The following is a 72,089-nucleotide window of genomic DNA, read 5'->3' as shown; positions in this document are numbered from 1 at the left end:
GATGTGACAAAAATAAATTTGAAATATCACTGGTTGTGCTCCAGCAGAATTAAAATTATTGCTTTTTTGTGTAAAATCATAACGAGAACTCAAAATCGACTGCAATTATAAAGAACTTGTTATATATTTAAATTAAAGCACTAAATTTAAATTTATTTTTAAATATCCGATCACTTAACTTTTAAGTTATTTCCATAAGTTGTGGTCCTCGGCTGGCTTTATCATTCACCACTGTGTGCCTGATAGTGTGCAGGTTTTCGAGTTGACCGTTTCAGCACCGCTCAAGTGGACAGCGACTCCCACATAGGCCACGCTAATCGATTTTGAAATAAAAAAGGTTTTTTTGACATTTCCTCAAGACGGTAACAAATAACAAAACCTAAATATTTATATGACATATTTATCTGTTAGTAGATGTTTTATCTTTGTTTTGTTTTACATTTTCCAGAATTATTGATCTTCCCACAGACATCCTAAATTTGTCTCAATAAATCGAATGTTGTGACTAATATGTTCTATGATGAAAATACTGTGATATTATAAGAAGTTTCAGGTGTTTTCAATCCTTCTATCATGGCAGTGCAAAAGCCTTATTGTGTCTTTAACGATGCTGCACCGTTGCATTCTCATTGGATGTCAGCGATGGATGCTGTGCACCAATAGCATTTAGAACTGTACAAAGAGATCTACTCTCTCCCCCATGCAGCTTCAGCCATCACAATGCTCAGAGAGGATAGAGAGTAGGCAAATGGTTCATACACTTGGAGTATAAGGTTAAATCTTAATCATATCTTTAGCTATAAAAACGTATCATTCCAATGGGATATGTCGCGCTTTTGGAATACGGATTTTGGCTTTATGGGCTCCGTTCTTTGTGGATATTGTGTTTTTTGTTAAATCAGGGATGACAAAGAGAAAGGAATATCGAGACTGGAGATGGCAGGCGCTTTGGTGGCATCATTTCTTCCTCTTGTGGACTACAGTAAACGCACAGACTCGTTACAGCATCCATGAGGAGCTAAAACAGGGCTCTGTGGTAGGAAATCTTGCCAAAGATCTGGGTTTGGGACTTTCGGACATTTATGACCGTAAATTGCGCGTTGCCTCTGAGGCTGGAGAGCAGTATTTCAGCGTGGATGCGGGGAAGGGCGAGCTGGTGGTGAATGACAGAATAGACAGAGAGGCTTTATGTGGACAAAGCGCCAGCTGTGTGTTGCCTTTGCAGGTGGTCATTGAAGATCCGTTACAGTTACATCGAATTGAGGTGGAAATACGAGATATTAATGACAATTCTCCACGTTTTCTTTCAAATGAATTGTCTTTAAACATAGCCGAGTCAGCAGCAGTGGGACTACGCTTTCCTTTGGAGAGCGCATCTGACCCAGACGTTGGAAGCAATTCCCTCAAATCATACACACTCAGTAAAAATGAATGTTGTTCCCTTAGAATAAAAGAAATCGAGGGTGGGAAGACCGTCCCGGAACTTGTATTAGAAAAGCCTCTAGATCGAGAGAAAAAATCAGTCCACAAAATATTACTAACAGCATTAGATGGGGGAAACCCAGTAAGATCCGGAACCACACAAATAACCATAAGCGTTCTTGACAATAATGACAATATTCCGGTTTTTGAAAAGAATCTTTATAAAGTGTCCCTGGGTGAAAAAAGTGTACAAGGAACGGTTGTTATTCAGCCCAAAGCGTCAGATGCAGATGAAGGTTTAAATGGCGAAATAACATTCTCGTTTGGCTCTCGGACGCCAGACTTGGTGTTGTCGATCTTTGATATTAACCCTTCAACCGGTGAAATCATTCTGAAAGGGGAGTTAGATTATGAAACTGCCAAGTCATATGACATTGACGTGACTGCAAAAGATAAAGGTAGTCCTCAGATGGAGGGTCACTGCCGCGTGCAGGTTGATATTACTGATTTCAATGATAATACTCCTGAAATCGTTTTCACCTCTAAGCCCAAGCCAGTGCGTGAAGACGCACCAAGTGGGACAGTTGTGGCTTTGATCAGTGCGCGAGACCTCGACTCTGCTAATAACGGTAAAGTAACATTGCAAATTACCAAGGGGACCCCTTTTGATTTGAAACCTTCTTTTTCTAACAATTATGCGCTGGTTACCAGTGGGACTTTAGACAGAGAACGTTTTTCAGAATATAATATTGAAATTACAGCCACTGATTCTGGCTCTCCTCCCTTGACCAGTAAGAAAACTGTACTCATCACTATAACTGATGTTAATGACAATGCTCCTGTATTTACTCAGAAAATCTATGATGTGTATTTAAAAGAGAATGGAGTACCAGGCTCTATCCTGTACTCAGTATCAGCATCTGACCTGGATTTTGGTGAAAACGCAAAGGTCTCTTACTCTATACTGGACTCTAAAGTGCAGGACGTTTCTGTCTCATCGTATGTTTACATTAACTCAGATAACGGCAGCATCTACAGCATGCACTCGTTTGACTATGAGAAACTGAAGGTGTTTCAGATTCAGGTCCAGGCAAAGGATCAGGGCTCTCCGTCTCTCAGCAGCAACGCCACTGTCCATGTTTTTATCCTGGACCAGAACGACAATGCCCCCGCTGTTATTTACCCCTCCTCCGCTGCAATGGGCTCCCTCTCCCATCAGAGGATGCCTCGCTCCGCGAAAGCGGGTCACCTGGTTACCAAGGTGACAGCCGTGGACGCTGACTCGGGCCATAACGCCTGGATCTCCTACAGACTGGCGGAGGCCACAGACGCCTCTCTCTTCACTGTCAATCTGTACACAGGGGAGGTGAGGACTAAACGCGCTGTGTCCGAGCAGGACGACTCCTCTCAGAGGCTCCTTATAGAGATCAAGGACGACGGGGAACCGATCCAGTCCTCCACAGTCACGGTGTCCATCATACTGGAGGACGGCCTCCATGAGCCCATCTCAGACCGCCGAAACAAAGCAGCCGAGCCCAGCAAGAAAACTGGGAGAATCACCCTTTATTTGATTCTCTCTCTGGCCTCGGTGTCCGTGCTGTCTCTGCTCACTTTCCTCATCTTAGCGGTTAAATGCATCAGGAACAGCAGGAGCAGCAGCACGTGCTGCATGAGACGGACTGACTCTGATGATTACAAGAACCCCAACAGAAACCTGCAGATTCAGCTCAACACTGATGGACCTATAAAGTACGTGGAGGTCCTGGGAGGAGACATGCTGTCTCAGAGTCAGTCCTTCAGGTCCTGTATGTCTCCAATGTCAGAGTACAGCGATTTCACTCTGATTAAACCCAGCAGCACCACAGACTTTAAGGAGGTGATCAGTGTCCTGGATGCTTCTTTACCCGACAGCACCTGGACCTTTGAGAGCCAGCAGGTGAGGACAAAATCCGAAGGGAACTCAGTAAAATTATATCCCTAACCCTGAATTTAAAATTAACGTATCCTGATTTTTTTTATCCTGATTTTCATTTTGCAGTTCCTTGCTTGATTATCTCTAGCAATGAGTGTAGTGCAACAAGTTCTCCTGCTCGCAGTTTTTTGTTTCTACATTTTCTTGTTTGATTATCACTATCAAATGTAGTAACTTTAACAAATCCGGGTATATATTTAATTAAGTGATAATATACATAATCGCTTTCATTCTCTCTACCATGCACTGCGTGTGTGTTTGTGTGGTACTGCTATAATGGTAAAAGTAAAATTTTACCACTACTATTGGTTTCAATTTATTATTGCATATCTTTTTTTTCCCAAAAATGTTATCAGTTTCATGTTTTTTCTTACTTTAAAAAGACACTAGTTTTAATAGAATTAAGGCAAACTTACAATTCAGTTGCAACAATTATTTTAATTCACTCTTGATATATGTTAGCGTTTTCAATAAGTATAATCAGTTATTAGTTTTCGGTCTTTATGTTAATGAGGCGCATCAAATATAGAAATCCCCTGTAATTCAAATTGCCAGGATCTTCAAAATGCCTGCCGTGTGTCGTTTTATAGTTTAAAAAAAATGTGTATTTATTTGATTTGATTTTTATTTGTCTAGAATTACTGAGCTTTACAATGAAGCCTGTTTTTAACCTTTGATCTTCTTCTGATAAACTGTATTGTTTGCCCTCAGGGGAAAATCCGGTTTGGAAACCATGCCCCCATGCGGGCGCAAGCAGCATTGCGTTAAATGACATAAGGCTGATACGCCACTGTTTTGACAATGAGAACTCTCTAAGAAAACCACGTGGGGTTTTTTCTATATAAAGATGACTTATCCTTTGCATTTATGACTTCGATCTCCGTTATACGTTTTAACAGACTCTTGGCGTGCTGTGTTATTTGTCTTTCGGTGTAATCTCAAACTTCTGAAACCAAATATTTTTTTTCGAGTTGATACTCGTATGTGGAAGTGAAGTCACTAAAAAGTTTTCGGTGCGAGAGAGAGATGACAACACTGATCCAACCCTGTCTTCCAATGAGAGGGAAGGCCTGAGTTGCCTCTCTCCGCCCATGAGGGGAATCAGGCGGAGGAGACACAAGCAGAGAGTGGAGGCAGAAAAAACTTTGAGTTTTCGCTCTCGTTTATTTTTTCTTTTTTCTTTAAAGACGGCCGTCATGGTCACATCAAAACATCCCATCGCCCTTTTTCTAAAATGGAAATGTTTAGGAGTGTGGACGTCGCGTTTTAATTCTATCATGGATACGCTACAGTGAAAGAAGTTAGAAACGTTGCCGTTCCCTGATCCTCGGAGCGCAGTACAATGGACTCCGCGCAGAGAAAGTACTCGGGAGGAGGGAGGCTGTGGAGGGTTTACTTTTATCTAGCATGGGTCTCCTGTGCGTCCGCTCAGCTCAGCTATTCCGTATCGGAGGAACTAAATCCAGGCTCTGTCGTGGGGAATATCGCTAAAGACTTGACTCTCACTGCTCAGCGGATTGTTCAGAGGAGGCTGCGGGTGGTCTCCGAATCATCAGTGCAGTACTTTGAGGTGAAGCAGACGACCGGCGATTTGATTATTAAACAAAAAATTGACAGAGAGACTCTGTGCGATTTAAGTTCAGCGTGTTCACTACACCTTCAAATACTTATGGATGATCCTTTAGAGTTCCGTCGCGTTGTGGTGAACGTTCTGGATGTGAATGACAATGCGCCGCAGTTTTCAACCACTAACATTTCTTTGGAGATTTCTGAGGCGGCCGCACCTGGCACACAGTTTCGTTTGGAGAGCGCGCACGACCCTGACGTGGGTACCAACTCGTTACGCACGTATCATCTCGCAGCAAATGACTTCTTTACTTTGAATGTGGAAACAAAAAGTGACGGCCGCAAGTTTCCAGAGCTAGTGGTGGATAAAGCTTTGGACAGAGAGAGGCAGGCCTCGTTTCGCCTGCTGCTCACTGCTGTGGATGGGGGTCAGCCAGAGAAATCCGGCTCAACACTTCTGCTCATTGACATTCTGGACGTAAATGACAATGCGCCCGTCTTTGACGAACCTGTAAAGAAAGTTACACTATTAGAAAATGCTGCACTGGGCACTTTAGTAACGAAAGTAAACGCCACAGACGCCGATTCGGGTAGCAACGGGGACATATCGTATCTTTTTAGTAAATACACACCACAGCACGTTCTCAATCTATTCACTGTGGATTCTAAAAGCGGGGAAATCCGTGTAAAGGGTGTTGTGGATTATGAGGAGATGAATGCATATCACATAACAGTGCAGGCCAGAGATGGTGGCTCTCCCGCTATGGAGGGTTCCTGTAACGTCATTGTGACCATCACTGACGTGAATGACAACGCACCAGAGGTGAAACTGGTGTCACTGACTGAGTCTATCAGAGAGGACTCAGCACCAGGGACCGCTATAGCGTTCATAAACACACGGGACCCAGACCCTGGTCTGAATGGAAATGTTAAGCTGACTATCACGCCAGGTTTACCATTCAAACTCATGTCAACTTTTGACATGAGTTACCGCCTGGTCACAGCTGGCAACCTGGACCGTGAGACTGTCCCAGAGTACTCAGTTACCATCAAGGCCACCGATGCTGGTTCCCCTCCCCTTTCATCACAAATCAACTTTGTGGTGAAGGTGTCTGATGTAAATGACAATGCCCCCACCTTCTCTCAGCCTTCATACTCTGTGGACATCTCAGAAAACAACGCTCCCAGTTCCCCCATCGCTGTCGTTTCTGCCACTGACCCAGACCTTGGTGAAAATGCACATGTCTCTTATTCAATCCTTCCAAGCATGGTGCAGGGCTCACCCATATCTTCTTATGTCTACATCAACCCGAAGAGCGGTCACATCTACAGCATGCGCTCTCTGGATCATGAACAGCTTAAAGCTTTCCGTATTGAGGTGCAGGCTGAGGATGCTGGAGTGCCCCCACGGACATCCAACGTCACTGTGCACGTGTTTGTTGTGGATGTGAATGACAATGCACCAGTGATTGTACACCCCTCCTACTCAAAAGACAAAAGATTAGAGCTCACTGTGGCCCCATCTGCCAGTCCAGGGCACCTTATAAATAAACTGGTCGCAGTGGATGCAGACAGTGGGCACAATGCTTGGTTGTTTTACTCAATTGCTCCTGGACCAAATGCTGGTATGTTCCGTATTGGGGCACACACTGGGGACCTCCGCACAGCTCGAAAGTGGGACGAGGAGGAAAGTGGTTCAACTTATGACATTGTGGTCATCATTCAGGATAATGGCGACCCACCCAAGTCCACTTCTGTGAACGTTACAATAACTGTGGATGAGAAGGCACCAGCCAACGATGCTCCGATTATTCCTCACCACATACCTTTCTACCAACGCAATGGGATGCCAGATATCACTTTGTACCTTATCATCTCTCTAGCCTGTGTGTCAGCGGTGTCCTTTATCACATTTGTTGTTCTCATGGTGCGCTGCCTGAGACACCGTGGCCCAGGGCTGGGAGGCTCTGAATGCTGCTGCTATGGTCACCACAGGTCCAGCCGCTACCATCAGAGGCCTAGCAAGGACCTCCACCTGCAGCTCAATACTGATGGACCCATACGATATATGGAGGTTGTGGGAGGTCCCCAAGAGCCACATACACGGACCTATAGGCCCTGCTACTCCACTATATCTAGCCGAAGTGACTTTGTATTTATGAAATCACCCATGCTGAGTCACAACAACACACTCAACATGACGCTCAGCAAGAAGTACCTTATGAACTCAGCCAGTGAGGTGAGAGATTAAGTGGGAGAGTGAGCATATACTTTTCACTATTAACATTAGACTTGTGGAAATGCATAAACATCCCAAAACGTGTCTCTGTTTTGTTATGCACTGAAGTTCCCCAGTGACTTGCTGTATTTTATCTTTTACTCCATTTGTTTTGTTTTACCCAGAGGACCAGTCTCTCTCTACATGGTGAAGGGCTCTGAGAGTGTTATTGTTCTGTTAGATAGGTTTGTGAAGAGTGAAAAAACATCTTAATATTTAATCTGACCCAAGGGCAAATGTGGTTACTATCTCTGGCTTGAAGCATTTTAAGTGACAGAGAATGCTGCTATTTATGAAGAATAAAGCTGCAGTTATAAAGGAAAAAGAAGCTAGCTGGAATAGCAAGAAAGGGGTAAAACATAAGTGCTGTTAACAGATGGAGGGGAGGAGACAACCAGATGAAAATGGGTACTGCAGAGTTGGCTCAGTGAAATGGCTGGAAGATAGAGGGGAACAGGATGACAGAGGGAGAGATGGGGGTGACGGAGGAAAAGAGCCAGGAAAGAAAATGGTAAGAAGGGTGGAGGGAGAGAGCCAAAGAATAAAGCAGTAGCTGAAAAACAGGAATTTGTGGGGTCAGTGGCCTGAACCCTGACTTCCTGTTGTCCTCTGAACCTTTGATGATTGGTTCCATGACTCAGCATCACGTGAGGTCGCTCTTAGTGATCAGTGGGGAATTCAGTGGAAAAAAAATAGAACTTTTTTTTTTTTTCATCTTTAATCGATTTATCCTCAGCATTCCTCATCTGGCATTTCACATCTATGTGAGGTTGCTCTGTTATTTTGATAATGATTTTTACCCTTGACTCTATTTAATATATATTGTAAAAACCCTCATATTTCTACGAACTCTGTTTTATAAAGACTCTGCACAGAATTAGGTTGTCCCTGAGGTCAGCAGCGTACCATCTGTCTCTCTACTCTAGTGACACGTGTGCAACAAGGACAGCAGAGCAAAAGAGATAGAGGGACTGATAACTGGAAAGGAAGGATGGCTTTATGCATGTGTGGCACAGTGACAGACGGCACAGGCTATAAAGCTTTAGAGTACCACTACGGGTGTTTGCGTGCCTGCATGCATGAGATTGTGTGTAAAAAGCATCAGGCAGGAGGAGCCCTCCAGTAGTGTGTAATTTTAGCAGGACCCTGGGGCCTTAGATCCTTCCCACTGCCCCTCTTTGTATCCTTTATTCATTTGCAGTGTGCTCTCTTGGCAAACTCTCTTCAATAACGTGCTTTCACATAAGACTTGGGTTAAAATTACAGTATATTAAAGGATGTGAAGCATTTTGACTCATTGCAAAGTCATAACCCACTTTTCCCCCTTTTTTTTGTTTGTCATTTGCATCAAGATCTGAATATTACGGTTTAGTATTTCAGTCTTTAAGCTTGTGTGAGTTCACAAGGGTTGGCACAAAGTTAGGCCAAGTGTTTTTTTGTAAATATGCTTTTTTTATGGATGACAGAGCTGTGCATGGGACATGCTGGTTCATGCGGTTCAGTAAAACTGTCCTCAGAGGTTATGATTAGTTGAGTCATGATGTTTGTTTAAAGGAGAGGAATATCAAAGTCAAACACTATTCATTGTGATCCTTTCTTGTGACAGTGCAAAGCCTACAGTAAATTAAAACAGTATTGAAGTCGGCAGTTTAGATTTAAATACCATGATTTTGACCTTCCTGTTTCTAAATCCAGTTCTCTTTATATTTTTGAGCTTTTATGCACATTACTGTGAGGTAGCTAAGGAATCCAGCCAGGTTCTAATTCACCTGGAGATCCTTCAAAGCTCTTTGGTTCAACTCAGAGATGTAAGGGAGGTAGATTGACCCATTTTTAAATCTTCCACGTCTAATATGATCGTCTTTCTGTCGGATGAGAAGTCGGGCCCACAGAACTGTAATCTGTCTCTTCATTGGCAGCATGTCTGGATAGTCTGTCTGACCTTCTCTCTCTCTCTCCATGCTTACATTTAACTTGCTCTCAAAAACGGAAAAACAGCTTGTGAATTTTTAATAACCTCATTTATATTTCTTTAGTGACCGACTCATTAAAGAGAACAAATGATAAAGAAACAAGCACAGCTAAAGCTCCTCAGATAATTGCAGATGAAGTCAATTAGATTTTGTCTCTGTAAGCCGGTAATAGGTTTTACTGTTGGGATTTGTTTTCCCTAGAAACTGTTGTTGTTGTAACCACCTTAATTTAAAACCTTGGCAACACACATCAGTTTGTTGAACGTCTTCAGTTTTACTTTTTTTTAAAAAACTCAAGCAGATAAGCATTGGAGATTTATAAAATAGCCTAGTTTTATCTGTCTGCTTACACCCGGCTTTCCATAAGGAAGCATACAGGAAGATATTCCAGTACAGTCTGTTATCCTTCTTTCCACATGCCTGCGTTGGGATTTGACCTTGAAAACGATCAGTGTTTGTCTGTGAAAGTGTGTGGTGAGAACAACTCACGCAGCTGGAATGCTGGGTCTCTCTCTCTGTGGATGTTTGCTTCCCCTCACTGCTGATATTTTTTTCTCCCTACAACTCAGACAGATTTACATGCCCACGCACACATACACATCTCTGTGTCCAATTTTAGACTTTAACCATCAACCGAGCTCTGCCGTGAAGGAGGATGAGAGTTTATTTTTCACCCTCCCTCTCATCTTTACCCATTAAAAACATTTCACACTGTAATAAAAAGCTTGTGAGTTGTTACGAGGAATAACCAAGCAACCCTGTCTGTAACGGACCTTGTTTTTCTCTTCCGGAGAGCTGACTTGTGTTCAACATGAAAACAACACTGAAACTGAATCCACCGACAGTTATTTTCACTCAACGCTACATGCATTATGGGGTTGTTCAGCAACTGTACTACTGCTTCCATCACTTCTTCATCATGCACACTTAACTCTGTTGGGAGTGTCTTGAGGTCCTGCGGTTACATTCACTTGTTTTGTCTTCAGGCTGTTTCAACAAACTGTATTTCCCTGTTTGGTCCTGTGTGGTAACTAACCTTTATTCCTTTATTTACCTGTATTCTAACAGATTCTCAGTCAATACTGCTCCTTGCGTGTAGCTGTCTTTCACTTTTCTCTGCTGCTCTCTTGCTTCTTTCCATCATTCCCTTGGGTAGAACAGCTCTTTTAATAATGCAGCACATCATTCTGCTGGCCTCTCTCTCCAGGGAGCTCTTGTGTCGATTAGGCAGCAGAATCTGGAGCCAAGCCACGGGTCTATTCACCGCATCACTGCACAACAAGAGAGTCAGAGAGAGTGAGGGAGGGAAAGAGCTAGAGAGAGACATGGTGCCATGGCCCGTGAGGTAGAGATGGACAAAACTGCAATGGGGTTGAAGACATTAATAGACAGCAGAAGCATGCAGAGATGGGAGAGGCTTTTATCACTGCTTCTAAGTTTTGGTATCCAACTTCTTTTGTCCTCTGACTCTTTAAAGGAGATTTTTATAAGAAGCAGTGTGGGAAGTTAATCAGTCTGTCTGTGTGTCTCCTAAAAGTCTTGTCACTGTCATAGTTTTGGTTTGCCTTCATTTTTCCACTCGTATTTTAGACACATCTCTATGTGTACTGTCATCCACTGAAATAATCCTTTCAGATGCAAGTCATTTGGACGTCCAGTTCAGCTTCTGGCCGCTTTGGTGCAAAGCCGATTGCCCACTTAAATTACCACGTTCTCTTTTAGATGGTGTCAGTCTTTTGATTTTAGTTTTGAGGGTTTTCTTTTTTCCTTTTTTTAAGCAGGCCTGTAGTTTTTGTGTATGTGTGCGTGCTCCTCTGCAGCAGTTTATGCCCCACAGTGTTTGGGACAACATGGATGCCTGAAGGTACAGTTATTCGTGGCCATCTGTAATACTTTGATGAGCCTCAGTGAAAAACTGTAAAGACATGCCAAATGATACACACAGGCATACATCATCATTGCACACATCTCAACTACAAACCAAATACATAAAAACACTAAACTGCACCTTAGAAACATCTTGCAGTTGTTTCGATGAAACATATATTTCATACTGCATCTTCTGTTCTCTTCACAGCAAAAGCCTCCCAACAATGACTGGCGCTTCACACAGGGACAAAGACCCGGACCTAGCGGGTGAGTAAGCAGAGTAACACATTGATTCAGCTGAAATACGCAATAATATCTAGATCATGTTATTGCTTTTCAAAGGGAAAAAGAGTAAAACAGGTGAGGGATTTTTTTTTAAAAAAAGGGGGATGGTAGTGAGCGCTGTAACCATAATAATTTGCTACCTGCAGTGTGCCATCTGATTTTAAAATACAGATGGCATCACAAGCAAACCTTTTTATGTGACTTCAAATTTTATTCCAGTGGTGATGAGTTTCTTGTTCCACCTGATTGCATGATTCTGCTCAGTAAGGTTGTGATTTACAGCATCTGAACCTGAAAAGCATCTCTGCCTGTTTCCAGGCTGCTTTATAAAATGGCTGCCGCAGCTTCCACTCCCCCTCCCCCTCCCCTGCTGTTCCTTTCCTCTCTGCGCTCCCTGAGCCTGTGCGCCATCGCTCAGTACTACTGATGAGGAACAGTGACCAGAGCTAGCAGGGGGGGATGGGATAGTGCATTTATCTTTATTGCTCTCTTCATTTTTTCCTGCCACGTCAGGATGTACCGAGTGCTCACTTGAAAACACGTTTTCTTGACGTCAGTTACTTGCCTTATTAAATGTCAGTTGTGTTGTTTAGTTTGCATTCTGTGTTGATTGCTTTGTCACTGATATTTGCCCATGTAGTGTACGCAGTTGTGATTGTGCAACAGATCTTATGAGTCAAGGTTTGTCCCTGAAACACACAGGCACTGTTTTCAGGAAAATGTTAGGCACAAACACAGGCTACTGCACTTTTAGAAACCACTGGGTTTGTAGATACATTAGACTCAATTCATTTTACTTCTCAACAGCTATGTCATTCACATCCTGTATTTGAAAAGTATGTGGCTGACTCAGCATTTTCCAAACAAGATCTAAAGCATATACAAATACACAGTAGTTCTTTTCAGGGTGTATAACTTGTTGTGTTTTTAGTCCCCACATGCCGTACGGTACACACATACGATGGACGCCGAAGAATGGGACAAGGTACCGATTTAGACGTAGGCCCTGTATGGTCACTGTATGTCCTCAGCAGCTGATCAGGGATCACATTTGCCACTGTTCAGTGAAAGAGGAACTTGATCAGCTGATAAGGGCAGAGAGTGACTAAAATCTTTTAGTTAGTGCACTGCAGTCGAGTGCTGTGCTGTGTGTAGCTGTACCTAACCCATAGCTTCTGTTAGTCTCCCTGAAAGTTTGATGGGATTTGTTGATCGATGTGCATAGGCCACAATGCCTGCTGTGGCGTAGAAAGGATTGTGACACTTTTTTTCAGTTTGTGTGCAGTGTTTTGTAGATTTGCTATGCCTTGTATGTGTGCTATACATATAGTCGTTATAGTCTGAGAGCTCTTCTTTTTCTCTCCTTTGAGATTTGCCTACCATACAGTGTTGCCTTTGATGTATGTCTGTGATGGTTGTAGCTTAACACCACCACATGCAGCTTTTTTCATGTGACTTATTAACCAGAGGACAATGACGACATCTGTGTCATGACTGATAGTTTAAAATGCCTGTTAGAGGTTGAGATGTCCCTAGATGGAGTAATCGGGAGTCTGTTTTAAGCACTAGAGGTTAACATGCAGATATAATAGATGTCAGCATGTACACCATGTGACTAGAGGAATGGGTTTAAATTATAAAATATAGCCTGTGATAGGGAAAAGGGTAAAAAAGTAAGACACGGTGGAATAAATGGTTAAATAGAGTGGCATTTGAATTCTGTGTGAAATCAAAACATTAACCACTGATTCTGTGCTTCATTGGTTGGAGGGGATTAAAAAGAAGCAAAGAGCTGCAGGAGGGTTTTTTTGTTGTTGTTGTTGTTTGTTTTTTTACCTTTTCCTACTGTGGCTTTAATTTATTAAAGGTTCCCTGAAAAGTGACAAGTAAAGGCATCTATTAAGATGAAACATATCATGTAGGGAAACCGAAGGAGAATGATAGCCCAGACTGGCCAACTGAGGACATCATTCTGGACCACAATGTACAACTATGCCCACAGGAAGTGATAATCCTGACCACAGGAAACACTTAACTCAACTAGAGGATATGATAAGAAAAAGAATGCTAATTTAGCATGAAGGGGCACAAAATGGCTGCTTCTGGCCATACCAAGGGTGCTCCTATCCAGTCTGTTTCTCATTGGCTGCTTGGCACAAGACATACATGTTTCTCTTCCTCGGTCTCTTTCTGGCACTGAGCTGAAAACCACTTCAGTGTTTTGGCAGTGCAGTCTGGCAACCTGCGCTTAAACAGAGCCAAGCTTTTGTGTTCAAACTCCTTTTTCACTTTTTCTCTTAATGTGTCTTTTACTTTCTCTTTATTCCCCAGATCAGGCCAATTTGTCTGATGGCTTTTTTAGTTGGTTTTAAGTAGAAAGGAGCTTTCTTGTTTGCATCCTATGCATTTAACACACTGTCTATTGTGCAGAAGTTTTAGATAAGCTGCAAATCCTTAAATATATTTACATTTCATAAAGAGGAATGCAAACATTAAAAAATCATTTGGCATAATCACCCTTTAAAATAACACCAGTCCTGCTAAGTACAAACATCTTGGCTATCTCATTTTCTTCTGCCCGTTCATAATAGGCCAGACCGATTTGGTGTTCATGGCTGTGTGGGGGCCGTAGCATCCTTTGCATTACTGTAAACAGTTTTTTATGACTCTGGTTATTGCTTTGAGGTTAATATTATGCTGTAGGATGAGCCTACAACTCTGTTTTTTCATGCATAAAAAGTTCAACTTAAAAGTGTAACCATCTTGAGTACTATAAACGTTTTCTGTGTGCTATAATGCTGTATGGACTGTGTTGCCTTGCCCCTTCATTACTAAAATCTTTGTATTAGGAAAGTAGCACACAGTTTCACTGTGTCACTGTCATTTCCAGCTGCACATACCAACAGAATCTTTTACCCATGGCCTCCACTGAGTGTCCTGAGGTGTTTTATTAGCCCATACAGTCAAAAAGCCTTTGTTTCAACACTCTGACCCACTGTTTACACGGCTGAGAGTAGTTAAATGTTACTTTTTTTTTTAAATGTAGTTCTGGTGAGGAATTAGCCATACTACTGCTATAATGGTTTTAAATGATGTTTGAGTCTCGTGCAGGGCTTCTAATGAAGTGAAATGACATTTATCTATATTTTATGATAGTTTACCAGTAGCATGAAGACAGCACACTGTTGTTTTTTGACACTAAAAATCTAAAATTGGGGGTTTATTAGCACTTTGGGAACAGACTCAAACATTGTGACCTAGTTCTCAGTTGCAGAGCTTGTGTTGCTGTGTTACATGCGTGGGAATAGAAATACGTAGGTGAGCATACTCAAAGCATACAAGTCTGCTTTCTCCGCTGTTACCCCCACATGCAAATTACAGCTTTTAAATAAACCAGCCTTTGAACATGAAGCCCGTCCAGATGGAAATGTTCAACGCTCACTGAGCGCTGCATGTGCGACTATGCAGACAGCTATTTCCTTTAAAGGTGGGATCATTAAATACGTTTAATCAGATTTACTAGACGGCGCATTGCTCAGGGTCATACTGGCGAGTGTGTGACCGCTGTACAATTAATGTGTGAACACACTTGCTACCATGTGTGTGTCCAGAAGCATTTGCACATGCCTTTACAATAATCCGTTTAAGCGTGAGTGTGTGTGTGTGAGACACACCCTGTTTTGCGTACTATACATCCCATATTATTCTCCTCAGGCTGTGTATTTCACCATCAGCTGCTCTGCTTTACATCATCCTGTCAAGCTAAACACACATAGATCCACTGTAGAGGAGAATTTATTTACATGTGTTTTTTCCCGATTTTTTTTTTCCACAGGGCAACTGGAGGACCTGAGGTTGCCATGGGAACTGGCCCCTGGCCCCAGCCCCCTACTGAAGCTGAGCAGCTCCAAGCCCTGATGGCTGCAGCCAACGGTGGGTCCTATACCTCGTCACCTCTTTCGTCCCTCCTATGAGTTCCACCATCTCTTTTCCAAGCCTATTTAGTGCTCGTCTTCTCATCAGGATGCGTGGGAAGTGGTGGTTTGTTTAGCTTCCTGTTTGGTTGGAGAGCAACAAGCCAGACTCAGTCATTGATAAAGCTCTGTCTGTCCACGCTGGCGTTTCCATTTAGTGGACGTGAACCTAGTATTACTACCCACAGTTTCCTTGATGTAGTAAAGCTGATTTGTTGAATATAATAACACAACAGTGAGACACGTTTCCACTGTACACACTTATCACATGTTTAATGTTTTACTATAAGCAGTGAGCTATAAGGGCTACTCGTACATTTATGTAACATTAAAGCCTATATGATTCCTATATGTTACAACACACATCCTCCCCCTCCTGTCCTGTCCCTTCTGTCCCTGCAGTGACTGCTTAGGCAGCACTGAGGTGAATTCACACAGTGACTCATCTTCAGGCTTTGTCATCGCATAGAAAAGTACGCAGAAAATAGCAGGATTACCAAGACCAAATGTAGCGTCAGGCAAACACAAATTATACAAAGATGGTGATGATGGAGAGACGAATGTGACGAGGTTTATTGGCAAACAGATTCAAGTCGTCACTTCCAGTGTTATTTCACCACCAATCCGTCCCCCCCTCCTTGGACACTGGGAACTGGGCCCTGGTGTGTGACATTTTTTTTCCATCACTGGGAAATGGCGAGATGGTCATGTGGTGGTAACCTGCATGTTAGACAGAATGAACAATTTGAGCCATCAGGGAGGAAGGAACAAACTGAGCATGTGATAAATACTGAAGGTCATCTCTCCTTTGTGCTTAATGTCACTGTGCCGATAAACACAATGCAGGCACAATTCATTTAATTAGCGCTCCACTTCAGAGGAGAAGGTAATAAAAAAGTGTTCTCTCTAATGACTTTAGCTCTAGCACAGTTAGAACTGCAAATGTCATGTGCATGTGTGTGTATATGGAGGCTGAGATGAACTAGAGAATGGGGGAGGGAGGGTTTGTGTCCCTGGCTCTGCAATGCAGGGGCTGTGGGAGAATTATGGGCTGAGCAGCTACGTCATGCGCACTCACAGAAACAGGGCATGCCTGATTTTTTTATTTTTATTTTAAGAAAAGGAAAGCCAGATAAACAGAGGAATAAGACATTTTCAGCAACCATGTTGAACAAAAAAGAAAATCCTCTTCACTCTTTTGTTAATATTTCTTCTTGTTCATATCTTTACTTTTTAGGTTCACTTACAGTCTCTTTATGTTTTTGTTTGAACTACACCTGATGTTCAGACTGAATTTCCTTTTACTCTCCTGTACAAAGTACTATAATTTCCTTTTATGTCCCATTTAATTTCACCTCTTCTGTTTATACTAGATATTCTTCCAAATGCTTTTCTAACAAGTTTCATCCCTCTGTCCTCTTCCCTCCTCACCCCTTGTCCCCCAACTTTGTCACTCTTCCCCCTAGAAGTGAGTGAGGCTACAGCCACCCTCGGGCCCGGCACTATGGGCTTGAGCACCCGCTACAGCCCCCAGTTCACCCTGCAGCACGTGCCAGACTATCGTCAGAACGTCTACATCCCAGGCAGCACGGCCACCCTCACCTCAAACCCCCAGCAGCAGCAGGCCACGGCCCAGCAGGCCACCCAACAGGCACTGCCCCCTCCTCAGGCCTCAGCTCAACCAGAGCCCCCCAAGGCCGCCCAGACTCCAGCCTCCAAGAAGAAGTCCACCAAGAAGGAGAAGAAGTAGATGTGAATAGGTGAAGGAATGATAAACCTGGGCCTGATCTGATGAGAAATTAACCCTCCACACCCCACCATTCGATATCTTAAATATTGACAGCAAATCACTTGTGACCACATGGGCGATTTTGAAAGTTCTTTGAAAGTGTCTTGAATGCCTCAAAGAATCTGAATGTGTTGAAAGCTGTTAGTGTTTCTAACTTGTGCTGTGCTTAAGGTCTATTATTGTTCACATAACCGTTGTTGGTAGATATATTTGGCTGGGTGTGGGGGGTTACTGTCCCCCGCCCATATTTCTTTCTTTTTTTTTGGCAAAAATACAAAACAAAAACTTGGACAAAGAGATTCAGTGTAAGCAACCTTGCTGGGATGACAAGACTATACGCAGTGATGTATTCAGAAATGAAATGTTAATGTCTTTCACGTTGGATTTTTTTGTGCACTTTCCATGAGGTGGAAAGTCAGCTGTTGTAAAGTACGTTAGTTGCCATCCATTAGATTGCTAATAGGGTCAGCATTGCTGGGTCTTAAAGCGTTAAGTCCTTTGACTTTAAGGCTGTTGTTTGACAAGTATTACAAACTCTTCTGCATGCTCATTAAGGTTCAAACCACATATACTAGTTTAGAATTGCAAACTATGCATTGCAAAAGCAGAGGAGGAGGACATCTTGAATCTATTATCGTCCCTCCAATTGCAGGTCAATATAATGCACATGTAGCATTTACTTGACACAAAATGAAAATTACTTTTGTAATCGTAGTTTAAAAAAAAGAAAGATTTTAATCTTCTGATATTTTTATGACCTGAGCATGCACCCAGAGGAAGGGCTGGCAAGGAGTGGGGGTTGCATGGCGCTGTGTCGTGGAGTCACGAGCCATGCTGTCCACATCAGTGGTACAGCAGCAGGGACTGGCTTCTTCTGCAACACCTCCAGATGGGCACAGACATGTCTTGCTGCCCCGCACCCCCCTGCCCTCCCCCTCCTCACACTCAGCTCGTGTCCCTCCCTCATTCACCACCCCCATATTGAGAGCCAAACAAAAAGAAATGCACTGTTAGTATTCTTAAGATGATGTAGGGGTTGTAATCACTTCAGTCTTTAGGGAAACATGTAGATGTGGTAAACTTAAGTGCTTAGGAGTTTCTAGACACCTTGCGGGCCTTTAGGGCCTCGATGGAGTATTTTCCTTCACCATCCTCAAGTGCTGAAGAAACGTCTTGATGTGGCACAGTATCATGTCTTTTCTTTGGGAGATAACGATTCGATAGCATAGAGAAAGTGTTTGTATAAGATATGAAGTTTTTACATTGCCGTCTATCCTTCTGTCAGACTCCTGGACACGTACAACAGCATGAAGAAAAAAAAAGGCAGCTTGCAGAGTGGGTTAGGGAGAGTGGAAGTGGTATGGTGAGAGGTAAACAGACTGAGGTGGCACCATTGTATCGATCAGGGGGTGATAAACATCCTTGGCTCTACCCACTGAATGTACAGAGGAACCACAGTTGACCTGCCCACCCCAGAAACTCTCTCAAATGCACTGACTGTAGTAGAGGTCAACAGAGCCAAGCGCAGTTGTCCCTGTTGGTGAGGAGATGCCACTCACAAGCCCTTTGAAATCTCTCTCTTCCATTGACACCAATGGGAAACCTCAACCTCTTCACCACTCACCTCTCCCCCTCTACTCCCTAGTCCTGTGAGGCTCTTCCCCACTGTAAATAAACACGAGTCCTGTCGATGGTATGAGCCAGGTGTTTGTATAGTAGGGACCATGTCCAACATTTTCAAAATAAAAGTCCCTCTCCAAAAGGCGTGGCTTACTACTGGAATGTGTTGCATTTTGTTTTTAAGAAAAAAAAATTAAGAAAACCACAGTTAAAAAAAAACAATAATAAAAAAAATTGAGATGTTCTTCAGCAGTTTGTGTTGCAATGTAGTAACTAAGCACCATGGAAGCCAACTAACACTTAAGTGTAAATAACTGATAAAGATAACTTTAGATAAGTAAAAGAAGTGACACACGTAGACTAGTTAACTTGTGGTATGTGTTGCGCATATTTTTGTGTTTATTTTCCCTCTACTATCTTTTATCACCCTGTAAAGATACAAAACAAAAGAAAAAAAATATGGAAAAGTTTCTATCCTTCTGTAACCTCTTAATGTTCTTTTGCGGTGATTTTATCTTGTGCATTTGTGAAAGAATGCCTCTCATTCTCTTTCTGTCCATATGAACAAATGATTATAAATATTATATATGTGTAAGTCCGTCCGCTGCTGAATTAATCCTACTCTATCCTGCTGTATTATCTTTCTTATCAAATGCTTAAACCCCACGCTATACCCCTGTGTTACTCTCTTATTTTTATGCTAATATTTATATTGCTGTTTTATTTTCTCTTGAACACTGACATTTCAAATAAAAAGATTCATTTTAAAAATACTTATGCGTGTGGTTTGTGTTAATGCTGCTGTTTCTCATTTCTCTCACAGGCTAGAGACTGAGTGAGTTAACTCTGAGCATCATTACACTGTTAACAATATTAATGGCACTCGCTAAACAGTTTAAATGCTTCTTGGAGTTTTAACCATGTGGCTGCAGCACTACTAATTAACCCCAGAAGTCTTTTTCCTTCCTTAATTTCTGGTTTCTTTAAAAAGCAAACTATGAAGCTGCAAATAATTTACAGGAACTAGGATGGCTTAATCAAAAACATGTTAAATTGATGATATAAATTCTGATCCTTTTTCAATAGGACTCAGAACTACAGCTGCCAAAAAAGTATTCCTTGTTTAAAAAGAAAAAGCATGGCACAGCATATTAAGTCAGTAAAATTGATTTATTTAGCATCTTTCTAGATAAGGATATGCTTCACAAAAACAATTAGCACGCCTATACAAATAAGTATTAAACTGCTCTTTAAAAGTTTCAATAGAATCCATTGATCTCAAACGTAATTGTTTCCTTTAGTTTTCACTGTAGTATGAGGAACCACCAACAAGACCTGCATGTTACATATGTGTGCAAGAGTTCACAATTGTAAGCTGACATTTGACCATGCAGAGCTCTAAAACTGATCACCAAGATCACAAACTGAAGTCTGAACATTATAATTAAAGCATGGTGGAAAGTAAAATAGTACTGAGGTAAAATGTAAGGTAATCATAGAGCTTATTCTATAAACGGTTTCCTTCTCCAACTCATTGATATTAGAGCTACATGCTTTTCTATCTTGCAGAAGTTGGGGCCACCATAGGGAACATGCCTGCACATGCTCTTTGGGCCTTTCAATAGATCTTACACAATAACACATGTCCCTATAAATAGCCTATGGGACGTCACTAAGCAAAACAAAAGGAGCAGCCCACTGCTGCAGATGTTGGGGGATGGAAGGAGGGACTGAGAAACTGGAGGGATAGAGAGGATGTGTCGTCCACGAATCAGGTCGTTATGCCTGCTGTTGTGGGTTTTCTGAGTCCAGGTTACTGCCTGAAGATTATGCAAGACCAGCGGCTACTGGAGCTATTTAATCATAACTGAAATGACAAAGAACAATCCAGTTTTTCCACACAACAGCATTCCACCATCAATCACTGCAGATTCACATACCCAAAATGGCCGTCTCCTCTTGCCACTTTCTTCTTGAGTTATATGGTTGCCACAGTAACCATCAGCCCTAGCGCTGGATGCTTTGCTCTGTTCAACACATCTTCATTACAGATATATCCAGTGGCCATTATTGGCTCTGCTCAGGGCCTGGCTGAGCTGAATGACCTGCAGAAAGATAAACATATTCAGCAATTAGTCAAACCTGGCAACCGACTGAGCCATATGTAGAGAACATGGCAGAGCTGATTGGAGAATATCCCACACACACAGACACAAGGAGATGAGTCAGAGGTAATAAGGCACTGTGGGTTTGTCCCCATTTGGAAAAATAAAATATGAGCTTCCATTTTAGAGCCTATTCTGGTTCTATCAATGAAAGGAAACTGAGGTGCTGTTCATATGGGTATATAATGCATATACAAGTAGGACTTAAAATAGCTTTATAGTCTCTTTTCTCAGCTGATGTTCGTCATCCTGTGACTCATACAGACTCCTGCTGCCCTGACTGTCCCCATGTGTCACAAATTTCCCCAAGGGGAGACCCAACAGAATGAGGAGATTGTTCTTCCGTTGCCCCCTTTATGTCCCCCACCCCATCTCGCTTAATTGAGCACATTCCTACTGATTATACACACACAGAGATGCACAACAGTGTGACACACAGGCAAAAAACTTCAAATCAGTGATGTATAGCAGTCGCAGACTAGAACTTGACAATGGGCAGCCTGTGTACGATAACAGCATTAGTGACACAGCCTGGACACAAACCAGAAGACCAGGCTTCGTCATATCCTCAGTGTGATACATGCACATGGAAGCAGAGATGTGGCAGCCCACAGAGACACTTACACACCCAGACATTCAAAACACACCCACAAGCACCCACGATAATTTAAATGTATTATAATTTGAGCTATAATTCACATCACACGCCTAGATAAGGAAACGGAGGTTCCTCTCTTCCTCGTCAGTGTGGGAGCTGCCAGAAACTTCCCGCGCAAGGAAACAAGGATCTCATTTCAGGCCAAGGAAGACTTAATCAATGTGAAGAAAGAGCAGGATGTGACGTAATGGGTTGCTAGTGGCGGGACAGGAAGTGAGTTTCCGCGCCCGTTTACTGTTTTTTAACCTCACAGTAGTAAAGTCAAAGGAAGGAGTTCTCCTCCCCCTCATCCTCCTTCACTGGCTTCCTCTCTTCTTCCTTCCCTGCCCCCCCCCCCTTTCTCGCTCCAGCAGCTGTCTCTGCAGATGTAGGTTCACCACATGTTGGAGAACAGAGGTCTGTTTTGTGGATATGCACACTGGAAGACTGAAAGGATAAAGCTTAACTGGGCTTTTGTCGGGAATAACCCTGACATGAAATTATATATATATATATATGTATGTGTGTGTGTGTGTGTGTGTGTGTGTGTGTGTACGGGTTCGTACTATCCTGGTGGGGACCAAAATCTGACTTTTACTATCCTGGTGGGGACTTTCTGCACCGTGGGGACCAAAATCCAGGTCCCCTCGGGGTTGAAAGCAATTTTCACACTCAAAATGCGGTTTTACTGTCAGGGTTACAATTAGGTTATGGTTAGGTTTAGGGTAAGGGTTAGGGTTAGGCATTCATTTTTAATGGTTAGGGTTAGGGTAAGGGGCTAGGGAAAGCATTATGTCAATGGGATGTCCCCACGAGGATAGCAAACCAGACATGTGTGTGTGTGTGTGTGTGTGTGTGTGTGTGTGTGTGTGTGTGTGTGTGTGTGTAAATTAACAACCACTCATCATAAGCAGAATCTAAATCCAGCAGGAACTGACTGACCTCCACTTTTATCAAGCAGGAATCTTGCAGTGCAGAGCCAGAGAAAGAGAGAGACTGCTGTTTTTAGGATGAACGTTCCTTATAAAAGATTAACTGACAGAGAGGAATGGAAAGTTAGTTTTCTGATGGCACTCTACGCCAGCTCTAAAAATAACCCCTGAACAAAAGCGTCGGATAACACCAAATGATTTGTCACATATGAACACACACATATCCATACGCTTTATTGCTCTTTAAAAATCATCTTTGTATCTCTGTAAAGACAAATATTCTGCTAATTTTCAAAAAGTCTGCTTTCATTTATTATTTCAGCACAGAGGAATGTGTTCATAGGGCAACGTTAACAGGGAATCTGCTGCTCTTAGGCAGAAAGAAGAAGGGGAGGTCATTGAGAAAGAGCATTGGAGCGCTGGAGCCTGAACGTTGCTAAGGCTAACACTATCCTGATTTAAAGAGACTCAGTAATGTGCTGGCTGCTGGCTCAACTAAATCACAGAGATGGAGCTGTAGCAATGTGGAGGAAGAATACAATGCTCCCTTTCAAAGCCACAAACCCTTTTTCTCTTCATCTGAAAAGCCCCCTCTCTCCTCATCTCTCTCTCCCCTCATCTTCTTTGCCAAGTGTTCTAGCTCCTGTTTTCTCAGCTGGGAGGATGGAAATGAGAAAGCGGGGAGACAGGAATTGAGAAGGGAAAGACAGACTGAGGGAAAGAGAAGGCTGACATTAGACTGATACAGACACAGGGTTAATTGCTTTGTAAGCCAGTGAAAGAGAAGAGTGAGAATATGAGGACTGCATCAAGTCAAAGGTGGCAGACAACATAAAATAAGAAAGTGCAGTTTGGTTTTAATTTCCCCAACAGGATGTGTGTGTGTGTGTGTGTGTGTGTGTGTGTGTGTGTGTGTGTGTGTGTGTGTGTGTGTGTGTGTGTGTGTGTGTGTGTATTTGTTATTTTTTTAGGAGATCAAAAGCTTCCATCTGGTGTAAAGTGGTTTAAGGGCATCCTCTCCCCCACCTTATTTCTACACACTCTAATACCCACACACACACAACACTCTAGCATAAGCCCAATCCCTTTTAACAACCATACACCCCATGAGCAGTCTTCCACCCCGCTCCCTATGCAGCTACCACACCCCCAGCACAGTGCAGAGGATCTAATCCATTGCCTCCACCAGCTGCGGTTGTCATGGTAACAGAAAATTCCAGATTTCCATGATGAAGGCTGGAACAGAGAGGAGGAAACCAGAAAATAAAATGTTCAAGGATTCAACAAAGAACGCCAGTTTACTCTTTGTTGTTTTCGCGGGTGTGTGTGTATGTGTGTGTGTGTGCATTTGACACAACTGCATGTGAAGGATGTTGTGTAGCATGTATTAGATTTTAGACATACCAGAACATTAACTGAGGAGGTTAAGTGTGTGTGTGGGAGAGAGGTGAGTCTGAAAGGTTGGACACGCTGTGAATGCGCAGCTCCTCCAGACATGCAGACATTGACACAGAGGCATGTCGACAACTCAGCACCATGGCGACAGGTGTTGCTGCGGAAATGGTGCAGCTGCTGCATGGATATTTCGGGCTAATAAGCGTGCATCATCAAGCAAGTCTCTACTTTTCCCCTCTCTCCCCACTGCACCGCTGTGTCCCCTAAACTGCCCCTGTAACTGATCCCCTTTCCAGTAGAGTCATGCAGTATTGTTTAGAAAATACGTCCAATTAGGAGAGAATCTCGAGGTCTTCAGGGAGCATAGACATCAACAAATTCATTACACATGCTGACATAGCTTGCACAAAAACAAAATAAAAAAAACTAACTTGCTCAGTTCTTGAATTGCTGTTGGTAATAACAAGGTGTGAAACCAGATGGTTTCTGTCTAAAACTAACTGGGACACAAACCATGTGTCAAATTCACCCACTAATATCAAGCACCGGCTATCAGGTTGAATGCTTTCCCTTCTGAAAATCCCACAAGCATCTCCAGAATGAGTAGAAATGCAGCCACAGTTTTTAGACAGAGAGCCTACAACACATACACACAAACACACACAGAAATTATGAGAATGTAGCATATTTGTGAAACCCCAGGGAAAAGTAAACTGGGCATCAACACTTGAAATCATCAACTGGGATCATGGGAATGTTTTAAGAGCCATATCTCACATTCTGACAGTCATCTAAATGTCACCAGTGTTGGTGGGATGCTCTGCTGCACGCCACGACCTCTGGGACAGGTGTTAAACCCATCAGCAGAGGAGGAACCTGGGAACTTACTCTGGAAACATGGGAAATCAACTCAAATACAAGACATACCAGAGGTTCTAAGTGATCACTGTACCAGATAAAAATGTAGAAAAAAAGCCAAGCACATTCCTACAGAAAAAAGTGCATTATCTGTTATAAAGATATATCAAAGGTGCCAGGAGAACCTCATAAAGGGAGATAAGAGCTAAAAGCCAGTGAAAATATTTGTTCTCTTGTCTTTGCGTTCTGATGCAGTGCAGTCAGACTGTGCACAATTAAACTTCCCAAAATGGTTCACTGCCTCATTTAGAAATTTGCAGGAGTTGTGACTAGCTTGTTTGCATGGAGGCGTGTGTGCATCAACAGCAGGCAGAAAACAAACCTCTGAGAGGATTAATTAGAAAATACTGCAGGATGTTCTGGGAAACGAAGAGGAAGAAGACAGAGAAGGGGGGGCAAGTTCCAGTGCCCTATTTTACTGCTCTCATGATACGTCACTACCATCACTCTCCCTCCCTTCCCCAGTCTCTTTGTTCTCTCCCCCGATCATATTCTCCACATTTTTGGCAACACACAAACCTAATTTATTTGGTCAAATTCTTTCAATGTTTCCCCATTATTTTTATCTCTATTATTGTCACTACATCCATTTTCTTCTTTCTTTATTGCTAAAGCCAGATAACCAGACTCTCTGCCCTAGATAAAAATTGAGGTCTGTCAGTCTGCCTTTGTGACCCCGCCTGACGTCCATCTATTTATCCATCCACTGCTTCCCTCCACTCCTCTCTTTCCATTTGAGAGGGTAGTGGAAGTCCACAGAGTTCAGTTTGTGTCACTCGTCTGTCGGTGTCCATAAAGCTCAAATATTCATGCGCCCGTTCCGCGCCATGCAACAACAGATGATGTCGGAGTGCGAAAGACTCTCAGTTTCCATGGCAACCTCCAACATCCATTCCCCTCCTCCCCCTCCCCTCCGCATCTCCCCCCTCTCTCAACTCAGTTGGGTGGTAGCGAGGGATGGCGGCGGGGATGATTACCTCTCTGAGACCATGCAGCAAACGGGGTGGGGGGGGGGGGGGGGGGGGGGCATTACAGGGAGTAGCTCGCTAGGATGTGAGGGATGGAAGCAGAGAGGGGAGGAAAGAGGAAAAAGTACAAATAATTGATGCAGATTTTTAAAAAGTGGAAGCCAGAAAGAAAAAGAAAAGGTCTGACGGGTGTGGATTGGATGACAAAAACAAACATCTGTCTGCTGATGACCAAGATAAATCTTTATGTTCTCCTTCACTCTATGTGTTCCCTCTTTGTCCTTTCTCTGCACTCCCACCCATAGAACAGCACATAGACTGTAAGCAGCTTACTATAATACAGCTCCATAAAGGCTTCCAATAGTTCTCCTTTACCCCCCACCCTGCCTGCCTACCTGCCTGTCTGCAAAATGAAAGGTAATGCAGCATACTGCCCCCTATGCTTCAAAATCAAGCTTGTCTGGACCTTTGTGTTCTACAGAACACATTTGGAGTAGCTGCTGAATGGAGCACTTGATCCACCCTATCCTCTTCATTATTAGTAAAGCTGTGCCTCATATCGTCTGCACTGTAACCGTCCACCAATCTCAGCTTAGCTGTTTACAGGCCTGATCTTTCCTTCTCATCACCCCTACTCTGGTCTTTATCCTATGCCTGACTGAGCATCATCTGCAGTGTTCACTGCCCCCTGTTTAAGATATCATTCCTTTCCAGCTGCAGCCATTTGTCCACATCTGTGTTCTCTCCCTCTATGTGGGTTATTGTTTGCCATGGTTGCGTTTGTCTTTGTTTTCTTTGTCCCTCCCTTTACTCTTGTGATGCTACTCCAGCTCTCACTTTAAAATGAGAACAATCCCTTGTAGGCACAAAGAAAAAAAAAACTTTCTTAAAACCCATGTTTTAAGAAAGGGGGAACTGTTTGAAATACACAGCAAAGGATATAGAAAAGAGAAATAGTGTATACATGGGGATGATGAAACAAGCAAAAGAAGAAAGGAAAAGAGACGTGAGACACGTGAAAGGGAAAACATTGAGGTATAGCAGTGAGAGGTCAGGACGGCACATAAGACACGCAAGAAATGGGGGGGCTTAAGGAAAATCGGGTATGGGTACTGATTTTTGCCAGCAGGGGGTTAAAGTAACCACGGTAACCAGTCAAAGAAGCGATGTCATTGTATCTAATAGGTGCTTTGCATGGAGGTGGGATTTTCTGGGGGGGGGAGAATGAGTGTCTTCACCCTCAGCAGTTTGTTACATATTAAGAAAGAAAGGTGCTGAGGTGCTGACTGGAAACATCTATCCTAATGAATCTTCTTCAACAGCTGATTTTTCTTTTATTTGCATAACCTATTTGGTCTACATTGTGATTGTTTCACCACTAAAGTAAAAGAATAACTTGTGTGTCTGATCTGGTTGGACCTTACTCAGAAATAAAAGCGCATACAATTATTTTTCCAGGTGAACATCAAAAAATACACTGTCAACTTCAAATACAATATAAAGCATCACGCCAGAGATTTATCTGTAAATGAAGATCAGTATGTATCATCTGGACTAGGAACAGTAATGCGAGTGTGAGACCGTTTAACCTGTAAATGTCACTGCAGATGTAGGATTGTCATCCCCTGAGCTGTAGGACACACACATGGGCACACACATATAAACATAAAAGAGATGCATGAGCAACAAACACACTTATGTACCACACCCACAGACTTACTGCCCCCAGAGGAAATCAGAGTGCTGCAGGCTCAGCTAACGTAGGTCAGCTGACTGACAGCTTACCTACATCACACCAATGTGTATGGACATATAGTGGGCAGGAGGGAGTGGTGAGCATGCATGTGTGCGCACACAGAATAAAAAATATTACTGGTCCGGAGAGTCTGAGGGGTTCCACGTGGATACAAATATTCTTTCAACTTCAGTCATCTTTTACTGCAGCCAACTTCTCATGCGAAGGTCTGGGATATCTTATCTTAACCTCTTAAGCCCCAATGCCCCCTGATACGGGGGCAAAAGGCAGGAGATCAGTTAGGCTTGGGGCTAAGAGGTTAACCCAACCAAAGAATTACACCAACACAAACCAAAAAAAGAGAAGACTAGGATTTACGGATCTTGAGTAGCATCTAGTACAGAATAAATACTACTCACCCACCATAAACATCCAGTAGGATCCACAGAATACCTCCAGTATTTCAACATCGCATATCTTCTATTTGGTATATCTGTGGTGCTATTAATATACATGACTACATTAAATACTAATGACAAACACTGTTGGAAAAAAAATCAACAAACAATGAGGTCAAGGGGAAAAAATAAACAACAAAATAAATAGAATAACTATGACAAGTCTCTAAAAATAAACAATCATAGAAAAATTAATTTAAATTAACCCAGTCAAGGAAATCCAGGATTTTAGTACCTGTTTAAGTACCTGTTTGTTCTACACTGGGGCACATGGTTTCTTGCCTTATTTATCACCCAATTTTCACAGAGAGAACACAAATCTCTGCCTGGCCCCCATAAGCAGCACAGGTGTTAAGAGTGCTGCTGAAGGAGTTTCAGCAACAAAACAAATGTCCCTACCATCAGTAGTTTTTACTAAATATATAAGAGGAATTTGTGAAAGTATAGCCACTGCCTATGTGTATGTGAGAGGGAAAAATTAAAAAATGAGGCGGTAGAGTGAACACTATGGCCAGTGCATGTGGCTGTATAACCTCTGGTGCTTATTAATATTCTGTTTGCATCACCTTTTCACAGTGCCTGCAAAGCAGACGACCCTCTCTCTCTCTCTCTCTCTGCCTCTTTCTCTCTCTCTGTGCCCCCCTTAAATCTGGGGTGGAAAGACATCCACACAGACATTATGATCTGGTGGGATGAACCATGCGCTGGATTTCGAGCACAAAATGAAATGAAAATTGTGGATTGCATGTGATGTTACTGCTAGTTATCATGGCAGTAGCAGAAAAAGTTTGCTTCTGTGCTATTACTAAAGATAATGAGAGGAAAGACGCAATGGATGGTAAGCAAGAAAAGTGAAGAACGATAAGAAGGTCAAAGCTGACAATGAGAACAGTTCTTCTCTCTGGGTAATGCCTCAGGCTAGGGACTGCTTAGCAACCATCTGGACACCAGAAACATGCATTTCCCAACCAGTTGGTGAGGGTTCTACACCAAAACCCTTCTTGTGATGCCAACTACTCTGAAAATACTCACCTCTCCGACCTGTTGAATCTGGGAAAAGTGGGCGCGGTAGAGAATATTCTCTACCGTTTGGTAGATAGTTTGCATCCAGTGGTTGTCAGAGGGTCACTGATCAGTGTCTAGGCCTGCGTGAATGTGGCTCCAGCAATCACTCGCAGTCAGGGTATACACACCTTTCCTCTCACGACCAGTGGTTCCCAAATGGTCTCTAGGTCTGTGTGACAGAGGTCTAAAATATGAGCAGATATCAAAACTTTTCTCTAAACAACAACAAAGTTTCAGACAAAGCATTCTTTACAGAAGCCCCATCTGCTTCATAATGAGATTTAATGCTTAGGTTGTCTCCATTTGGACAATGTCTTAAGGTCGGAAACAGAGCGGCACACACAAAGGCCAAAGTCAAACCCAGTCATGCTGACAGTTCTTTTAGCAGAAACATTACATTGTTTTAGCGCAAAGCATACTTCACTTTCAGATGAACATGAAAAAAAAACAAATAAGCAAAATCACTTGGCAGGTATATCTTCAGATGGACAGAGAGAAACGAAGGAATGGGATGTAGAAAGCTAAATGGGCGGGGGTGACTGAATATTCACGTTGCTTGAAAGGCATGGACATTGAAGGAAAGAGAAACAACAGACACAACAGAAGAATAGGGACTCCAATTTCGACACAGATTTCATTTGCTTCAGGGTGACTACAGGAGGTGTGATGATGGAGATGTCACTCAGCGGTGTGATGGCACAGCCAATCGGTTGACACTCCCTTGCCCATGTTAATTGTCTGCTAATTGTGTGTCACATGGAGAGTGTTATACAAGTAGCCGAGAAATTTGATCAAGGGGATATCATTAAGACATGATAGCTGAAGCAGGGAGGCCGAATGAAGCAGACAGCAGCTACATGCGCAGATGTGTATTTATGCACCGGGTTGTAAGCAAATGCAAAATAATGCAAATAGGCACTTTTACTCCATATTCAAATATGTACTATAACCTCACGCATTCACATGCCATCATTCAAAAACACCAGGAAGCCCTTTTTATTTTTTTTGCGTTTCACCAGTCACTCAAACTGTTTCTATGGAGTTTAAATGCCACAGTAGTGTGAGTTTCTCTCCTGAAGCAGCAGGAAAATTGAGAAATGGCCAGTCTAAATAACAGTTCTCAGAACTGGAGACAGAGAGAGAGGGAGCTGTGGAGTGTACAGCCAAGTTAAAGACAAATGAAACACTTATTTCAGAGTCCTGGCATGGTGATGTTAGTAGCAGCCAGAGATATGCAAACACACACACACACACGCACACATGCAGAAACTTCTAGGTCAGGAGAAGAGAAGGAATGAGGAAGCAGTGGGGGGAGACGATATAGAAAATAAAAGCTAATATGCTCTCTGAATGTAAATTAATTGTTTTGTTTTCTCCACAGCCGAGGTCACATCTACTCTGCTATGTAACACTCCCTCCCTCCCTCCCTCCTCCTACAGGAGGCAGAGGGGTGGCAGATACGCTCAGAGGTTCACTTTGCTACCTGGAGACCGACAGTCTCTGTCGTCCAGCCAATCAGAGGCTGTGAAAAACAGCCTCCCGCTCCTCAATTGGTCCACTGCTCCCGGGAAACCATTCGACTATCAATGGCTGTGTCATTGTGTCGTCTGGCAGTGCTGAAGCCAATTATACTGCCCCCTTTCTTTGTTCAGACCTCTTTTCGCCAACATAACCCCTTCACGCATATAAGGGCATAGACAGACAGGCACACACACACACATGCAAATCTCCCCCGACTCCCCAACATGTCACAACAAGAGCCTGAGGGAGTCTGGGAATCAGGAGGACTTGAATCTCATAACAATTAGACATCACTACAGATCAAATCACAAATAAGCTTATATCAATACACTGGTCTTAACTAGAATAAGTTAACTCTTTAAAAATACGTTCTTAACCTAATAAATAATACAAATATTTTCACTTGAAGTTGAGGTAAATGAATATGTTGTTTTCGTAATGGAAAAATAACACAACAGCTTATAAACACATAGGTGTCCGGTAGCAGCAGTTTTAATTGTTGATTTGATTTCAGTTATGTAAAAATGTTCAGCAGAAAATTTGAGCAGCAGCTTTGTGGGTGAAAATGTCTTGTTGATGCCAGAGGTCAGAAGCAAATGCACAGCCTGCCTTGAGCTGATGGGAAGCCTACAGTAACTAAAATGACTACTTCTTACAACCAAGGTATGCAGAAAAGCATCTCTAAATGCACAATACCTTTAACCTTGAAGCAGATAACTACACTGGGCGTCTCTCCTGTCAGCTAAGATTTGAAAAATGTTTGCTAGTTTGAGCCACAACTTCTGCTGTGACATTTGGATGGTAGGGTCGGAATTTAGTGTAAACAACATGAAAGCATGGTTCCAAACTGCATTTTATAAACAGTTCAGACTGGTGGTTGTGGTGTGATGATGTGGGTGATATTTTCTTGGTACACTTTGGGTCCCTTAATATCAACTGAACACATTTAAACACCACCTGAGAATTGCTGCTGACAATGTCCATCCCCTTATTACCATGGTGGATCAGTCTAATAATAATAATAATAATGTGTTAGTCCCTGTAGGGAAATTACATTTAACCCATTCATCCAGTGAAGCAGTGGGCAGCCACTAGTGCAGCGCCCGGGGAGGGTACCTTGCTCAGGGGTACCTCAAGGTAGCCGTTCAGCGGATTCGAATCCCCGACCTTCCGATCATGGGGCAACCACTTTACCTACTGAGCTATCCCTTCCCCTTAACTCCTTGTGGAGCTGACAAATGTGGAGCTGACAAATGTGCAGCAACTGTGTGATGCTAGTTTACAACAACTTTTTGGATCTGTACCATGTAGAATTAACACAGTTCTGAAGGTAAAAGAGGCTCAAACCTGATACTTGCAAGGTGTGCCTAAAGAAGTGCCCTGTGAGTGTATATTTGAGCATTTATCCTGCTGCACCTTGTTTGTGAAAACTGATCATGACTCACACTGGAGAAAAGTTGAAGCTTTATTGATTAAGTTATGACCTAATAACAGAAGATAACATAGTTTCACAATTAAAATCAAAAATAAAGGGGCCTAATCAGCCAGAACAGGTGGACCTGTAACAGACAAATATGAACCAGTGACCAAACTATGCAGACATGCTGCTGTAGCGTCACATATGTTCTGCCCTATTGCAGTGAAACTTTAAGCTACAGCCAAACCTACGTCACTGTTGACGTTGTTCCAGATCCTCATGGCTAAAATGAACAGAATATGGTAGCATGTTTATACAACTATGTGCGATGCATAAATGCAGTCACAAGCATGAGTGCAACAGAGCATAACACACATTCAGACACACCCACAGAAGACGGCAGTTAAAGGCTACATCCACTCTTATCTAGGATGCAAATATGTCAGACTAGAGTCAACAAACATGCGCACACAGTAGGGCCAAAGTCCACAACACACACTAACACACAGCCAGGTTGTCTATTCTTAGACGCTCCCACAATGCTGTCATTTTACGCAGCTTTTTAATCGGGCCACCTTTTGCTTTTGTTTGATTCCTAAGCACTATGTCTATTTCAGTTTCCCAACTTCTTTCATATGGTCTTCTATACATTCTTCATCTTATTCCTTGTCCAACTCCCCCATGCACTCTCCATGTCTTCCAAACGGTATGCTGCTGTGTCCTATTTACTACATAAAGCATCTGTTTGTACAGAGCTTTTCCCCCTCATTGCTTTTAAAAGCCTTATTATCCCCATCGTCTTATTCCAAAAGACTTGAATGCTTTCACTTTGAAATAAAATGGACATCAAGAGAAAAAGGTTCAGTTCATATAAGGACAGAATTTAAAGTAGGTTCATGCTTGTATGCAGGGAAATGTACAGTGCAGAAAAGGGGAGCAAATGAAAGAAATCGCATAAACCACAAATGGTAAAGAGCTTAAAGGTGGTGGTGGTGCTGGTGGTGGGGGAGGGGGGGGGGTGTATGAACTTATGAACTCATTAAAAGAAGTCTGTTTTAAAGTTAAGATTAAACATTCAGAGTGAAGTTATCCCCACAGACAAACTACCAAAATGTTATAAACACATGAAAATAGATACTACTGAAAAACAGAGCTACAGGCCTGGTCAGAGTTTGATTAGGATCAGATGTGTTAGAATAGCTGAGCCTAACTCTGTGTTCAAAGAGACAGGAAGTGTGACCAAGACACACACACACACATGCGGAAACAAAGAATGGATGCACAGGTTTTTTTAATTCATTTTCTTCTGTTGTGTTGAGTCAGAATTGTTACTGATCTCTGGTCTACATATGTGTGCGCGCACAAAGAATAATCCTAAATTAGATATGAGACTTTCTTTCATCTCATTAAACCATACAACATTATATTATATAACAAACAAAGAGGGTTATTCAATACACATCATCATTATCAAAAGGAAAAATAAATAAATATCTGTCAACAAATCACCCATGTCCAAATAAAGATACAATTTCTTTACATCATTTTGCAAGTTTACGCAGTATAACAGTATCCTTAGCATTAATAAACGTTTCCATCAGTTGTCTTTGCAACTTAAAATGTTCAAATGAATTCAATTAAACAACAACAACTTCTTTAAAAATTTAACATGGAAAGCTTCAATAAATGAAATGTCTTCATGGGCCCACACAACAATACAGCTAAGACCAACTCGTCAAACAACCGCCAGTAAATTTCAACAGATAATCCCAGATCTCTAGCTTTAGTTAACAAACTACAGAGAGCTTTCCAAGCATGCCCCACTTGTTTTTTAATAGCATGTTTCAAGTGATTATTGTAATGTAATTGTTCAATGTCACACCAAGATAAACATAATCATCCATTACTTGTAATACAGAATTTCCACATTTAAAGTCAAGGAACTTGACTTTAAACATTTAAAGTCAAGGAACTTGACTTTAAATGTCAAGGAACTTGACTTTAAAACCAGTCGACACAATATTTTTCTATTGCATCTAAAGTCTTCTGAAGCTGTGTTTCTGATTCTAACAACACTACAGTGTCAGCTGCATACAGACGGACAAAAAGTCTTAGACTGACCTCAACATCCTCATCACTCATTTCGATTATAAATTTCACAGCCAGAAATGATAGCCCATTATAATATCATGCATGACTTAGCATTTTGGTATAAATTATACACAACTGTATAAATTCTCCCATTTATATCTGCAGCAATTAACTTTCAGCATAATAGGCTTCTTTCAACCAAATCAAAAGCTTTGTTGTAATCAATAAAAGTGCAGTTATAAAAGTCAGTTCTTATAGATGCCAAATAAATCAATTACATTATATAAAACAAATATATGACCAATTGTTGAGTAACCCACCCTAAAACCAACTTATTGACCTCCCAGTAAGTCCGCTGCACATTTTAATAAGAAGTCAAACACTCATTAATTACTGAGGTAAACAATTTCCAAAACAACTAAGTAGCTTAATCCTGTAACTTTCTGTACAGGTTTAATTGTCTGTGAAGGTTCTCAGTCATCCAGGTCATCGTAGTCAAAGGAGTTTGCAAAGAAAAGCGTCTGGACTTCTTTAAGTTGCTTGAAGACATTTCACCTCTCATCCGAGAAGCTTCTTCAGTTCTAAGGTCAAATGGCCGAGAGTCCCAGATTTAAACCCAGTGGGAGTATCCCCCCAAAGAGGGACAAAGGACCCCCTGGTGATCCTCTAATCACATGAGCCAAGGTGTGAAAGCGGGTGTGGGACCTAATCAGCCAGGGTTTCGGGTGAGCTCATTGTGAAACCTGGCCCCACCTTGTCGTGTGAATTCCTGAGGTCAGATGGCCCAGGATGTGAGTGGGCATTAAGGCGTCTGGGGAGGGAACTCAAAACTGGATTATAGATGGCAGACAGTTGGTGTCGTAAACCACCGCCTCTGTTCAAAGATGGTCGCTCACAGTGGACATAGATGGCCTCTTTCACTCCTCTTTCAAACCATCTGTCCTCTCTGTCCAAAATGTGAACATTGGCATCCTCGAAAGAGTGACCTTTATCCTTAAGATGCAGATGGACTGCTGAGTCTTGTCCTGTGGAGGTGGCTCTTCTATGTTGTGCCATGCGCTTGTGAAGTGGCTGTTTGGTCTCTCCAATGTAGAGGTCTGGGCATTCCTCGCTGCACTGTACAGCATACACCACGTTGTTAAGTCTGTGTTTTGGAGTTTTGTCTTTCGGGTGAACCAGTTTCTGTCTGAGTGTGTTGCTGGGTCTGAAGTACACTGGGATGTCGTGCTTGGAGAAGACTCTCCTGAGTTTCTCTGATACACCGGCTACATAGGGGATGACAACGTTGTTGCGTCTGTCTTTCTTATCCTCCCTCGCTGGTGTCTGATCTTGTTTTCTGTGCCTCTTTGCTGACTTTATGAACGCCCAGTTAGGATAACCGCATGTTTTGAGTGTTTCCTTTACGTGTGTGTCTTCCTTCTTTTTTCCCTCAGGCTTAGAGGGAACATGTTCTGCCCGGTGGTGTAGGGTCCTGATTACTCCAAGTTTGTGTTCCAGAGGGTGATGGGAGTCAAAGAGGAGGTACTGGTCTGTGTGTGTGGGCTTCCGGTAAACTTCGATGTTGAGGTTGCCATTCTCTTCAATGTGCACGGCGCAGTCCAGGAAAGGCAAACAGTTATCCTTTGTGTCTTCCCTGGTGAACTTGATGTTTTTATCCACAGCGTTAATGTGCGCAGTGAAGGATTCCACTTCTTGTGTCTTGATTTTGACCCAGGTGTCATCTACATATCTGTACCAGTGACTGGGTACTCTTCCTTTGAAAGAGCCAAGAGCCTTCCTTTCCACTTCCTCCATGTAAAGGTTGGCTACAATAGGTGACACGGGGGAGCCCATGGCACAGCCATGTTTTTGTCTGTAGAAGCCTTCGTTGTATTTGAAGTATGTTGTGGTAAGGCAGAGGTCTAACAGTGTGCAGATCTGATCGGGTGTGAAGTTGGTCCTGTCTTCCCAGGAGCTGTCTTCTTGTAGTCGTTTTCTGACAGTCTCCACTGCTTCCGTGGTGGGTATGCAAGTGAAGAGAGAGACTACATCAAAGGACACCATGGTTTCATCTGGATCCAGGGTAAGTTTCTGGACCTTGTCGGTGAAGTCGGTGGAGTTCTTGATGTGGTGTGGGGTGTTCCCCATGAGAGGTGCAAGAATGGTAGCAAGGTGTTTCGCAATGTTATAAGTGGCTGAGTTTATGCTACTGACTATGGGTCTGAGTGGGACCCCTTCCTTGTGGATTTTAGGAAGTCCATAAATGCAGGGTATGGCATCCCCTGGATAAAGGCGGTGATATGTAATGCGGTCAATGATTTTGTCCTTTTCAAGGTCTTGAAGGCAAGCTATAACTTTCTTTTTGTAGCTGCTTGTGGGGTCTCGCTTTAAAGCTTCGTAGGTGTTGTTGTCACTGAGGAGAGTAGTGATCTTTGTGTGGACAAGGTGGGGCCAGGTTTCACGATGAGCTCACCCGAAACCCTGGCTGATTAGGTCCCACACCCGCTTTCACACCTTGGCTCATGTGATTAGAGGATCACCAGGGGGTCCTTTGTCCCTCTTTGGAGGGACACTCCCACTGGGTTTAAATCTGGGACTCTCGGCCATTTGACCTTAGAACTGAAGAAGCTTCTCGGATGAGAGGTGAAACGTCTTCAAGCAACTTAAAGAAGTCCAGACGCTTTTCTTCGCAAACTCCTTTGACAGCATATTAATTTCTTTACTATACTTATGTTTACACCTTCTAATAACTGTCTTATAGCAGGATCTGGAACTTTTTAGGTATCTAACACTTCCTTAAGTCTTTGCCTTAACGCAATTCCTTCTTACACTCAATGTTAAACCAATTCTTACTTCGTCTACTCTTCATAATAGTTACACTAGCATTTTTCAACATACCAAATCAAACCTCTGCAATTTTATATACATCTTCAAGCTTTGTTACTAGTGAATCCATTTTTTCTCGGTTAACAATCATATCCTCAATTGCATCCAATTAATTTAATGCATTGCTAATTAACCTCTGATCAAGAAAATCTTTTGTCTAGTCTGGCCCTCATTATTCTTTCAATTTATTTTTTCCTTACTGGTACTTCAATATATCCAAAAATATCAACTTCAAAATCTACCACATAAGGGAGAAATGAGGATGACATAATTACATAATCAATAACACTGCTATCACTGATGAACGGAAGTTGAGGCCTTCTGGTTACATTATCAGAGCCAGTTAATGAGACGACAGGATGGCAGTGTCAGCTCTGGTTTGTTAAACTGCGGAGACTCTCATTCACAGAGCGCAGGAGAGTTGAATTCTCCAGGTATTTCAACGTGAAATTAATTCCAAAAACAGAACTCATTATATTCTCAAAGTCTCTGTGACACAGCATGCAGCAGATGCTCCAATTAAAGCGAAAAGCAAGCTAATTTTGTTCAGATGATGAATGTTATTTTTCACATCTGGTAGCATTAAAATGAAGATCTAGCAGATCACCCTGCTCACTCCTCCCCACCCCCAACAACAGCATCCAATACACAATCAACACAAGGCTCCAGACTGTCTCTCTCAACCACCCAGGTTAGGAGGGAACTGAGGAGGATTAATGGCAAGAAGGCAGCGGGTCCAGATGGCATCAGCTCGAGGGTCGTCAGGTCCTGCGCGGACCAACTGTGTGGTGTGATGGAGCACCTCTTCAACCTGAGCCTGAGGCTGGGAAGAGTCCCACAGCTCTGGAAAACCTCCTGTGTTGTACCAGTGCCAAAGACTTCACGCCCCAAGGACCTCAACAGCTACAGGCCGGTGGCTCTGACATCCCACCTGATGAAGACCCTGGAGCGGCTGGTCCTGGCTCAGCTTCGGCGCCTTGTGAGCTCATCACTGGACCCACTTCAGTTTGCCTACCAGCCTGGCATTGGAGCGGATGATGCCGTCATTCACCTCCTACATCGCTCCCTCGCTCACCTGGAGACCGCTGGGAGCACTGTGAGAATCATGTTCTTTGATTTCTCCAGTGCCTTCAACACTATTCTTCCCTCGGTTCTGAAGGACAAGCTGGAGAACTCTGGAGTGGACCATCACCTCACTACCTGGATTTTGGACTACCTCACCGACCGACCACAGTATGTGAGGACTCAGGGCTGTGTGTCGGACAGGGTCGTCTGCAGTACGGGGGCCCCACAGGGAACGGTTCTGGCTCCGTTCCTCTTCACCATCTACACTGCAGACTTCTCCCACAACTCCACCCAGTGCTTCCTGCAGAAGTTCTCTGATGACTCTGCTATAGTCGGCCTCATCACTGATGGGGACGACAAGGAGTACAGAGGACTGACTCAGGACTTTGTGGACTGGTGCCAGCTGAACTACCTCCAGATCAATGCCAGTAAAACAAAGGAGCTGGTGGTAGACTTCCGCAGGCACAAACATCCTCCACTGCAACCACTGAACATCCAAGGTATGGACATTGAGACTGTGGACAGCTACAGGTACCTTGGTGTTCATCTGAACAACAAACTGGACTGGACTCATAACTCAGACGCCCTCTACAGGAAAGGGCAGAGCAGGCTGTACCTGCTGCGGAGACTCAGGTCGTTTGGAGTGGAGGGCCCACTCCTGAAGACCTTCTATGACTCTGTGGTGGCCTCAGCCATCTTTTATGGTGTGGTCTGCTGGGGTGGCAGCATCTCTGCTGGGGACAGGAAGAGACTGAACAGGCTGATCCGAAGGGCCAGCTCTGTTCTAGGATGCCCTCTGGACCCAGTGGAGGTTGTGAGTGACAGGAGAATGGTGGCTAAGCTGTCATCCCTGCTGGACAACATCTCCCACCCCATGCATGAGACTGTGACAGCACTGAGCAGCTCCTTCAGTGGGAGACTGCGGCACCCACGGTGTGGGACGGAGAGATTTCGCAGGTCTTTCCTTCCCACTGCTGTCAGACTCCACAACAAAGACTTTAACTGATCATACACACACATCCACAAATGTGCAATAACACAAATGTGCAATAATCTTTCTGGCACCGTTGTATTTTTCACTCTGTTGTATATAGCATTTGTATTCTATTTTTATCCTATTGTATATTTTATTCTATTTTATTCTACTGTATATAGTATTCTATTTTTATTCTATTCTGTACAGTTGTGTACTGTATTTATTCTTATTTTATTTTATTCTAATTGTCCTTCATAACTTTTGCACTGTCCACTTCCTGCTGTGACAAAACAAATTTCCCACGTGTGGGACTAATAAAGGTCATCTTATCTTATCTTATCTTACACAATATTAGTACAGTGGTCCCAGGTATTTAACGATAAGGCCTCAGAGTTTTGAACTAAACTCCTCCAGTCTCCATATTGAGGTATACTACAGACTAAGGCTCCATTCAGCTTTTTACTAGAAAATTTATGGACTAATAAAGTTCATCATCTTTTTTGGAAGGTTGACTTGTACACAAAGCAATAAAAAAGAACTGACTTTTCAGATGGATTTAAACGCCAATACTATAGTATAAGATTTATGCCTTTTTCTTTGTTTTAAATAAAACGCAGATGCTCAGGATTCAACCTGAACAGGCTGTAACCAACGAGGATATCCTGTCAGTGAAATATGAAGGAGAAATGGACGGAAAGAACAGGGAATCAATCAGTCGTGTTACAGAACAAACAGGAAACTACTTCAGCTGTTTTAGCAGGCCTACATCTGAATAGCTTGTATGATACAGATGAATTTTTAAGGCATTCCCCCACACCAGGCCACTGATAGGGGAAGATCAGTAGAAGTCATAACTTATAGTTTACCTCCGTGAGTCAGTATTGATGTCCAACAGAAAATGAGATGGAGATACAAGCTGGTGTTCTTCCACCCAAGGATTTAGAGTCGCCATCTTAGAGGGAAACTCCACTGATGTCGTACATGAAAGTCTGCTTAGAGGTCTTCACATGTCCTTGTCTTGCTGAGGCCATGGAACATCTGACACGACACAGAGTATACCTATCAATGCCAAAACAGTTCTCCCCCATTTGGGCTCCTGTTTATAGGCAAACCCCTGTGTAAGTGTGGTATGGAGGAGGCTATGTTTGGAGTAATAGAAATAGTTGGAGATCATGTTTATTCTGTCATTATATTTAATTAAAAAAAATTCCACAGTTTATTATTATTATTAGTAGTAGTAGTAGTAGTAGTAGTAGTAATAATAACAATAACAATAATAATAATAAAACCGATAGAGGAACGCCAGCAGCTATTGTTTCCTGGAGTGGGAGGGGCTAATAGCTATACGGATGGGAGTTGAAGCGGTGGCTGTCCTGTCAGGTGCCCAACTGAAATAGGGTGCACCTTGGTGCAGAGTTGTGTTTTCAGTTACGTTATCCCCACCCCACACCTTTCTCAACTAGTTATTAGTTAATATTGAGATACCCAAATAGACGAAGAATAAAAAGTGAATGTAATGTTCTTTTATAGTTACTGTCCCAGAACCCTACACAATAGCTTAAATAAGGTAAAATTAGCAAACACGAGAGATGTATGGTCTAATACTGTAATGCTTCAGAATAGTATGTTTAATATGTGCTTTCAAACAGAGCCTCATCTATTTGTACCCCTAGAAATCTGGTTTCACTGACCCGTTCAATATCAACCCCATTTATTTATTGTATTTAATGATCATTTATTTTTATCAAGCCAGATCTTCCATTTAATTATTTTGGTCATGTCATCCAGCAAATGCTGCAAATCATCAGCTGAGCAGAAAATATTTATATGATCAGCAAAAAGTGCCATTTTTAGCACTTGGGAGACATTACACGTGTTATTGATATATAAATTTAGAACCCAACACTGACCCCAGGGTATGATGTCCATACATGAGGAGCAACAATCTAATTTCACAACCTGTCAAACTGTCTATTTTAAACATTGACAAAGATTTCCATCTATCACAGTATCAAGCTTTTCCTCAGTCTTCTCAGGATGAGTTATTTTTCTTGCCAAATCTGGTCCAACAGTTATAAAGAACTGATTAAAGCTGATAGCCATGCCACCCATATTATATTCATCATGATTATTGTTAATGAATCACTCAGTTGTTTTGGTCAGTATTGCCCAGGTTACCCTGTTTTGGTAATTTCTTTACAGTTTTGATCACACTGACTTGCACTGTATATGGCCTGCAAAAATCTCCCACTTAAAAAAAAAAAAAAGGGGGGGGGGGGGGGGGGGGGAGGCAAATAAACAACTTTGAGAGTTTAAAGGCACTTTATTTCTTCCATCGTCACTTGGCCAACCCTCAAAAGTCTCTCTGTGGAAAAATTGCATAAAGTCTGATAAATGATAAATAGGACTAAATGATTCAATTTAAGCTTCATTGTGGTGGAATAAAACCTTAACATGTGAATGAACAGAAAAAATAAATACTCTGTTCCTGCAGCATAACTTCCATTACTGACAGCACCACGTGGGTCAAAACACAAATAAAAACAGGGTGCAAAAAGGGACCCCCCCCCTCCAAAAAAACAAAACAAAACATGACATCAACTGTCCTCTGCATCTTTAAGACACGCACATAGAGATCTTGCCGTGTACTGGCAATTTTAGCCGAATACCGTTGGAAAGTTTTTGTGGAAACCCTGAAGCCATGGAAAATCCTGGGACTTTTCTGTAAAAATAACTAACTCCACTGTTTATTCATTCTTTTGCTGCTTTTTGGCAATAAAATTGCAGTATCAGAGTGCAGTGCCTGTCTGATGCTTTACTGCACAATGTGCTTACATCAGGAGGAGAGGGGAGGAGCGGAGGAGATAAAGTAGCATCGGCCAAAGTGCACCGAAGAGAGTTTACTTTGGCAATCATACAGGAATAGAACCAAGCTGTAAATTACAGGCACAGACTGTTACATAAAAGAGTGACATAATGGAAAAAAAAAAAAAAAAAAAAAAAAAAAAAAAAAAGAACACACACACCAATAAATTACTTAAGACATTTTTAATAATAGTTCAGTGTAACAAACAGGACAACTGGGTGCATTGTTATATAGCCATACAGAAATCTCTGGGAAAAAAATTACATTAAAATAATCAATCGTTTAAAATTCACATAGAAAACAATATCTAAAATAAAAAAAAAAGAAGAAGAAAAAGAAAACAGACTTGTTGAGAAAAGGAAGAACTCAAATTTGCAAAAATATTCCAGTGACATCGTTTACCTCCTCTAGTTTTCCCTTGCTCCTCACTTCAAAAACATTTGTTTTTCAGGGTGCATTACACACAATCAACCTACAGGTATGCACTTGAAGTCATGGGCAGAATATTGCAGACATAAAACAGCAACCGTGTCAACCATTTAAATACAGCTACGACATATTTGTGCTTGAGATGAGGCGCAACAAACTATTTGTTATTCTCAGTGTTATTTAATAAAAAAAAATGACGCACCATCACTGGAGGTGCTCCAGTGCTTCATCTTATTTCCTTTTATTATGTTTAATTATCATTTTGTCCAAAGACGGCACATTCTTATAGGAAGATGGAATAACGATGCTAGTGATGTCATAAAATGCTGAAGTTTTGGAGCTAAAAGGATTTTTCTCAGTCATCACTGCCATGAAGCACTGACCTTGAACCAGCAGGTTTATTCAAGAGTGTGCGAGGTGTGCCAGCGGTTTGTACATCCTGAGACTGACTAGGTATCACGTCTGGGGAGCGCACTACAATAATGTGCTTGCATAGTAATAAATATTGCATGGAGCAGCTTACATCATCTCACCAGATTCCTGTCAAATAGTACACCACAACATCATGGCAACATGTATGCTGATGGCTGAAAACAAATAGAAACGGGGCCAGACATTCAAAAACTACTGCTGCAGTTCAGTGGGAGGGAAACAAGCGCGCGCGCACACACACACACACACACACACACACACACACACACACACACACACACACACACACACACACACACACACACGTATGTCTCAGCAGTTTTTGGGCAGTTTTCCAGTATGCTTTATCTTCAGCAGAAAGACCAAAACGCTGTTCATGAAACCTAGCATTTATGACAGCATGGTCGGTACCGTACAGTAATTACAGATGGCAGTACACACAAACTTACAAGCACAAACACACACATGTAGGAAACTGACTAAATATAGGCAGCTACTTCACACAGACTTTTTCATATACAAACACAGGCATGTAAACTCCTCAGGCTGGGTGTGTATGGAAACACCCTCTGAAAAAGCAATATTTGTTTTGGTTGGACTCTGTGGAAGAACATTTTTGCTCTCGACTATCTTGCCTTTAGATTTTGTGTGAATAATCATGTTCATGTTTCATATAAATGATATGGGCACATATGGTAACAGACAACTTTATATAATTAATCCCTCCCTTTAATCACACGGACACCTGTGCGCTATGCCCTTTCTCGCTAAAGAACATGCTGAAATATAAACCCAGGTGATAACTGCTGTTGATGAGGTGTCAGGCAGGACCAGTGCAAACTGTGACCGGATTAAACCCAGAAGTGAAATGATAAGACTGGATTCCTATCAGTTGGCACTTTGAATAATACAGTAAAATGATTACAAGCAGTAACATACGGAATATCAAATAATTACAAAGAAAATTGTTTCATCTCTTTAAAAACAGAAAACATCAACAAAAAACAGAAACAGCGCAAAGTGGTCTTGGCTGGAACATCCTGACAAGATGATGCAGGATGTGCCAAAATCCACACATTCTCAGTCTAAATCTGTGAATAACCAAAAAAAAAAAAGAAGGGGAAAAACGATAAAAGAAACAAAGTGGATCCTCCTGAGTAAGTCTTTGGAATGGCTAAAGATGCCCTTTGAGTGACAGGTGAACCGAGTGATGTAGAAATAAAGAGAAACAGAAAAAAAAACATGAACACCTTATGCGCATGTGATGGAAAAAGCAATTCAATCTTTATGACAGTGTCAGAGTTCTCAAGGCTGGTGAAGACCATGCAGAGGTTGAAACTGAGGTGAGAGCCCCGCCCTTAAGTTCTGCATCTCTCTGTCGTCTCAAAAAACAATGTTATTTTAAAAGACGGTCCTTTTAAGACATTTATGGAAAAGAAAGCAGGCCTTTATTCAGTAAACTAATAGCAGATTATTATTGGCCCCTGGAATGCCTTAGAAAGATAAATCTGACTTTAGATAGACTGGCTGTATGCATTTAAAAAAAAAAAAAAAAAAAAAAAAAAAAATCAAAACTAAACAAAGAAAAAACAAAACAAAAACAAACTTCTACCTGGGTACCTAATTAGACCGAGAAGCCGCAGCCTCAAGCAAGTCCTCTAATGACTCTGCTGCTTCTAGTTTTGGCTCCACTTTATCATCTGACTTTAACTTTTTTGCAGAAGGTTTTCCCGATGAAGGCTTATCTTCCTGCATCAGCTCTTTGGCCAGAATGTTGGTCACCACATTTCCAGCTCGTCGGTGGTTGGCTGACAAGAACAGAGAAACAAAGACAACGCAACAAAGTCAGACATCATTTTTAATCATACCAAACCCATAAGAAACATCAACGCATGCCATGAGGTGACATATCAGATAAACACTATGATGAAATTGACAACCATTCTGCAATTCAAATATAATGGTTTAATTAGTTAACAAACCAGCCACTAAGATGCAAATGCATTCACAAGTATGTACCTATAATAATCTACACACACACACACACACACACACACACACACACACACACACACGAGTAGTGGGGCTGTGTATGTATGTGGATTAGCGTCATATTTGGAGCAACTCACTTGTAATGTCAGATTACGCACAACATGGTCTTAAGCAGTGAAAAAACTGGAGAAAGAAGTGTAGAAATGTATGGAGGAAGGAAAAGCGGGATGATGAAATGCAGAAATGGAGAATGTGTGTGTAAAATGAGGAGGGGAGAGTAAAAAGGGGTAAGACACCATGAAAAGCGGGATGATTCATACTGTGGGAAGATTAAAGAGGCAGGGATGAATGAAAATGAGATGGAGAAGAAGGAACTGAGTCAGATGAGGAAAAGCTGCAAGGGGATGACTTGAAGTGACACAAATAGGAAGTTATGTATATATTATTTATATACATGAGGAATACTGGAAGCAGAGAGAAGAGATTAGATACACAGGGACAGACAGAGAAACAGAACAAGCGTGACAGATTGTGCCCTGAGGATGCTTTCGTTTTTATTCTTCTACCTGCTTACCGTTTTTTCCTTTCCTCCCACACAGGCACCAGCAGCAGCCTGGCTTTATCTCTCATTCCCTCACTCTATCCTTTAGCACTCCTCACTCTCATGTGTGGGAGGACAGCTGTGCAGCAGCAGCCATTTTGACTTATATAGGTCAGTGGGAGATTGTGTTTGCTGTTATTTTATGCTTGATGTTTATTCAGAAACTCCAATCCTCAAAAAACATCAGTAAATCCACACGTGAATGTAATGTCGAGGAGAAAAAAAAAAAAAAACGCAGATTAATCCAGAACACCAACAGACACACACATGCAAATTAATCATGGTAGCACATACAACATATCGAGACTTGTTGCATGGTTCTCACAGGAGTAGAACAAAAAGCACCACAAAAACACACACAAAGTTACCAAGCAGGTCTCCAGAACTAGTTGTGACAAAGACACAATTGAGTCTGGGGAGAAAGAGGAGAAGGAGTATTTGTAGATTTAGGCTTCACTTGTCTTCTTTGTGAGTCTCAGCTGGTCTGAGCAGCACATAGACAGCTAGTGTATCAAATTATCACCTTACACCCTTTCCTATGAGAGATTTCTCCCCTGTCATAAACACCGGTACATGGGTGCACTTTATCTTCTCCTCAGTGTACTTTCATACTTCCTTCGTCTCTATTTTTGTCCCTCACTTATAAACTTACTAATTAGAAATTATGCAAATGATCCAGAAAAAGAGAGAGAGAGAGAGAGAGAGAGAGAGAGAGAGAGAGAGAGAGAGAGAGAGAGAGAGAGAGAGAGAGAGAGAGAGAGAGAGAGAGAGAGAGAGAGAGAGAGAGAGAGAGAGAGTGTGTGTGCGCGCGTGTAAGTGGGCGTATGTGTCCTGTGCTGAGCTTGTCCTAAAAATTCCAGCCTACAGAGAAAAGCCTCTTCAAAGGCTGTCAGACCTAGCTCCTTGCCTCTCTCATCCTCCTCCACTTCCCTCTTGAAAGAGAAGACAGAGAAGAGGAGGAGAGAAGATGCGATACAAGTCAGGATGAGAAGGTTGTTACATTGGAAGCAGAATGAGAAAATATGAATGTAGACAGAAACCTACTGATTGAAGTAGTGCTGGGCGATATGGAAAAAATATTTATCATGATATGAATTATTTTATATCACGATAACGATATATATCACGATATACCACCTGACCTGTGGTCATCTGGAAAGTATGCAGTCTGTAAACAGCGAGTGGAGAGGGTGCAGTCTTTGTTTTGAGTTACTGTAAAGTATGTCGCAAATCCGGGTGCATGTAAAGCAGCACCATGTTGCAAAACCACAAGACAGTTTCTTTGTGAAAAATATCATTTTTTTATACTTTATTTTCTCTTGCATAAAGTTCAGAGTATGTATAGTGAGAAGACAACACTAATATATTTGCACAGGCTATTTAACCCTTTAAGACCTACTATAGAACCAAGTCCGCCAGAGCTTATCTTTACATTTATTTATTTTGAGTGTCTTCATAGTTTTATTTTTGAGATACACAAATTTTTATATATAAATGAAAATAAATAAATGCAAATTTGCAAAAAAACAGCATGTGCATCAAAATAAACTATTTCCAACAGTGTAATTTGACTTCTAAGCATCCCAGAAACGATACAGAAGAGCATAAAGTCAAACATGACTTTTAAAAACACCAACATAGACTTTGAAGCTTAAAAAACTACATTCTCCGCGAAAGTGACGTCACTTCCGGTTTCGGACAGGTAATGGCGGACATGCGATAGTTGCGCTGACTTATATTCCAACTAGGAAGTGTTATGAACAGCTGATCGGATCGGCAAAGCCTGTTTCTGGAATATTATGCTTTTGTTGCTGCAAGTCTGGAATATTATGTTTTTGTTGCTGGAAGTGCTTTTTATGCAATTTTTGCAAAGCTATATGTGGAAGAAAACCGTGACCTAGGGCAAGCTAATGGAATAAGATGTAAGTACAACCCCTGCGATTTCATATGCAAAAAAAACCAAAACATTATTGCACTACCTTACGTGGTTACAGTTCTACAGGGATTTAAAAATAGTTAGGGAAAACGGAGTGTGCCTGCTCCGACCGGTTGTAAAGGGTTAATGATATATTTTATGTAATAATTTATAAAATTCGGGTTAGAAACGATAGAAACGATAGAAGACAAATGGCACGATAGACACTTTTCTATCGTCCACACGATATATATCGTCATATCGCCCAGCACTAGATTGAAGTATGGAGAAGAAACTCTGACGCTAACTACATTTAAACATAGTTAACATGTGTGAACTAATATGCGCAAGGAGTGAATACATGAACAGACTGAAGTTTTAAAAAGAACATCAAAGTATTTTTAAATATAACATAAACACAAGTAACAAAGGCTGGCAATCTATATGATATATTGAAATGTTTTCAATTATAACCCAAACCTAATGAGTTCAGTGGGTATCCCTTTCTTCCCACTGAACACTGCTTAGAAGAACCTCTGATGCCACTCTGGTTTTACCCAGAGCCAAAAGAAAATCAACACAATTATATAGATTTTTTTTCTCAACCAGATTTCCATGATGGATGTTTTTGTTTATGAAATGGTCCAATATGGCATAACATGCAAAGATTTCTTCCACATAAAGTAATAAAGATGTATAAAGTAAAAACAACAGATACATCTCGACACAGATTTGCATATTTAGGCAAAGTGAAAAGATCTTACTGTTTAAAGCTTTCAGATCCAAACTACACAAAGATATATTCAATTCTCCCTGACCAATCACATTCAACAAATAAAAAGCAAACAACAGATTTCATTTGTAAAGATTAATACTGTGAAAACAGCTGTTAGATATCTCATAGATCTCTGGAAGGAGCTGTTTCAAGCCTGAGAGAAAACATGCAGCATTTTTTGATACTGAAGCGTATCAAAGAGTTAAAATCTCTTGCAAGCCTTCATACTTTTCAGAAATGCAACAGTCCTTCACCAAATGCCATTATAAACAAACAGGAAGCTTTCAGCATGTGTGTTGCATAAACATACTAGATCTGATATTGACTAAATGATCCATGTAACTGTTATGAGGGCTGGTTGTTACAACAGGAAATGAGATATCAGGACTTACACAAAGACTGTTTTAGGGTTTATTTACTGAGGAATGTGAGATTGAATTTGTGTGTTTGCACACAGGAGGTTGGTCAGTGGCACAAAAAGCATAGTGAAAGATCATCTGTAACAAATTACACTGCAGGAGTCTTAATAATGACTACCTGATTAACATAAGAATGCTTTGTTGTACAGTGCATACTGCTGCCTTTATGAGGGGAAAATAGAGAAACAGGAAGGAAAGTGATGAGAGGATTTGCAGACGGGCAAGTGTAGGACAGATGGAGAGGAGACTGTAACAAGAACTAGCTTAGCTCTTTTGTTAAGGTAAAAATTTCACCCTTATCTCTCATCACAGATTTAACTACCCCACTATAATGAGTATGAAATCCATATGGCGGTATTACAAGGGAGCAGCCATCTTCACACCCTTTGTTGACTGTACAGAATCTTTAGAAAAACCACAGTCACAACACAACATGGTGCCACATATAGGATGATGGTGTGTTTGCAGATGCAGACTGGACCTCCATCAGTTTCTCCAACTTAGCAGGGACTTGTATCGCCCTCCTCAGGTTGCACTGTGTAACACAGCGCTGCTCTGCAATAAAGTACTGTGGGAAAAGTGACGTCATCTGACACCACTAGTGGCTGTGGGTTAAGTATTGATGCATAAGCTTGAATTTTAGGTCACTGTCAACTGGTGCATACTGGTGTGGTCGACCTTTATTGCCTCAGTGGGTATTAAGCAAGCATGTGACCTCACCAGTTTTCTAGTTATGGCTTGACATTGATATTGATGAGCACCCTCCCATTGTTCTAAATTGTCTCACTAGCATGAGACAATTTAGAACTGCGTGTGTGTTTGTGAACATCTGTGAAGGGGTATTTTTCTGTTTTAGTAGGAGTGGACCGTCTGCAGAGCTGGCGTGTGCCTCTATTGTTGCTAAGCCCTTTATGTCTGTCTCTCTGTTGTGATTGGTGCTTTGTCAGCTAGTTGCTACTATGATTGGTTGCTCTAGCAGGGGTCATGACCCAGCAGATGGGTTTCTTGTGTGTTCATACGTCATTCCTCTACTTAAATGGCTCTGAACACAACGAAATTAGCCCGATGTATCCAAGCTGTCTATGTTTCTGCAAAGTAACAGACAGACGCTGAGCTAACAATCTAAAGCTCAAACCAAAACACTGATAGTGCTAGATGCAAGTCTGTCTGTCTTCTGGAATGAAATTTGCCAGTTTGAGTGCATGTATTGGTATGCAAACATCCATGTGTGCCTTTGTTGGCATGCGAGCATCTGGTGTGTGTGTGTGTTTTTTGTCTCTGTGTTTAAGAAGGGGATAGACAGACGGACGGCAGACAGCTGAGGATCCCCCATACAGTCTGCTCATTCTACGCAGCCAACACTCCCACATGGACAAAGTGAGCTGAGGTGCAGGTCAAAGGTGATGAGTTTTATAGCTTCCACAGCCTCGTGGCTACCCATTCAGTCACGCTGTGAAAAAATGAGCGTGACAACTCACTCAATACGTCCCCTTAGTAATCTTTTAAAACTGAGTTTGTGACGTCTACAGTTGCAGCAGCTGTAAGGGTAGGAAACAAAGAGGAGAGAAGGGAGGAAGGTCTCCACAATAGCAATCAATCAACAGCTCCACAGACAAAAACAGTAAACAAAAATAACACTGTTGTTTTCATTTCAACTAAATATTTTTATATAAGTATAAATCTTTGTTCTCTGTGTGTGTGTGTGTGTGTGTGTGTGTGTGTAAGTAAGAAGGCTATAAAAGCATGCAAATATTTTTACTAAATTTATCATGCTGTCTAATGTGATGCAAATTAAAATAATGTAATAATAAATCTACTCTCAAATAAAGCTTGTCTTGTGTAAAAGAGTACGTTTTGGAGAGTAAGAGTAAGAAGTTAAGATGGAAAGTAAAGGACCTTTAGTGTTGTTACACAGGTTATAAATCATTTTACAACAGGATATCATTTGTATACATATGATATAAATTGCAAAGAGTGTGTGGTGTTGTTGCCACATTTTCAACTATGACCTATAAACAACAACTCTGGTGTAATGAGACAGTCTTAAATGTACTTTTCACAAAACCCAAACATTTTTCTCTATTATCTGCCAATAACTGCAAAACAGATAAATAACTTCAGTAAGCTGGCTGTAGGGTTTCTACAATGCTATGTTGAAATTCTTTCTGTACCTGCAACAGTAATGACTGAAACTGAACCAATAATATTAGACTAGGAACAGTTACTTTTATTCAAGAGGAAAGAGTAAAGATGGAAGTCTAGACATGAGTATAGATAAGTAAATATCATTAGACTGCAGTGGCTTGTGTTACGACTGTAAACAAGCCTGAATGACTTACAGCCCCATTACATATTTTATTTTGTTTAATGAAGAGCAATCAATGCACCATCTTAAGTCTATCTGCAGATGAGAGCTACATCTGGCAAGAAGAATATAATGTATATATAAAACAATATAAACAAACAGTAAAAACTTCAGTATTAGTAGCATATTTAGACTGAAAGTGAGTAGACACATACATGTATTCTGTCTTATTTATTGTGGCTTTGATTATCACTTTTCAGTGTTAAGCTAATCAAGTTTGCTTTGCCTCAGTCCCTGTTTCTCATTCAACAAAATTATGAAATCAGGGTGTGTTGCAGCAGGAACTCCTTTTTAGGGTTTTAATGTTGGGCTTCACTGTGACTATATTTTATAACCTAAGAGAAAAATACTTTTAAGGGCATTAATGATTGGACCCACTTCATAACATCCGATCTTTAATAACACTATTTGTGCTTTAACTGCAAGGAAAAGAAAATACTTGGAGGCAAAACCTGCAACCAAGTGCCCCACCTACTGGTATTTGTTAATAAATGTCAAAACAAGAAAGGATGGGGGATTTGAGAAACTCAATGATGCCACTTTTATGAGTCTTTACAGTCTTAGATGCATCTACCTCACATTATCTCCCTGTGATAAAGCAATCATGTCACTGTCACATTTTTAAAAAGATTATGAATGACCTTTTCCCAGAACTGTGTTTCCTTAGAGATGTGTTACTACATAACAGAGACAGAAAAAAATGTACTTGTACTCTGACTTGTATTTATGTTTTTTCAATTTACCCTGTGTGCAACATTTTAAACACATATGACATTATACATAACATCTGTGAAGGGGTTATACATACATACAGAGCAGGGAAAAAATATTGTAAGGCTGCCTGTGGCTTCACTGGTGCCAGATATGTCGAGCCAGAGTCAGGATGTGCCTCCTACTTCAGCTTTACTAAATTAAGACTTATGACTCAACTGGCTAGTCAGACATGTGTGCACACACATACACATACACTTCCTGCTGTGTAGGTGAAAGAGTCAAGGCTCTTCCTGGCATTAAGAAGCAAAGTGGGCATAGTGGAAAGGAGAAACCTTTGAATATCAGTCAGGGAAAACTCCTAACAAGGATAAGAATGCCACCAAAAAAAAAAAAAACCAGCACTGCTTCACAACCTCCACATTCTCCATGGAAAAGCCTGAACTTTGGCAAAACAAAAACAGAAATGACACCATGGGGTAAGAGAGGAGACAGGGAGGAGGGACTAAGCAGAGATGTGATACATCCAGTCACTTATATTTTCCGACAATCTCCTACCACAGAAGTATGTGCAGGGAGGAAAGCTCTTTCCCCCCTTTCTTTCACATACACATGTTCAGGTATTTCCTGTTGGGAGTGTGAGGTGGCCCAACAGCATTATGGATGACTGACTGAGCCCTGAAGTGGGCCCCATTCTTTCTTCCCTGCTCCTGCTTCTCCCTTCATTTTAATTTTCACTGCTGTCTTAGCCAGTTTAGTGGTGATGAGCCTGAGCTATTTGTTACTTTGTTTTTTTCTGCTTTTTTCCCCCCCTTTAAGTCTAAAAATTACATCTGAGAGGTAACTAAAATGTGGGGGAAAAAAGAGAGAATAACAACAGATTAAAAAATAAGGGACAAATATCTATAACTGTATTTATTTGAAAAAGCTATTATCATTGTAAGTAAGACTTGAGATACTCCTTTAAAGTCAGGGAGGCTGGATCTGCCTGACTTCAGATCTTTTTTCCCTGGCAGTCCAATATAGCACTGTGGTGACACGGAACAGTCACAAAACAGTCACAAAATTTAGGATTTCTACAAGGAACAGCTCAGCCCCAGGGATGTTTATCTGTTCTACTTTTCACAAACAAAATGTCTGGAGGAAATTAAAGAATGTTTTGGTTTAACGTACACTGAAGGTCCACCAGTTTTTACAGATGGAAGTGGGGTTCAAAAAGAACCCAAAAGTTTTCAAAGATTATCAATTCTGAGTCCAAAATAAAGAATTGAAAGAGTTGTATAAAAACAAAAAACAAAAAAAACCAACAGATTAGGAGAAAGAGAAAAGAGCAGGGTCTACCTTCTGGGTCTTAGTGCCATTCAGGACCAGTGCTTCACATCTGGCTTCTATTGTGAAAGGGATCGAGTTGCACAAACTCTTCCACAACCCTGCTTATGTGCGAAAACTGAACCCACACAAGAGTGCGTGTGAACAAAAACACACACACACATAGGGTCTCTCTAGAGTTTTCTCTTTCTTAGCTAATGGGCAGCTGGACACTTTCCCACTCACAACCAGGAATCATGTTACAAAATTACTATACTAACAGTTCCTGCTGCCTCACTTTCATTTGCATGATCTTACTAGGCCATAAAAGCCACAGAATGGCAAACAAAATAGGAAGGTGGGAGAAAGTACTTTAGTGTCTAATAAGTCAATGAAATTGAGAGCACCAAGGCTATAATAATGTAAACTTTTACATTTTCTCCTTTAGTGTAAAACTGTAAAACTCATAAATGCTCATAAATCCTTTGGTGTAAATGGAGTTTAATCTCAAAATGACAAAGAGCAAAACATATCTTGACTTGAAGTTGCTAAAGGCACCTATGTCCTCATACTTTTGCCGACAATAACTTACCACAACTTTTGTATTGCCCACTCACGTCAACAAACTTTCTGCCTACAGGCTGGTTTCATCCCCCTCCTACATTCATTATTTATCATATTTTCCTACTCCACCACCACACCCTCAGCAGTTGTTTCTCCCTAAAGTATCCTAGTGTCCACACCCACCCTTGGCACTCTCCCTCTTCTTTTGTTGTTGTGCCAGCCTCTGATTGCATTGGCTTTGCCCCTATAACCATGGTGAAAGAATATTACCACAACTCAGCCTGTGAGCAGAGCAACAGATGGAACAAAGGCAAAGGAACATAAACAAATCTGTTGTTGTGTTGAGAGAAGATTGGAGACGGAATGGAAAGTGAGATAGAATAAATGAGTCTTATATATCTGTGGAATTAAATTGAAATCTGTAAAGCAAGTAACGCATGAAACGTGGAAACATATGCATGTTTTGTGAAGATTTACTGTTTTGCTTGTGTGTGAGTACCTGCTTGACGTGGTCCTCTCTTTCTCCTGAAAGCAGCACCGGACTGCAGCGCCTCCAACAGGCCATCCATGATACCAGTTTCATCACCCTCTGTAAACACCATCAAAAAACATAATCAGTAATAAATCAAGAAAAGATCAGTATGAATACGTAATGAAGCACTTTAACTTCTATGCATGACACACACATACAGCTCCATTATAACAGGCTTATTATTTTTAATCAATACTAGCATTCTAACAACAGGAGAGATACTGGTGCTTTTACACAATTTTCTGTGTTTTTCTAATATAGCACTATACACATGGACAGTGTGGATCTTCACCAGCCACGTGGCTATTTTGGTAAATTAGCTACATTAACCCAGATAAGCAGTGACCTACTTCAGCTACTTCCACAGCTAGGGGCTACACTATGCATTTTCAGGGAGACAGCTTCAGATATACACAAGCCCACACTTATTGGAAAAACAGCCACTGAAACCAAATCCACATAAACAGAATGAATGCATAATTGTGCCTTCCAGTTAAACTGGTACAAACTGGAAATTAACCTTTTATCTGTATAAGTTTACAGGTACAGCTTACATGGGTGGTCTCTTTTTGTTTACAGCTACATTTTCAACAGAGCTTCAGTGTCAGGTGGCAATAAATAAAAGAAGGTGGGTTAAACCAAGCAGGATGCCCAATCTCAAAGCAGCATGTGAGAGTACTACTTTGTGGGCAACATTCAGTGGCATGGCTCAGCACTCACGCAGATGGCTTTAATTATTTTTGTTTGAACCTGAATGGAGACAGAGGGGTCTGGGGAAGGGCCAGCGGGGTTGGGGGTTAAAGGTTTATGCTGTCTCCCTGTTTGTTCCCCAACCCCCACACCCAAACACAGCACACAGCTCTGCTCACACGCACAATATTTAATCCTGCAGTAAGCCATGAAGCAGATGGCCTATGGTCTCGCCTGTCACGTCAGAGAAAGTCTCTCTTACACACATCCCAAGACTACCGTGGCTCATATACACCCCTTAATGTCCATGTCCTAGAACTACACACTGGGATCAAAATCCGAGTTTTCTTCTTCAAGGGAAACACATCTGGCAAATTTCCGCTGGCGTCAATCACATGGCTGGCTTAAAACATGCTTGCAAGCACACAAACACACAAATGTGTTTTGGAACATTGCATTGAAGGCACTGAAGGACCAAACAATGACCTAGCTGTGTATAAAACATATTACTGAACTAATGAACATTCAGCTTACAGGCCTAGAGGCCTGTGCTCTCAATAGTATTGAGCAACACTATTAAATCAAAAAGCAGTTTTACAAGTTTACTTTGTTAGCAATAAGGGACAGGACATAAAGGGGAAACACAAGACACTGGTTTTCATTGGTACTGAAAGTCAATTAACAATGTTATACATTGAAATGAGCCTAAAAACAATATAAGATTCAATAATACTACTGACCATAAGAAGCAGAAGGAATACACACATATTTAGTGCTTGACACAAACAGTAAGTTACTGACTAAAGCATGTAAGAACATAAGATGGATTAATTAGGGCAATGGCATTAGACCGTGAGCTCTTAAAGATGTCTCTTTAGATCCGATTTGCAATAAATGCGCGCACGCTCTGACACGTCTCACATCTCTCTCCCACGCACACACAAATACAGCTCCGTCACCACAGCATATAATCTTGTGTAGATCAATAGCACCCCTAATGGATGTTCACACAACAACAAATGAAAATAGAATTGGAAAAATTAAGCTGTTGATGACAAACGCGCAGATGACAGCATGATAAAGAAAATCAGTGAGTGGAGAGATCTTTTTTCTAATGTTTTTCTAATGTGCCATGATTCTCTCCATTTTTCACAGTCACCTGCAGTGAAGACATCAGGCAACTCAGGCTTATCCTGTCTCATCCCCTCTTGTGCCTTGCGCCTTTCGCTTCTAACCCCCTTTTCAAAGAGACAACAGCAGTCTAATCCCCACCAGAGCATCTGCTGCCCTACTATCCTCCTTCCTCTACCCTCCCCCACACTACTGTTCCCTCACTTGCTCTCTGTGTGGAGCACGGGCACTCCCAGTGGTAGTTCCCATACAAGCATCTATGTGAGGATAAACCAGACATGCAAACACCCTTTGCCACATAGATAAAAATGGTCTCAGGTATTCTTTTACAGACTGTACTGACACCTAGCTGTAGAAATAAGGAATAGTAGCAGCAAGCTTTGGTGTATAGCCAAAGATGGGGCAGGGATAGTAGTAGACTGTATTTAACAGATAAAATTAGAGCAAAAATCTAAAAAGCTTGGAATGTCAAGTATTGGGTGTGGCAACAAAATACTCTGCCAGTTTAGTATACTGACTCCTGTATTTATATTTTCTATGCGAGTTAGAAAAGGCAAGTCAAAGCACTTAATGAGCCAATTATAAAAACGACAACATGTAATGATTTCCAAAGAATCTCAAAATGATTTATACACAGTAACAAGCATTACATGCTTAGAATATGTGCAAACTGAGACTCCAGTAAGTCTCTGACTCACATGGGAATGGCAAGGCCACAAACTGCAAACACACACTGACCTTCCAGGGTTTAACTAACAACTGGTATTATATGTTTACAGAGACAGAAAGTCAAAGGAACATTCAGAGAATTCATGAGATAGTAAGGGTATGCAAGTAGATTCGTGAGAGACAAAAAAAAGGGAACCAGGAACATGTCAGCGTGTGAAAGCACAGCTGCTGAAAACAGCCATTGTATAGCAGCCAGTATGAGGGTTATAAACAAATACAGAACAAAGACCAGGTGGGTGTGTGTGCCAAATTTGTGTGTGGTTAAATTCAAATAGGGGGTGTAGAGCGACTCCAGGCTACAGGACAGTCAAATATGCCACCTGTATGAAAATGATCACTGTCCACTAAATGTGTGCACAGAGATACTAATCTTTGAAGCACTATTATGTTCCATGTGTGCATGTCTCGAGAGGCTGAACATGAAACTTTACTTTCTATTATATATCTTCCATACTTTAAACACGAAAGAATTTTCTAAATGGAGTCTTGGTGGCTTGAACTGCCCTTTAAATGAACTGCATACAAAAGGGGAGCTAAAGGGGAAAACCTGGCAGTGGTAAAATAAAAGCAAGAAGAGGAGAAGAGAAAAGAAGCCAGCTGGAACATGCACTACTAGAATAAAGCCCAGAAAGACTTTTTGTAAGAGTTTGAAAAGCAGACACACACACACACACACACACATATTTTGGCCAGCATAATGTTTCTTCAACACATGGGCAAAGCAAAACAAAAACATTCACAACAAAATGACACAGTAATTTGTAACACACACACACACACACACACACACACACACACTTGAGAGCACCAAGGCTATAGCACATTTCTACAGTGAAAAAGCAGGGGCTCTGCAGAACCAAAGTGGAGCCAGAGAGAGGAGGAATGCACTGAAAGTAGGTCACAGACTGAGAGAAGGGGGAAAAAGTCTCTGTGTATAAATATGCGTCTCCAAGGCAGGATTTGAGTGCTTACTGTGTAGACAGGGATGAGAGAGTCAGAATGCATGTGTTTGTTAAAAGGAACAATAATGCTACTAGCAATTTTTAAAGTGTAATAGCATTACCAGAAGAGTGGAAACATGTTTTTTTCCTGATAAGGAGAGTTGTGAGCTATTTCTGTTTTCTTTTGAGGGTGGAAAATTTCATGATTACTGGAGGAGTGAAAAGAGGTCAGGCACTTCCATGCTGTCCTAAGTTTATGTGGAGCATCATTGTTTCTTGCTTACTTTAAAACAGGTCATCAACATTAGATTAACTTTGGTCAATAAATGGGCTGGGCTGCTCTTTCACACTCACTCACACAACAACACACACACACACACACACACACACAACAACACACACACACACACAAATCCCACAGATGTGTGGACTCTGACTGCCCCCAACAGGAATCTGAGGGGAATGCAAAGGAAGAGACGTGGCAAGTGTCTCTCCAGTTCATTGTCATGCACATAAATATATAGGATGCAGCAAAGGTGACCTGCGTTGATGTCAAGGAGCTGGTTCTTCTTGAGTTTCTCTTCTTTTTCCTTTTCTGCTTTCTCTCTCGCCAGCTTGGCCCTCTTGATCTTCTCTTCAGCCTCCTTCCTTTTCTGATTCTCCTTCACTGCTTGCTGTTGGGGAAAGAAATAGAAAATATGACAAGGTCTAGCTACATAAATTCAACACAGAAATCGTTTAAGAATATCTTACATATATTGAAAGAGTGAAAGTGAATAAAGCAACCCATGTATGATGGATATGATGGATGAAGTTTTGTACACAAAACTTCAAAACCATTACTGGCCGTTATTCTTTGTAACTGGCAAAACAAGTTATCTAAGGTGGAGCCCTCCCAAGTGGTAAAATTACAGTTAATGTTTAAACAGATAATATAATGGAGTGACTCATTATTTTGTCAACACAGTCAGATGTACAGTCAATCCTTTTGATATTTGCCTTTGATGCATTACAATATTTGCAACTGAACTTGTGTTTAATTTTGTTCGTAATACATACATTCATTTTGTAGGTTGGTAAGAAAAGACTGAAAACCATAACAATCTTGTTTTTACTTACTTACTTACTTACTCGTTTAGACTTACACATACACACCTGGAACATGTTTTTGAAGTTGTTGAGATCCCCAAATAATTCCTCGACAGAGATCTTTTTCGGGTCAAAGACAAAATAGTCTCCCAGATCACTGTATTGCTTTTCCATATTCTTGTGCATCAGATCCAGTTTCTCATACTGTTCTTGGGCAAGACTCACAAAGCTGTAAATACATTGTGTTAAGGTACACAGGAGTGTCATTCAAACACAAGAAAACACACAAAAAGCACTGTCATCATGACATGACATTTCCATTGATTTCTTTTTTTAAAAAACAAAAAAACAAAACTCAGTGACTAAATGAGGTCAACTGAGCAATTCTATTTAATAGCTGAATAGAAAGGATATCGACATCTTCTCCGCAAACAGGTCCTTATCATTTTGTGGAGGAGGAAAGGTTTCCAGATCTTTCTCCAGGCTCTTGATCTGACGGCCCATCATTTCTAGGTTCTTCTGAACTGTCTCTGCAGAAACTGCCATGGACAAGGAAAATGTTGTCATTGCTAAGCACCCACAGATGAAGCTTGTCATATTGGTATTGACTTGAAGTGACTGATACAGTGAAGAAGAGAATTAAATAGATCTCGGGTATGATGTGCTATTTGCTGAAACAATATAAGCACACTTTATTTAAAGAAGATCTGTATTAAAAGATTAAAATAATATGTATAATATGGGTTACATGTCCCACGCACCTCTGCTGGCCTTTTCGACATGAATGAGCTCATCTGTAAAGCTCATGACATCAGGATACTGCTCCTGGCACACGTCAGCAAGGAAATGGAGCAGTGTCTGTTTCAGATCACCTGATTTGGTGTCACGAAGCTAATTAGAAGAAAGATTTATTTAAAAAAAGGACACAATGTCAACATAAGTGTGAGTAGTTTCCAATCCTGAATGTACAATTTGACTGGGCTTTCATTGCCCAGTTCCTATTATTAAAAAATGTGATAAAAGTACTACTATAAGTACAGTATAGTGTTTATACACTCAGTGTAGCAATATTTAAAGATGAAGAATTTACTATCTCAAGTCTTTATGCTAGTAATAGCGGTATATATCCTGTACCTGAAGCCAATATTAAAAAAAAAGGAAAAAAAAGAAGAAAAAAAAAAGCCAAACAAGACAAAAAAAAAAATGCCAGTATTTCTCCAGTTACATACAGGACTTTCAGTAGATTCATTCAGTTTTTATTGTGGGTGTGTGTCATATGATCCCCCTTCACTTCACCTTGCACAGGTATGATATGGAGAAGCCGAATGCTGCTCCATTGCGAGAGCCAGAATTCATATAATTCCCAACAAGGAGGATGATCTGCAGCAACCTGGCGAATTTATCACTTTTCCTAAGCTCTTCGCAAGCTGCTGTCACAGACACCACATCTGGCTTGATGTTGTTCAGCTGTTCCTCAAACTGCAGCTTGAACAAGATGGCCTGAAGCCGTGGCATCAACCGCTTCACACTGGACATCTGGAAAAACAAGAGAGGGGCATACGAGACCATTCCCTGTTTGTTGCTACAGTGAGTGTGTGAGAGTGTGTGTGTCTGCACGTGTCTGAGAGCACGCAGTTGTGGGTAAGTGCAGTGAGTTCATCCGTTACCAAAATCTACAGTTGAACAAAGCTCCTTTGTTTAACAGCATGAGGACATTCTGTGTGTCTAATTTACTGACAAACCATCTTAGAAAACGAACCATCTCAACACTTTCTACAACTCATACTGACACCACAACAAGTTTGTGGTTAGTCAGCTTCAAGTCAGCTGACAATTTAACAATAGCCATCTTATGAAAGAGAAGTGTCTATTTTTTTCCTGCGCTTTCATTTGCACATGTATATGCAAGTTTCCTTACCACTACTCCAAACTGTTCAGACTCAGCCAAGTCATCGTATTCATCCTTCATTTCTGCCAGGACACCCAGCTGGTCTGGTCCTGGCAGTTGCTTGATCAGGTTCTAAGTAACAATGAGAGAAATTTATACCAGAAGACGCTTACATGAAGAAACTTGAAAATGTTGGATTTTTATTTACTATGTCATAAGGATCTCAACATGACTTCAGGGTAACTGAAAGTTTTATAAAGTTAAATAAAAATGTCATTTTGCTGAAAATCAACAAAACAGGCACTCTGAAATAAAAGTGTAGATGAAGCACACACCATCATCCAGTTCATTTTTTCACTTATCAGTCTACAGACAGTCAAACACATTAAACCTATAAATCTAGTATGAGAGGTAACACATAGGAATAAAGGAAAGAGAAAATCCTTTTTATCAAATAACTATATTTTATTTCATAATACAAATGAACAGATGCATAACAACACTCAGTCAATACCTGAACCATGGACTCTGTGAGGACCTTCTCATTAACCTGCAGGATGGCATTCTTGATCTCCTCATAAGGGATACGGAACGATCCCAGGAAAATAGCTTTATGAGAAAACACAAGAAGCATGACTTACTTAATTATGCCCCATTTTTATGCATAAAAAGCATGGTCATGAATATAGTGGTATCAGGATAGTGGACTTACAGAGATTCTGTGAAGACTTTGAGTCAAGAACCTTCAGCTCTTTCACCTTCTTCTTCTGCACCTGTTTCTTTTCATCCCCACCATCCTGCTCCTTTTTAGCTGTAGAGGTGGACAGAGACGAGGAAAACTTTATATTCACTTACGGAAAGCAAAAAGAGGAGCCTTTGTAACAAAATTAACTTCTTGTTATCTTTCATAATTTTAAATGACTTGTACACTTAAACATAAATAACACTGCGGGGGAAAAAAAGTAGCGAAATTAGTGGGATAAAAGACAGAAATAAGTGGATTAGATTGATGGACAGAGGGCACATGTGATGGCTATAAAAACTGACAGACTTGGCACAGCTTTTACTTTTTTCATTTTTCTCCAAACTGTATGGTGTCATGGAGGTGTCAGGAATATCACATCAGTGGTTTGGGGTACAACTGAACTAACACGAAATGGCTGTAGCACCAGGGGAAACATGTCCCTGGAGTGTGTGGGCCTTTTAAATATGGTCAGACAGTTGTTCGCTGTAAGGCATTTGAAGTTTGGATTCACCACGCTGCACATAGACACACCCACCTATTGCACACACTCACACTCAGCAGAGGCATTTTTCATTAACTTATTTTGACAAGGTCAGGATTGTGACTGTAAGGATGTGTCAGAGTGTGGGGGAGGATGTGAACTAGATTAGAATGAGGAGTGAATGATGAACACGGGTTTGACCACATAGCAGCCCACTGTACACATAGCCAGGCACATTAGGGTCAGCAGAGATCCGGATGTCACAACTGTTGTTTCCATCAATATCTAACCATTTGTACTTGATTTACTGCACGTCACGATCCAAGCTAAATACTTATATTTATAAGCTACTTGTATCTCATTATATTGTTTAAATGAATTTTCAGTTGTGGGTCAGAAAAAGAGTTGAAGTAAATTTGGGATAGATTTTTGATATTTTATCGAAAGACAAATCAAGAGCTGTGCATAGAGCAAGACCAATAAATTCACCTGACTCTATGTATCAATCATCTATAGTTATGGTCTTATAAATGTGCTATCATCAGAGTTTTTCCATCAATGTTGCTTTAAATTTGGTATGCACATTGCAGAACCATCAGCTACATATACCAGATGATACATTGCAAAACTTGCTGGTTTGCAGGGACTCACATTTTATTTTGCCAACTAGTCCATAAAATACATGGTTTTCCCTTCTGCTGCATGCTGGTCTATAACCTGAGTTTATCTTTTCCAACTAAAATCACAATTTGAGACTTATCAGCCCGTCTATAGCAGCATCCTTGCCTCATCTTTGTAAAGCTGAGATTCAAAATCTCCACACATATACAAAAAGAAGCTACTGCAAAAAGTCAACAATGGTGCTGGCAAAAACCTTTCATCATCAGCAGACTACCTCCTTCAACTGCCTAAAGATGAACTGATGCAGTGACATCAAAAGTTATGGTTTTAATGTCACAGAGAAGGCAAGTAGAAGGGCAAAAACAGAAATAGAAATGTGGATACGGACCGACCCTTATGTGTGCTTAATTATCAGTGTTAGTAAACTCTATTTTCAGTTCCATTCAGTTACCTACCCCTACTGTATATGCAGTCTAATTTCTTAATATCCTCAGTGATTCAACCATAGCATACTAGAGTGTTTACCTTCAAGTGCAGTTTATTAGAAAAGCAAAAGATGATTTTGGTCAAACAGCGGCACTGTAACCTATTCTCCACATAGACAACGGCGACAACAACAACAGCTTCACAGTTCTTTCCTTCATCTGTCCACTCATCCATATGTCCAGTCAAACAGTGCTTTGTCTCGATGTGAGACACCTATCAGGCAAGCAGGCTGTTAATGAGCCAGGCTCCTAATGAGCTCCTCATCTCTCAGTTTAGCCATTCATTCAGGACGCATAGATATACACAGAACAGTCACAGTTCAGTTGACTGCAGCCTAAAAAAGGCTCATTGTTTCTTTCAGTATTAGCTTCAGCTTTATAAAACTCCCTACTGATGGTCAACCACCATTTGTATCTTAGGTTTCGACTTTGTATGTTTGTTTATGTGTGTTTTCATATAGTTTGCATTATATCAGTATATTCAATTTTGTGTATCACTGCCACCAGCAGTACTACTGCATGTTCAGCGTTTCATTACTAGTCTCTGCTGAGGCCAGGAAACCAAAGCAGGAAGCCAGGAATCACAAACACACACAGGATAGGAAAATCCATCAGGACATCTGAGCGGAAATGACTGTCTTGCACAAACACAAAGAGCAAGTCACAGCTGAAATGTTATAAAGAAAGGAAGTTGCAAGCTTATACAAATAAACATCATCAGAGAGACACAAACAAGGAAACTGACAGTGACAGAAAATAATTCACGTATTCAAGATATGCCATCCAGATATGAAAGAAATTAAGATAATGCTTAAATCCCAACACCAAATCCCTGAGGTCCTTGCACATGCAAATACTGATATGGTGACCTGTACAATAGACACTCAAATATATATATACTACAAAGATGATTAATGTGGATAGTAATCTAAACAGCTCAGTTTGGAAAAAGACAAGTGATCTGGTAGCAGCATCATGTCACAAGGTCAGTGTGTGTGTGTGTGTGTCTGTCTGTCTGTCTTTGGGAGCAGCAGAGACCCAGTGAGGGAGCATGTGTCTTTGTGCATGTGGAAATCTACAGTGCTTCAGTGCCAGCTGCGCTCTAGCCAATAGAATCAGTCCTGGCTATGTTGACATCATAGCTGATTCATAAAATGGGGTCTGGTGTTCACATTGTAAAATGGCTGCTCTGTGGTTTCCACAGACACAGCCCACTCTTTTCATTTATGAGCAGATGGCACCTCTAGTGGTTGCTATGGAGCATTGCATCGTGCTACTCTTAGTCATTGTGGGGGAGGAAAGGAGATGACTGGGGCAGAACACACATGTGTGACTAGGCACACAAACATACACAAGCCACATGTACGCAGTTGTGGAATGCTGACATCTTAACATCCACATGTTTTATTGTACAGCTGCCTTTTTGTTAAAACCATGATACACAGAAGGACTCTTTTCTGGAAACAAAACACTACCACCAATTGTGCGCACACACACACACACACACACACGCTTTTTTCTCATCATCTGTCAGTGCCAAGCAGCTGTTGGGGAGACAAGGGGGGGAGAGTTCCAGGAAAAGCTGTGGTGTGTGTGCATGCGCGTGCACAAACACACATGTGCAATGAAAAGACATTCTTCCATTTCTGACTTCTGTTTCTAATTAAGTGGGAAGGGGGGGGAGCAGAAAGGTGGGGGATGAGAGGAACTAAAGAAAGAGTACTGAGGATCATGAGAATCCAAGTCATGCTGCGGTCTTTGTCAATATGTAACTAAGTGTCTGTGTATGTGTCTGTCTGACCGGAGCTACACAAAGGGGAGTCTGTTATCAGTCAGCAGACCTGAGTATCTACTTCACCACCCCTTCCTATTCCCTTCTACTTCATCCCTCACTCCTTAAAAGGAGAAAATGTGTAGTGGAGATGGTGTCGAGTAGCCAGAGTAGGATAGGGAGAAAAAAAAAAAAGCAAAAAAGATGAAATGAAGGAAAAAGATCAAGCTTAGTAGGAATAGAGAGAATCAAAGAAAGGAAAAAGAACCAAGTACACTTTGATCCCTTTAGCTTCAACTCAAAGAATAACTTTAGCCCACTCTCAGAAAGCATAGCCTCTTCTCTTTACTATCGCCTTTTCAGTCTTTTCATGTGGTCTATTCATCCTATCATCACCACTCCCTGTTTGTGGAGTGCTGGCGTTTATTTTTAACCCACTAAAAGCTTTCAGATGATGTGCTCCATTGTATATTTGTGGCATCAAGACTATTTTTCATAGTCCCTCTGGTGGTGAGATAGAAAAAATTAACTTTATATAGCTTCAAACTAACTTTTTTTTTTCCATTTAGCATTCCAGGGCTGCTGGAGATCAAATAAAGTGGAACAGAAGAGAGGGAGTATAGTTTCAACATCAACATCTGAGCGGTTTTGCTGGAAAAAGTTGCTGAATGTGCTCCAGAGAAAGAACTAAAAACAGATATTCTGCCAACCTCTAACATCAACAAAGACTGAATGTATTACAGGCAAACATAATGAGAACATTATGTTTTTAGCTTAAGAAGTTTACTTACATAACACTAAACTAGTCAAAAAAAATGAGACAAAAAAGAAAAACATGAGGAGGGAGCATAAAGTTCTTTGTCTAAAGTAAACAAAGCCAAAACTATGGCAGACAAATGGACAGCTGTAGCCATGGTCCCTTTAAACTTTAAATGTCCCACATTCTGTCACTTTCTACATAAGAGTGTGTGTTACAATGTAAGAGTGTTTGACAGAAGAAGAAAAAGGGGGTTTCCACGGTAACCTTGGATCTGAAAGAGCCCCTTCATCCTGTTTTTCACTGTGAAAGGAAATGAGGAGAAAAGATTCCTGACTCTGTGTGTGTGTGTGTGTGTGTGTGTGTGTGTGTGTGTGTGTGTGTGTGCACAATTGTGTGAAAAGGACCAGATGGCAGGGTGGGGCACTGAGGAGGGGGGAGCAAGGCAGGATGTGGGCAGGGCCAGAATGGAGAGGGAGGGCATGTGGGAGGGGCTAAGACTGTGCTCCCTTGCGCTCCCCTGGTGCATGAATGCTGCAACTACAACTGAGATTTTTGAAATAATTCCTATCATTCTATATTTGCTTTAGAAACACTATAAAACACTCTGTTTTTATGACTAAAATATTTATAAAAATCCCCAAATTATCCATTTAATGTTTGGTCATTAGAAATGACCCACTGGCTCAAACTTTACAAACATTGTAAACAAAAACAGACAACTCGCATGGCCTCAATTTTATTATTCCGTTTCACTACACAAACTCTTTCCTCTTACTTCCTGCTAGCTGAATAACACTGTATATTTAAGTTCAAACAATAATTTTCTCATTTATTGCTTTTAACTAGTTGCTTTTAACTAATGATAATAATTTAATAACACCTTTAACTTTTTAAACATTTATGACATCAATTTTAAAACAAGGGGTCTTTGTCAGAATAACAGCAGGAAAACAGTTTTTTTTGTTTTTTTAAATTCTCCACAAATTCTAAACATTTTCTGTTTTTAAACTGAACAAGAGGGACAAAATGACATTTTCATATACCTCAATATGTTTTAAACTAGAATAACTTGGTGAGTTCACAGCTGGAGCAGTTAATTTTCAATACCTGCCTCATAAGCAGGAAGCAACATAATCGTATCTGTATTTTCTTATTTTAATTCTTGCATTAATTAAAGGTACTTTTTTTAATCACAATGTAGAGTATGGAGGCTAAAAGTCTGATTCCTTCAGTGAGGCCAGCATTTATTCATGGAGTCACAGTGCCCTCCATTGGTGTACTTAGTGAACTGCAGCTTGATGACAAAAGCACACCTCTGCATCCAGCTGGCTACACTTGTTTATTACCTTCACACTCTGTCCAAGTTGTGTATTTGTGCATGTTAATGAATGTGTTTGTGGACAAAGAAGGAGGAAATGCTGAAAGAAAGAACATACTGCTTTGTTTTATGTGTATCCGACGATGGAAGGCGTACAAAACACGTGTCTGTGAGTGTGGTCATTGGATCTGTATGTGTGGGTTTGCGTGGTAATGCTGTTCTCTTAGGGCCAATCTGACCTCTCTGTGCTCTTCTGGCCATGAAGGTCTTTGGTGATGACGCACACATGGCACGTAATGAGACACACTCTTTCTCTCTCTCTCTCACACACTCACACACACACACACACAGTACGCTGCCTGCATTGCTGATAAGGTGCACTACATTCGACACACCGACACAGCACTACCTTGAACTCGAATTCACACTTGCTGAAACCACACAAAGAGCCAATAAATCCCCATAGCAAATAACAGAGGACACAGACAGAGCTCCCCCCCACCCAACAAACACACACTCACGCACAGAGAGAGGTGAGCTGCTATGGTGTGCTTATTAAATCAGTCCTATATCAGCCAGTCTCCTTGGGACATCAGAAGAGATTTACTACTGCAATTACACCAGCTAATTACAAGGAGGAGAGATAGAGGGAGTGTAGGGGAGCTACAGAGTGTAAAGGGGAGAAGAAAATCAAATCAGAAAAGAGCGAGAGCAAATAAAGGTGTGAAAACTGAGACGATGAGAGAGCAAATGAAGGAGAGAGAGCGAGAAGGAAAGAAGTTTAAAAGACAAAGATGATGACGATGCGACCTTGAGCCGCCCATCACACCTGAGCCTCAAATGTTGTACAAAGACACAACTGGAGAACACAAAAGCTTCATTGTTTAAAGTCACAAACCACCTGTGTGTGTCTGACTAACTGTGTAACTCACTGGGTATGCAAGTAGTTTTTTGTGTTACTCTGGCAGCCTGTGTGGTGCTTTGGTGTTTGTTATTCACAGTGTGAATGTCCTTGATGCTACACTGGCCTTCACAGCACAGTGCTCCCTCTACGGAGAGCAAAGTGAATTACATCATTAAGCAGGCTCGCTTCTATGCTGGGTATCAATCAACTCTCAACCTTGTTCCTAGTGTTGTGGATGGCATGCAGTGACATTTGCAGTCACTGTTCATATCCATGTGTATTGGGCTGACAGGCGAGATTAGTGACTCTAGAGATAGCTATCTGTGGAGGTCGGACAGCATCTCATTCTCTATATAGTCGAGGAGTAGAAATTAAGAAGAGCTAATAATTTAATACTACATCATTTCCAGTACAGAAATAATTTACACCCAAATCTAAGCTGTTCTGAACAAGGGATTCAGAGGCTCTTGCTCGTGGATACTGAAGCTTAGACAGAAGTCTTGGAGCTTAATGTTACTCTCTGTACAGTGCCAGTGGCCTTCCTAATGTACTGGCATTTCTGCCCATCTAGACCGCTACTATCATATATGCATGGCCATGCAGTGCGAGTCTCATTTATATGAGCATAGCGGTAGAAATGGAAACTTAAAAATTGGGTTTCTATCTCAATTAAAAAGTTAGATGAACTCTAACACACATGCACCCCATGAGGCGTATTCTGCCCCGGGCAAAAAGGATTAGGTACTGCACTCCTGTCAGAACTCAAATATTCATTATTACCTTATGGAAAGATAGCAGACAGAGAGCGAGTGGGAGCAAGAAGGAGCAAGAAAAAGGGAGGAAAAAAAAAGGAGCATGAGTACGTGATAGAGAGGCACTTCATGAATACAAGCGGTTCAGACTTATGCAAAGCAAAACAGATGAAAGGAGGACAGAGAAAAATGGAGGTCTACACGGTGTCATGCCATGGAGGACAGTTAAAAGCGCATAACTGTGCTGGTGCACACACTCATCCTGTTAATCCCCAAGTTCTGTCCTCTCGTCTCCAACCATCCATCCCTTTACTCATCTTTATCTCTGCTTCAGTGATGAGGACAAAGGAAAGCACTCAATCACTGGCCCACCCTTCCTCCCTTGTCGCCTTCTCTTGGTCTCTGCAGGCAAGGCCTAGAGGCCTGATTAGTAATTGTGACTAGACCACATGGTGGAAAGACTAGTACACACATGCACATAGGAGCATGTACACACAAATATGTATATAAAAGGCACACAAATGTGGCAAAGAGGAGGACGAGGGCCAGTTCTGCTAGATCTAATTATCCCTCGAGCAAGGCACAATGAGGGGGCTGAAAAGGAGTAAGGAATTTTGCCTTTTCTAATGTCAGCCACCGCTTGCAGGACATATGCACACACGCACACACACACGCACACACACACACACACACACACACACACACACACACACACACACACACTTACACTTGAGTGTCTGTCTCGAGGCAAAAAAAAAATTGGGTTATATTTTGGTGTCTGCCACTATTTTCTTTTTCCCAGCCAACATATTAACATGATCAAGCCGAGGAAACAATGACAGGGGAGAGGCAAGGAGAGGAAAAAAAGAAAATGAAAAGTGGAAAAGATGTGAAGAGCAGTACTTGAGGAGAGATAAAGGAGATGAGTAACAAAGTCAAGCAATTGCGAAAGGAAACAGTACTGTGGGGGAAGAGAGTGAAGAAAAACATGAGATGGAAGAATGGGGAGAAAGAAAGCGATATTGTCAATGGAATACGAATAAAGATCCCAGTTCGAGAAAGACTGTCACAATTCTCATGATTAACACAGTGGAAAAATAGTCATCTCCATATGCATGATTGAGAAAATAACCAGACCCCTTTTTAGCACATCAATCTACATTGAATAAAAATAAAATAAAAATCTTTTTTGTCTTATTTATAGTAAACTTGGAACTTAAATCTCACATTCATGTACAAAGCATTCAAACCTTCAGTATTTTAGCCTCAACAAAAACTTCTCAGAGATGCTTCCCAATAAATCTGCAAAAATAAGAAGCAACTGTGTAATAATATTTTCAGGTCCCTCCATAAATATTATGGACTTAGGTCAAGGGTTTGGGGTTTGAATGGCAAACTGAAGTACAGTCAGAGACTTCTCAAGAAGCTACTCCTTATTCATCTTGGATGTTTGCTTTGGGCCAGTATCACAGGTTACGGTGAAATGTAATTTCAATCTTAGCTGATAAATTAAAGGCCTCTTTGTATTCGCCTGAATTAATCCTTCAGTTCTGATTATTTTCCATGCCACTAACAAGCAACCAAACAGTATATAAATGTCACCACAATTCTTCATTGGAGGAATACTATAAGCCAGATGATGAGCACTGCCCGATTTCAGAGAGGTCATTTTTCTTTGTTTTATTTACATAAGATAACCTTTTTCACAGCATATGGACTTGCTAACTTTAAGCTTTTTAGTAACAAGTGGTTTTCACCTAGCCACTTTAGTTCTGAATGATCCAGCACTGTAGATATGGAAGTCCTTTTGGCAGGTTTTCCACTCTATGTAAGAGACTTCTTACATAGAGAGACTGCCACATTCTTGGTCAGCTCCTTGTTACTCACTTTGTCGGGAAGGCCAAGTCTGTGAAGACTCCTAGACATCCCAAACTGTTTATTATGGTTTGCCCCTCACCCAGACATGTTACTGAATTGTGCGCGCACACACACACACACACACACACACACACACACACACACACACACACACACACAAACACAAACACACACAAACACAAACACACACACACAAGTACACATTTAAACTCGCGTCTTACAAGTTTAGTTTGCCATACATGAAGTCTAAACATCTCAAACAGAGACCCAAGTAACATGGTGCCCTTGAATACTATTCTAACTGCTGCAGAAGAGGGTCTGAATTCTTTTCCTTCAGTTTCTGATTTTTAAATCATCTGCAACATGTTTTTATTTTTCTATTAAGGATTACTGAGTGTAGAGTGATGTCCATTAAAGGAGCTGCATAAAATCCAATGCAAATTATTTGTAAAGAACAAAGTGTGCAAAAGGTGAAGGGGTCTGAATATTTTCTGAATACACAACCCAAACAGCAGTGACCTGGAATTTAGTGCATTTTATTCAATCCTTTTAAATAACGGTAAATATATTGCAGTTCATACTGTGAAGAACGCAGTGAACACTTATTAGCATTTGTGTATGTGAACCTTTTTCTTTGTTGCGCACACTTTAGGAAAACTACTGCAGGTGTTTGAAATACATCAAAACACTGGATCAGAGTCAAACTAAGTAGCTGGAGGGGGATGACAACTATGATCTGGCAACCTCCACTTCTGCGTGGGAACCTAGGGAAAAGTCTATCTCACCAAAGATCCACTGGAGTGCTGCAGGGTTTTTAGTTTGTGAAATCCATTTTAACCCCTCCCCAAAAGAGAGGAAAAAATCCCCAACCCCCCAAAATAAACAAAACAAGAGAAATAGATATTTAAACAGAGAGATAGACATGCAAATCCTCTCCTAGAACATCTGTCTGCTGGCCTCTCACAGGAATTGGCTGTAGCTGAGGCTGGTGAAATGCAAGACACACATGCATGCACACAACGACACAAACAAAAAACAAATTTCACAGAAGTACACACCTAATCCCTCTATGTGCTTAGTGAGCCATCAGGGGACGTGTTGCCAATCAGACAGCTATGTGAGGCTGGGTGAATGAAAACAATCAAGAAATAACACACAATATGGCTCAGAGAGTGTTTATGAGTATTTATGTGCACGAGTGTTTGCTGGACTGAATTCACAGATTCATACACATAACCAGAGACCGGACTCTCTACTCGGCCAACACATTCCTAGAGGGACTGCATGTGGAGAAATCTTCTAGATTTTCTGTAACTAAAAAATGACTGACGGCAAGGATGACATATTCAGGAAAAGAATCAATCTTAACACTGGTAATGCATCTTTTGAATCTGAATCAAAGCTTCTCTAAAGTGAATGTATGTAAAGATCATCTTCTGCACCGGGGAGCTTCAACCTCCAGGGTCACCTGGAGGTGATTTGTTTTATTATTTAGAGCTCTAGAGTTCACAGGCTCTACAATGGCAATAGTAAGGGCAATGTTGTGCTTTAAAAATAGTACCCAAGGAGAGGAAGTCAGCAGACTTCTCTGCAAATTATTTAAAAAAAAAAAAAAAAAGAAAAGAAAGAAAGAAAAGAAAATGTAGTGCTTTTTCCTTCTACCTGTTGTTTATACAGTGGACTTGTGACCTAGCATGTGTGTTTATGTCTAGCAAGCTATCGCTCTCTCTCCATCTTGTCTCTTCTCACGGCTCAGTGAGTGTGTCAGTCTGCATTGGCCCTCTTTCAGAAGCTACTGAGAGATGGCAGCACCATTAAAATTTAACCCACTATCTCACCACTCACCACATATTGACAAGAGAGAGGAGAGAGAATGGCAGATAGTCATGCAGGCATACAAGGATATACAAGAATGTATCTAACCACAGATATGGGCGCGCACACACATGCGCGCATCAATGCATGCACACTAATTTCCAAGGAGTCAGTCAGATGTGATTGCAAAAGATGGGGAGTGATGGAGCGAAAGATCCTATACAGA

At 41.3% G+C, this 72,089-nt stretch overlaps 2 protein-coding genes across 51 annotated transcripts in view; one reads left to right on the top strand and one right to left on the bottom strand.

Annotated features, from left to right (window-relative positions):
* LOC134644348 (protocadherin gamma-C5-like) overlaps positions 1-19,521 on the top strand; it is a 306,637-nt gene extending 287,116 nt beyond the window's left edge. For 28 of the 50 annotated variants that reach the window (XM_063497500.1, XM_063497542.1, XM_063497438.1 and 25 more), the window contains exons 2-5: positions 11,289-11,347; positions 12,297-12,350; positions 15,201-15,298; positions 16,806-19,521. In XM_063497500.1, coding sequence (XP_063353570.1) covers positions 11,289-11,347; positions 12,297-12,350; positions 15,201-15,298; positions 16,806-17,089 — 495 coding nt within the window. In that variant the 3' untranslated portion in view covers positions 17,090-19,521. Of the gene's footprint in view, positions 1-613; positions 3,359-4,473; positions 7,200-11,288; positions 11,348-12,296; positions 12,351-15,200; positions 15,299-16,805 lie in introns of those variants that run through there. The other 22 variants (XM_063497630.1, XM_063497652.1, XM_063497668.1 and 19 more) reach the window with 6 other exon arrangements.
* A 22,482-nt stretch (positions 19,522-42,003) lies between these two features.
* LOC134634228 (protein diaphanous homolog 1) lies at positions 42,004-70,096 on the bottom strand. The gene is made up of 11 exons (XM_063483305.1): positions 70,015-70,096; positions 61,046-61,183; positions 60,848-60,942; positions 60,364-60,465; positions 59,742-59,981; positions 59,207-59,336; positions 58,860-58,984; positions 58,512-58,676; positions 57,898-58,030; positions 53,833-53,922; positions 42,004-44,491 (listed from the first exon to the last, which is right to left on the bottom strand). Exons 1-11 carry the CDS (start codon positions 70,094-70,096, stop codon positions 44,304-44,306), a joined length of 1,488 nt encoding a protein of 495 aa, XP_063339375.1. The 3' UTR covers positions 42,004-44,303.
* Between the last annotated feature and the right edge of the window lie 1,993 nt (positions 70,097-72,089).

This window comes from Pelmatolapia mariae, linkage group LG2, assembly GCF_036321145.2.
Source record: "Pelmatolapia mariae isolate MD_Pm_ZW linkage group LG2, Pm_UMD_F_2, whole genome shotgun sequence".
Classification (NCBI taxonomy): domain Eukaryota; kingdom Metazoa; phylum Chordata; class Actinopteri; order Cichliformes; family Cichlidae; genus Pelmatolapia; species Pelmatolapia mariae.
The sequence above is the reverse complement of the archived record's forward strand: the minus strand, read 5'-3'. Positions and strand labels throughout refer to the sequence as shown.

Coding starts and splice junctions, on each gene's coding strand:
- LOC134634228 (XM_063483305.1), bottom strand. CDS start 70,096: ATGTCTAGGAGTCTTCACAGACTTGGCCTTCCCGACAAAGTGAGTAAC. Junction 61,184..70,014: donor GAATGTGGCAGTCTCTCTAT/GTAAGAAGTCTC, acceptor GCTTTCCGTAAG/TGAATATAAAGTTTTCCTCG. Junction 60,466..60,847: donor TCACAGAGTCCATGGTTCAG/GTATTGACTGAG, acceptor ATTGTTACTTAG/AACCTGATCAAGCAACTGCC.